This window comes from Cotesia glomerata, unplaced genomic scaffold (assembly GCF_020080835.1).
Source record: "Cotesia glomerata isolate CgM1 unplaced genomic scaffold, MPM_Cglom_v2.3 scaffold_22, whole genome shotgun sequence".
Lineage (NCBI taxonomy): Eukaryota > Metazoa > Arthropoda > Insecta > Hymenoptera > Braconidae > Cotesia > Cotesia glomerata.
The window spans coordinates 67,866-139,954 of NW_025402663.1; the positions used below are offsets into that span (position 1 = coordinate 67,866).

Below are 72,089 nucleotides of genomic sequence, written 5' to 3' on the forward strand. Positions count from 1 at the left end.
AGTATTATTTGTATCGTCCGTAAAAAGTTTTTTTGAACCTTGGTAATATAATTTAATTAAGCAAAAATGAATTAAAATAATCTTCCAAAAAATATGCAAATTGTCAATAAGTTATTTAAATTTGAAAATAGTAAATTTTGAGAAAAATAAATTTGCTGAATAAAACAGATTTCAAAATAAAAATAATTTATGAAAGAGGAAAAAAAAAAAATTTTTAATTTGAGTACCTGGTAATTAAATTTTCAAAATAATAATTCGGTAAAAGTTCCAAAATATAATCTAGACTATATTCCAAAAGAATTTCAAAATAATTTTCAAAATAAATCAATAAAAATAAATTTCACAAAAATAAATTTTCAAAAAAAATAAAATTTCTGAATAAATTTCAAATACAATTTTCTTAAAATAAATAAAATTTTCAAACAGAATTCAAAAATTAAATTTCTAAAATATATAAATTACAAAAAATTCTATTTCTTTAATATAATTTCAAAAAGTAAATATCCAAAATAAATTTCGAAACAATTTAAGTTACTAAATAAATTTCAAAAAATAAAATTCAAAAAAAAAAAAAAAATTAAATTTCGAAAATGAATTGCCCAAGAATAACTACATTAAGTAAAAAAAATTTGTAAATTATCGAATAAGATTTCTGTAAAATAGAATCTACAAAAAATTTTAATTTGAATCTACAAAAAAATAATAAATTACATAAATTAGATTTCTACATAATATTGAAAATAATTTATCAATTTAGTTTCGAACTTAAATTTCCAAAATAAGTTTCAGGGAAAAATTCAAATCTAAATAAATTTCCAAATGATTTTCAAAATAGAATTTGTAATTAAATTTCGAAAGCTAAATTTCTAAAAAAACTGAAATATTTTGGAATAATAATTATTAAAAAATATAAAAAATATAATCTACCAAAGAAAATTCAAAATGAAATCCTAACAGCATTTAAGTTCTTAATTTGTTAAAATAAAATTTTGAAAAATAAATTTCTTAAAAAAAAAATTTTCCGGAAAAAAATAATTCCAAAAAGAAAACTTCCAAATAATTTTCAAAAATTAATTTCTAATTAAATTTCGAACGATTTCGGAATTAAATTTCAAAATAAAATTTTCCAAAAATAAATCTCGAGAGAAAAAAAATTAGTGTTATCGAGGAGAAATTTAAGTTTATAAAAATTATAAATAATTATTTCAGTATTCAAATTAAACTATTGCAATTGTATTTAGATAATAACTAGAAAATTTAATTTTAATTTACCGAAATACTCAAAAGATTAAAATAAGGAAAATTATTAAATTATTTTATTTTAAAAGAAAGTAAAATTTTAGTAAGCGGATTAAATTTTATAATGAATGAAAGTTTCGATAACTACGTTGTTACCAAGTGCGCGAAGACAATGCCAAAAAAAAAAATTTCCGAACTAGACAAAGGCGCTGACGTCACTATCCTCGGTAGCGTCGTGTAAAATTTTAATCAAGTAACTTTTCGACTTTACTGCGTAGAAAAATTTCTATTGCAAGGTGTTAATTTTTACCGAGTTTTATTTGGTAATTATTATAATCGATAATCCCCTGAGTAGCTGTGACTCGTAGAAAAATCTACCACAAGCTACTGGGTATACTTTCTTTGTTGTAGATAATTTTAATCCCCTGAATAGCTGTGACTCATAGTTAATACTACCACAGCTATTGGGTATGTTGTCTTTGTTAATGTAAATTTTTAATCCCCTGAATAGCTGTGACACGTAGGCTATGCTACCACAAGCTATTGGGTATTGATGACACTTCCGGTTGTAACAGGGTAAATTACCCTTAATCGATAAGTCGCCAGAGATCGATAACTTTTCGACTAGCATTTGAGCGCATCGATCTTCGGGCCTAGAGAGAGAGCAGGAGGGAGTATTTTTGGGGTCGTTATATAGACGAGCCATGCGTGGTGTCCGGAGAAGTAGTAAAGTGTTGGAACGAGTAACATCAAGAAGTCCAAAGAAGGAAGCGAGTATCAACCATAGAGTTTCTTCAACCAAATTTACACCAGGTATTGGACTTTGGTAATGATGAGCCTTGGGGCCATATACCCGGCTCATCAAACACACTACTTCTCATTTTATTTATTCAAGTTTAGATAATTCAATTGTTTAATAATTTTGCTTAATAATAATTAATTATTTTAATCAATTTAATTTGTTAGCTTGTGAACAATTCCTCCTGGGGATTTTACACCCGAGGAATGTTCTAGACCTCCTGGGTTTAGGTCGTGAGTATCTAAATTGTTAATTCAGCTGGTTAATAATTATTAACATCTTAAGATTGGCTAAATTAAATTCATCTTTTGATTAATCAAATTTAATTAATTTCTGAACATCGAGAATTATTCCAATCAGCAACTCACGACTGGTCAAGCTTCGGTACCCGAGGTCGAGTTTAGTACGCTGTAACGAACAACGTCGTCCATTTTTTGAGCGCGCAAATTCCTTGAGAATTTGATGACGCAGTAAATTTATAAAATCAATACGTGGACTATTTTATAATTTATAGCAATTGAATTACCACGTAATTAATTATTTTTACATTAATCATTTTTTATTGATTTATATTTTTATCATTTATTGAAAATTACTTAATTATTTATTGGAAACAATTTTAATTACCGGAAATTGAATCATTGAGAAAACTGCGACGCACTTAGTAATTGAACGTCGTGGATAATTTTCTGTAATTATTTTACACCGAGGCGAATTATTAATTATCCAATCGTCATTCTCAAATTACTAGAAAATAATTATTCCACGTGTTATTAATTATTGAGAATTAATTTACTAAATTTCGGAGCAGATAAGACTGATGTACCCGTAGATAAACTTTCGGCAAATAATTTGTATATCGAGAAATTACTGATTAATTATCTAATTTTATTGCCAATTTCTACTTGGGTTGTCTTATATATTGAAGTCGTGTACTGGAAAATTGTCAATAGGTTAATATCATTGTTCCGGTAGAAATTGTTATAAAACTATTTATTGTGTGGATTACGTCCGAGTAAAAATTTAGTTAATTTTATAAAGAATGTTCTTCGAAAGAATTTAAGTTAATGCGCAGAGTTAAGCTCGTGTTAAATTTGGAATAAAAGAAGCGTCGGTTTTAAGCCGGAATTTTAAGAAGTAAATTTTGTTAATTCGTGATGAATAATTCATGGTTTTATTGTAAGCTAATGACTGAACAATTTTAGTGAAAATTAACGTTGTAAATTTTGGAGTTAATTTTGTAAAATTTTAATTAGTCAAAAGTAAAGTAGAGTCAGTGTGTGTGGAGAAGAGTGGGTTGTGAGTGGGTGAGTGCTACCAGCGTTCCTTCGCATACGATTAGTCTCTTTGCGAGGTGTTTCGCTGGCGTAGAAGCCGTTGTATAGACGCCAAGTGGGGTACAGCGGTAGTAAGGTAGAAACCACGGTATAGTCGCTCCATAAGAGGGTACTGTGGGATTAAGCAATTTTTTGTAAGCTCGCGGGAGGACATCGGTCTACGTTTAGTCACTGGGTCGACTACTTTCGTGAGCCGAATTAGAAGCCGTTGTATAGACGCCAAGTGGGGTACAGCGGTAGTAAGGTAGAAACCACAGTATAGTCGCTCCATAAGAGGGTACTGTGGGATTAAGTAAATTTTTTCGTAAGCTCGCGGGAGGACATCTGTCTACGTTTAGTCACTGGGTCGACTACTTTCGTGAGCCGAATTAGAAGCCGTTGTATAGACGCCAAGTGGGGTACAGCGGTAGTAAGGTAGCAACCACAGTATAGTCGCTCCATAAGAGGGTACTGTGGGATTAAGTAAATTTTTTGTAAGCTCGCGGGAGGACATCGGTCTACGTTTAGTCACTGGGTCGACTACTTTCGTGAGCCGAGTTAACGAGCCTTTGCATACGATTAGTCTCTTTGCGGGGTGACAAAGCGGTAGCGTGGAGTTGAGGAGAGTAGTAATAAGTTGTAGCATTAAGTGAGTTAGTTGTAAGTGAGTGTGTGTACGTGCAAGCGCACGAGTTATTAAATTCTTTGTTAATAAATTTTGGTACCGTTGTTAAATAAAAATTTATTCATTTTCAGAACCACCTTCCCCAACTCTCTCTTCCCTGTAGATTAATAGAATCAGCTCTGGTATCCGGTTCCAGGAACCGAGAAAATAATCCTGGTGGCGCCCTGGTAAATCTTAGAGTCAATTGTTGAATATATTGTTGTTGTTAAATTTTACTAAGGGCCAAATGAGCGGGAATTAAACCACCCGTTACACGGTTTAATTATAAATTTCAATAGAATTAAGAAGAAGATAAATACTTAAAAAATATTTTTTGATAAAATTCAATAAACTTAAGCTTCACTATACTCTAAACTCAAGTAACTTTTTCCCCAAACTAAAAATAGCTAATGACTGATATTATTTATTTAATTTTTAAATTTTAATTATTAAATAAAAATTTATTTATTTCCGGCCTTCCCTCTCTCTCTTTGGGTTTTTCAATGTTAGGGCGCCAGTGTAACGGGTGGTTTAATTCCCGGTCATTTGGACCTTAGTAAAATTTAACAACAACAATATATTCAACAATTGACTCTAAGATTTACCAGGGCGCTACCAGGATTATTTTCTCGGTTCCTGGAACCGGATACCAGAGCTGATTCTATCAATCTACAGGGAAGAGAGAGTTGGGGAAGGTGGTTCTGAAAATGAATAAATTTTTATTTAACAACGGTACCAAAATTTATTAACAAAGAATTTAACAACTCGTGCGCTTGCACGTACACACACTCACTTACAACTAACTCACTTAATGCTACAACTTATTACTACTCTCCTCAACTCCATGCTACCGCTTTGTCACCCCGCAAAGAGACTGATCGTATGCAAAGGCTCGTTAACGCGGCTCACGAAAGTAGTCGACCCAGTGACTAAACGTAGACCGATGTCCTCCCGCGAGCTTACAAAAAATTTACTTAATCCCACAGTACCCCCTTATGGAGCGACTATACTGTGGTTGCTACCTTACTACCGCTGTACCCCACTTGGCGTCTATACAACGGCTTTTAATTCGGCTCACGAAAGTAGTCGACCCAGTGACTAAACGCAGACCGATGTCCTCCCGCGAGCTTACAAAAAAATTTACTTAATCCCACAGTACCCTCTTATGGAGCGACTATGCTGTGGTTTCTACCTTACTACCGCTGTACCCCACTTGGCGTCTATACAACGGCTTCTACGCCAGCGAAACACCTCGCAAAGAGACTAATCGTATGCGAAGGAACGCTGGTAGCACTCACCCACTCACAACCCACTCTTCTCCACACACACCAACTCTACTTTACTTTTGACTAATTAAAATTTTACAAAATTAACTCCAAAAATTTACAACGTTGATTTTATCACTAAAATTTCTTCAGTCATTAGCTCGAGATTAAAATCGTAAACAATTTTCACAATTAATAATTACTACTTAAAATTTCCGACTCAAAAATCGACGCCTAAACTTATTTCAAAATAACCACGAGTTTAATACTCAGTACATCGTATAATCCTCAGAATATTCTCTATAAAATTAACTAAACTTCTCGGACGTAATCCACACAATAAATAGTTTTATAACAATTTCTACCGGAATAATGGTATTAAATTTTACTTATTATAATTTTCACAGGCTTCAATTTCAATATAAGATTCAACCGCGTGAAATTTCCGACTAGACAATTATTATTATTGTTATTGTCGACTGGATAATAAATTAACAACAATTTTATATCGATGTAAAAATAAATTCCGAAAATCATCCGCGGTTATTTCAATTTCTAATTTCGTCGCAATTTTCTCAATACTTAATTTTCCAATAATAATTTTAGTCTTCCATAGTTTAATATATAAATAACCACGTGGAATTTTTCGATTTATAAATAATTAATAAAACAATTTGTCTCAATATAAAATAAATTCACGAAAAATTATCCACGGTTAATTCGATCTCAATTGCGTCGAAACTCAGTAGCCGATTCTCAATAAATTATATTAAATAAATAATATTTTTTTTTGTAACAAATAATATTAATAAATGATAATTCAATTGTTATAATTTATAATAATAGTCCAGTTGTTAATATTGTAAATTCACTGCGTCACAAAATTCTCAAGGAATTTGCGCGCTCAAAATAGACTCCGTTGTTCGTTACAGCGTACTAAGCTTGACCTCGGGTACCGAAGCTTGACCAGTCGTGAATTGCTGATTGGAATAATTCTCGATGTTCAGAAATTAATTAAATTTGATTAATCAAAAGATAAATTTAATTTAGCCAATCTTAAGATGTTAATAATCATTAACCAGCTGAATTAACAATTTAGATACTCACGGCCTAAACCCAGGAGGTCTAGAACATTCCTCGGGTGTAAAATCCCCAGGAGGAATTGGTCACAAGCTAACAAATTAAATTGATTAAAATAATTAATTATTATTAAGCAAAATTATTAAACAATTGAATTATCCAAACTTGAATAAATAAAATGAGAAGTAGTGTGTTTGATGAGCCGGGTATATGGCCCCAAGGCTCATCATTACCAAAGTCCAATACCTGGTGTAAATTTGATTGAAGAAACTCTATGGTTGATACTTGCTTCTTTCTTTGGACTTCTTGATGTTACTCGTTCCAACACTTTACTACTTCTCCCTTACACCACGCATGGCTCGTCTATATAACGACCCCAAAATACCCCCTCCTGCTCTCTCTCTAGGCCCGAAGATCGATGCGCTCAAATGCTAGTCGAAAAGTTATCGATCTCTGGCGACTGATCGATTAAGGGTAATTTACCCTGTTACACCCTTTTGTAGAGAATTTGATTTCCTATAAGCATATTTTCATGATTTTTTATCAAAATTTAAATAATGTAACAAATATTCCAAAAAACTATAATTTTATTGAAAAATGAACTTAAATTGGCCGCCGGCACGTGTTATTTTTGTTAAAAATCAAAAAGCAAAATTTTTACAGATAAATACCAAAGTCAAGTTCGAAGATGAGCTTAATCGGTCAAGTAATTTAGAAATACCAGGATTTCAAAATTTTGAAAATCATAAAAATTCATATTTCTTCACTCTCTTACTTGAATAACTTTTGAATGAGATAACCTATTGAAATTCTGTAAAATCTATTTGAAAGCTCCTTAAATAAGCTTTAATTTGAGTACCATATCATATGTGTAGTCTTAAAATTATGTCCTATTCCGCTATGCCAATCATGAAATCTGCTATTGCACTGGTTTTAAAATTTTTTCGTCGATATATATTTTTGTCGATTGCAGAGAAGCTAGAAACCCTAGTTTTGTATACAATTCACGTTATATTTTTTTTCTATTCATAATGAAATCTACTTCCATTTCGGCGGCCGAATGGTCTTTTTTTACTGGGTAAGACTTCTGACGGATCCAATAGTTAACCGGTCTTAAAATAATATTAAAACTGATAATTTTACTGTATTTTTCTATAAAATTTGGAACCTGATCTTTAATTCACATAATAAAACTAAAACTTTTTATGTTATACCGATAAATATCACTAAACTAATGATGAAATGCACTCACCTCCCAATTGTGTGCTAGTTATTTTTGACCGCTTTATGGCTGATCGTGTTGTAAACAAACTCGGAATATTCTTTTAAAGCTATAATCACTGCGCAATGAATTGCGTAATTTTTTATTATAATGATTGAATGCGGTATTTTTTTATTTTAATACTTAAGAAAAAAAAAGCCCTTGTAAAATATTGATTAATTAACTTTTTTATACATCGGTCAACTAATTGGTGACATCTGAAAATTTTTCCTCAAAAGTAAATTTAAAATCAAAAATTTCAAAAAAGTTGCATTTAATCAATTTTTGAAAAAATAATAAATCGTATTAGACTGATAAAATAACCCTCATACAAAATTTTTTTGATCTGCTTAGATCTACTGAGATATAAGGGGATCAAAAACTTCATGTGCGTACATAGATTTACACGGTGATCCATATTTCTCACGCTCACTAAGACCTATAAATTTTGGTTAATCTACTTTCATCGATCTACATATGTGCAAGAGAATTTCAATCTTTTTTATCTCCGTATATGTAAAAAGTGACGCAGAACATCGTATAGATCTATAAAATGTTTTTTTCTATATTTGTGGTAAATATTTATATTTTTTAAGGATGCTATAATAATTATGTAACGTTAGTAATTCTGTCATTTAATTACGAGACCTTACTTATTATTGCCGCTAGCTCGTTGGATTAATTACTGAGGGCGAGGGGGGGGGAGGGAATTTACATCAGAACTACTTGTATATTATTAAATAAAATTAGATCCAATACATATTTCATTGAGCTCACAACTGTGATCTCCGGTTTTCAATGTTTTAGTTAAAAAATCTTCGCTTTTACAGGAATGGAGATTCGCTTAACTTTGCTGCGATTGCGTTGAGCTCGACTCGCCATTTGGGCTGAAATGAAGTTAAATTATTATTTAAATAACTATAGCACTTTTTAAATACTTTAAAGCAGATGATTTAAAATAAATTTTTAATTTATTTAAATCATTAAAAGCGTATAGTAATTCGTCTGATAGTAGGTCTAAGTTTGCGAGATCGATTTTAGTAATTTTTTTAACTTCCCGCGAAGAAAATCGAAGATTTTCAAAAATCGGGAAGTTATTTTCATCCCGTTCTGCAAAAAGTTTTCATCAGATCTCGACGTTTGAAGGTGACAGGAAGCTTCCCTGACTATCCCCGCGAGGTTGTCACTATATCTGTATGGGTGTGTGTGTGTGTGTGTGTTTTTTTTTCTTTTTTTTGTTTTTCCCCTTAGGGGGGGGGGGAATCCTTTTTACGGATTCTAGGCATAGTTGTTTGGCCTGGATATGTGGCGATTCGACGCAGTGTCATACTAAAACTCGACACTAACGCCCCTACCCACCAAACCCTAAACCCCTTTTCCTTCTTTCCTCTAATCCCTCATGGAAACCGCCGTCAGGCATTACTTCGTGAAGGGAGGATCTAGCTACTGCTCTTCCTTCTGGTGGCTAAGGTGTTAACTACCTTCCTTCTATCTTCTGCTATTTGCTCTTCTTCTTTCGGTGGAATGCAAGTCTGTGAGGACTTCTGTTGCAAACGTGTTGGTAGCGTTCCAGGCAGCTTCTGATGACAACATTGCTTCCACTAGTGGATCGAAACGAGGACATACAAAGAAGACGTGCTCCGCATCTTCAGAAACTCCTAGGCAGGACGGGCACTCCGAAGAGTCATCGTGCTTAAAACGGTGTAGATATTCTCGAAAACACCCATGTCCCGTCAACATCTGCGTAAGATAGTAATTGACCTCACCGTGATTCCGGTTAAGCCAAATGTCGATCCGAGGTATGAGACGGTGCGTCCACCTACCCTTCTCTGCAGCATCCCATTGTAGTTGCCATCGGCCTATGCTCTTTGCCGTTCTTCAATTCTAAGTTCTTCAGGGCTCAGTGCAGTTGACCTTTTTCGTTGGTGAAGGGCCCGTCTTTCCTCTGCTAGTACTCTAAGAGGTAGGGTTCCAGCAATGACGCACACTGCTTCTTCTGATATAGTGCGGAAGGCACTAGCTACTCGTAGGGCACTCAGTCGGTATATTGGTCCAGCTTTTCTCCATGATTCTTGAGTTTCCAGTGCATCAGCCCGAATGGATGTGTGTGTGTGTGTGTGTGTGTGGGGGGGGGGTGTGACTATGTGATTCGCTTATAACTTTTGAACGACTAAACCGATCGGAACCAGCCAAACGGCGTTCTAAAGAGTTCCCTTAAACTTAGATTTCCTGAGAATTTGAACCGATCTGGACCGATAGATTTTGAGAAATTTTGGACAATCTCAAAAAAAATAAGAAAACAATCATTTTTGAAAGTGGTTTTTTTGGAATAACTTTGAAACGGCTCAATCGATTAACTCCAAAAACTAATCCGCCCTTAACCTTGAAAAACCACGTTGATCACCGCTAATCCGATCAAAATCGGTTGATTCGTTCGAGAGATATCGTGAACGAAAAAAAAACCGAAAAAAAGTGTTTTTTTCACATAACCGACTTTCTTATCGAATCGTTTTCGATAAAATAGAATAATTTTCAGAGCTTAAAAACTGCGTCGATCGCCGCCTAGAACGTAAAAATCGGTTGATTGGTTCGAGAGATCCTCAACGAAATATTGGGGAACAAATGTTTTTTCAACATAACTCCGACATTTTAGACATTTTTTGGAATAACTTTTTAACGGCTCTACCGATCAATTCCAAAAACTAATCAGCTCTTAACATAAAAAAACCACGTCGATCGCCGCCAACCGCGTGCAAATCGGTTCATTTATTCAAAAGTTATTGCGGTTTAAAAATTTGGAAAATTGTGTTTTATCAAACGTTTATCAGACTTTTGAGCTCAAAGAGCTCAAAAGCATAAAAAAGTTATCTCTTTAAGCTCAGAGAGCTCTAAGTAACACATAAATGATATATATATATATATATTTATATATATGTATTTTATCCTGGATTGAAAAACTGGTCCTCAGCCTCGGTGGGCACGTTCTTTGAATTTATTGAAAATATTTTATTTCTTTATCTACATTTGACTAGTTGTTTTATTGATTGTATTAAGACATATCAAATTAGGCTTCCCCAGCAAGTGTTTAATCACCCCATTTAATTTTAAGTACTAATGACTGCAGTTATGTTTATTTTATATAGAATCTTTTTTACCAACTTGATAATTTTAAAATTACCTTAAAAAAAGAAATAAATGATCAATAGATATCAAAAAATATAATTAAACTAAAATTTTTGACAATCTAATTCTTTCCCATGCCTTGCAACGCTGATCAATCGTCGTTAATGTTTATAGTGAATTTTTTCATAAAAATTCTACAGGGATATTAGGTATTATAAATTATAACTTTGTAGATGTTTGTTATAAAATTATCCGTGACTACAACATTAACGCGCGAACATATGGTTAGAGGCACGGAAAGTCGACTGAGGTAATGCGGTGCTGCTATTGACACCAGTCACGGATAATATCCGTGCCTGTAAATTGAGAAAAATGGACGATTTGGAGCGATTTTTTTATCCGTGCCTCTAATTGCAGACACGGATATATTTTCTCCCCAGTGTGAAAATTTCCGTGACTGCAATGATATCCCTAGAAATATCCGTGGCTGCAATTGCATAAAAAAGACATTCAAAGGAATTTTATCCGTGACTGTAATGGAGACACGGACAACACGTCATTGCCTCAGCAGATTTTCCGTGCCTCTAACCATATGCTCGTGCGTTAAAGTTACAGTCACGGATAATTTTATAATGAACACCTACAAAGTTAAAATTTATAATAATTTACCAGTAAAGTTATGGAAAAGAATTAGATTGTCATAAATTTTAGTTTAATTATATTTTTTGATATCTATTGATCATTTATTTTCTTTTTTAAAGTAATTTAAAATTATCAAGTTGGTAAAAACGATTCTATGTAAATAAACATAACTGCAATCATTAGTACTTAAAATTAAATGTGATGATTAACACTTGCTGGGAAATAGAAAAATCAAATGCTTCTTGGATTTTTTTAAATTAATAATGAATACTAATGTTAAGTAAGTAGATAACCTAATTTGATATGTCTAAATATAATCAATAAAACAATTAGTCAAATGTAAATAAAGAAATGAAATAATATTTTCAATAAATTCGAAGAACGTGCACACCGAGACTGAGGACTAGTTTTTCAATCCAGGATAAAAATATAATTATTTTGCCAGTATAAAATTGATCTCGCAAACTTAGACCTAGTATCAGATGCATTACCATACGCTTTTAATGATTTAATTGAATTAGAAATTTATTTCAAATAATCTGCTTTAAAGTATTTAAAAAGTGCCATAGTTAGTTATTTAAATAATAATTTAACTTTATTTCAGTCCAAATAGCGAGCCGAGTTCCACGCGATCGCGGCGAATCTCCAGCGAATCTCCATTCCTGTAAAAGTGGAGATCTTTTAACAAAAACATTGAAAACCAGAGATCACAGTCGTCAGCTCAATGAAATAAGTATTGAATCTGACGATGGTATCAATGAGATAGACAAATTAAGAAAACGGTTTCAAGAATCAGTAGAGATACTGGAAGTACGGGAGTCCAAGTTAATTGACGTGAGTCGAATGAATATGGATTTACTCATCAGAATCAGGATGTTAATTTAATAGCCGACGATTACACGCAACGCATGTCAGTGGTGGAGAAAAAATTCCAGCAGACAATCAGAGAGTGCGATTTGCTCAAAGACGAGGTCGAGAGTCTGAAGAAGGAATTATCAGACTTGTCTTCATCATTCAACGCGGAAAAAGGTGAGATAATCAAACAGTTGAGAGAAGAGGGCGAAAAGTTGAGCAAACAGCAGCTACATCACTCCAATATTATTACAAAATTGCTAGCCAAAGACAAGGAAATAGAAGCGAGTTTGAAGAGCAGAGTTCGGAATTAGATCGGTTAAAAAGGTTGCTTAATGCCAAGGAGGAGGTGGAAAGAAATCAAATAGAGGCAGTTCACACCCTCATTGCTAAAGTTAAGAAACAGGAGAAAGAAGTTTTGTGGTTGCAAGAGAAGTTGGATAACACGACGCATAAAATGAATGCCTACAAAACGAGTCTCGACGTGGCTAAAGTTGAATTGGCGGAAACTAAATTGAATTTCAGTGCTGCTGAAGAACTGAAGCAAGTATTCGATAGCGCTGGAGAGTCGTGTCGGTTGTCGGCTTAGGTTCAAGATTTGAAAGTCAAATTGCGTCAAGAGGAAGAAAGCCACGTTGAGAAAGTAGAAGGATTGAAACAGGAGAACAACAACCTGTTAAAACCTCCGGAGACTGCAGAGGCCAGAAGCGAAGAGCTTTCAGACTCGGTGTCGCTTGTCAAAAAAATCTCTGCTTCAACAGCTTGAACAGCTCCATGCGTATCTGACGTATAAAATAAACAGCTTTATGAAACAAGAGAAAATTCTGTCAGACACCATTGATGAATTGCAAACAAAGTTGGACAATATGGTCTAGAATAGCCGTGTTGGAGTCTCAGATTAAGCGATCCGAGTCGGAGAGGTTGAAAATGGAGGAGCTGCGCGAGCAATCAAAATTAGAAAATACAAAACTTGTTGGGAAAATTGGTAAATTGATCCTGAAAATAAAACATCTTGAGAAATCTCACAGTGAAGAGGTAAAAGAGCTTAAAAGAGAGATTGAATCGTTGAAAGATAAATTTTTGATGGAGAAAGCAGCAAGTGATTCTGAGAAAAGAAAAATTATAAATGTCTTGGAGCACCAGCAGAGCATGAAGGAGGAATCCCGCGTCAGTCCGACTTCTAGTATCAGAAGAGACTCTATTAGCAACACAATTAGCGTCTGGTTGGCGGTGAGTTTCATGTTACTCCCATTTTTTATTTAAATGACTGGACATGTAATTAAGCGACGATTATCAATGTTAATTGAGTTTATTTATCTGTTTTAGTTTAATGATTCGATATTCGATACCAGCTCTGAACGGTTTCCATTACAGAACGGATCGTGGATTTGTAGGTCGCTTCTAGATTCCATCAAAGAAGACGTAAAATGTTGCATCATGCGTGATTTTTGCTGGTATTAGTTCCATGACCAGTGCCCAAAAATGTGGCGCAAGCCATCGAATACAGTAATATCGCTGTGTACTCTGCAGATGCACTTAATGTGTAAGAGTTGAGTACGTAAATATTATTTATACGTTACATGTTAATATAAAGAAGTTGGTAAATATAATATACCATTTAAAACTATTTAATTTATTAATTTGTTATACCGTCCTTCATTAACGTCATACACTCCCTCGACATTCGTTATTATAAGCCTTGATCATGTATACGTCCGGTACTGTAAGGTTTGGTCACGGATATCCGTTGCCTTAAGTATCGGACACAGATATCTGTTCCTGCAAGCATCAAATCACGAATATATCGACTTTATTGACTACTTTATATCTGTGCTTGAAAATAATAATCATAAAGAATTGTTCTTCTTTTGTCTGTTCTCCGAGAGTCGTTCGATGCTCTTGTTGTCTAGAGGCTCGTTACTCACGTTAACATCTTATAAACTATAATCTGTTTGTAAATTTATTCTTTACACGTTTTATAGTTAATTTTTTTTTTATTATTGTTATGGAAACCGCAAAGTGTTGTGAATTTGAAGTTGGTAAATTATATGATTCATGGAATGAATTTCATGAAAGATTGAAGTTATTCGGAGATGAAAATGGATTAGTTTTTACCACTTTAAGATCCGACCCATTACACCTCAAACACTTAAAAAACTCGAATAAAAATAACTATGAAAAGAAAGAACTTATTAATAAATTAAGGTATAATTCTGTTACTCAAAAATGTAAACTTGGTCCACCAGCTAAAACTCCAGTACCGAGAAAGGTGATAAAACGTGTCACTAGGTAAGATAATTCTAAATGAAACATTTAATTTCTAAAATGCTTTAATGCTATTTTTTATATTCGTTAGCTCTTTCAATGTTTACTGTCCGGCTTATATTAGGTTAAAACTAATTGCCATTGTACCAGGAAATTACAAATTAAAGATTGTCGAATTGAATTTAAACCATGAAAATCATCCATCAGACTCTCCGGTAAGTTTTTTATTTTTTAAATTATCAAATATAATTCGATACATACATATATTGCAACATCTATGTCAGCGCATATATACCGCGTAGCTATTTGTAGAAAGAAGTTATTATTAATTAATTTATAATTTAGCTATTAAAATCACAACCCGAAAATAATGCATAGATCTAAACCCCCCAAAAAAAACTTGATATTTTTTCCATATAAATTTCGAGACCGAAACTTTTTGTTTATTTACTTAATTAGCGTGGTTTTTTTTAAACATTAATTTAATTTTTTTTTTATGGAAATTTTCCACATCCATACAGTGGCCACAAAATTTCGCTTATTCTCTTAATAATATAGATGAATAATTTTTAATAAAAATCTTTTAAGATTAATATTTTTTTTAGGACCTAGCTTGTGCGTTTCCAGAAAATCGAAGGTTACCTCCTGAGCTTCGTGAAAAGGTTGAAGACTATTTAAAGATGGGATGTAGCAACAAAGCTTTACGATGTGAATTATCGACTAAGTATAACATCCTTGTTACATCCAAAGATATTTCTAATATTAAACAATCTTTACGACCTACTAACAGCAACGATATTCATACATTTGTAAAGCTTTTGAATGTAGAGTATGGTAAGTATTTTTATTATGAAAAGCTAAAATGTTTGATTATTAATTCGAGTATATATAATTCTTCGTTCAAAGAAAATATTATGATTTTTATATACAACTGATCTACTCTCAATAGCCAATCAATTACTGGTGCATTCATTTTTAATTTTTAAAATAGACTTTTTTAGATTAAAAAAATTTTTAATATCTCTGTTTACTTCAGGATCATAACAATTAGCGTCTAGTTATAATTATTGACATGAATTCTTTAAACTTCGAAGATTAACTTTTAAGGATTATCTACATTTACTTTGGCTATCAAACGGTTTTTTTTGTTGGGAATAATTTAGAATTTAAATTCTAAGTCTAATTCTTATTATCTATCAATATCGGAAATTAAAACTTTAGCGTTTAAAAGCGAATATTGGTTGATTTTTTGATAACAATTCGTTCAAAAATTTATAGTAGTCTAATATAGCTGAAAGTTTTGTTAAATGTTAACTTAAGTTTTTTAGCCACACATTATTGTGCTTCATCATTATAAAATTGTACTTCTGGTACAGTTTTACAAATGGACAATAGTCCATTTCAGCATAATTATTTATTTTTTAACGTAAAAATATCTTTTTCTTTCTGAAATAAATTTTTTGTTTTAGGTTGTACTACCAAAATAAAAACAACAAACGATAATCACTTTCAAGCCTTATTTTTTACCAACGCATCAATGCAAAATTCCATGAAGAATTGGCCTGATATGTTATTCATCGATGGTACTTACAAACTCTTCAACTTGGGATTTACCTTATACCTAATAATGGTCCAGAATGGAAGTGGCAGAGGAGAAATTGTTGGCGTATCATTATTAGCTACAGAAACATCCGATGTTATGAAATGGGTTGCCAAAACATTTAGAGAATTTAATGAAGAAGCTTGCACTAATACCAGATCTATAATGACAGACAAAGATTTAACCGAAAGATCCGCTTTTGCGGAAAGTTTTCCAAAAGCTCGATTTCTTCTATGTTTATTTCATACTCTGAAGACATTTGACCGGCAGCTGAAAAGTTTAAAATTAACTAAAGAAGAACGATCGATAAGTTTTAGGCTTCTCCGTGATTCAGCCTATGCTAAATCACAAGATATTTATGATAGTATTTATGAAAAATTGATTCGTAGCGTGCCCGAACGTGTTAGCAATTACTTTAATCGTAACTGGCATCCTAATCGAGATGAATGGGTCAACTTTGCTACGGCTGGCTATAATTATGGAAATCAAACAAATAATATTGTTGAAAGCACAAATAAACAGATGAAAACTGTCTGCGAATATCACAGCACATTGTGTGAATTTGCGAAAAATTTTTTTCAGTTATTGAGTTCATCCAAACAGGAAACTCACTTATTAATGGCCATGGATGCGCTGAAAAAATTAAATATACAACACGAACTAGGTATATGTGTAAATGATTATGCTAACTTTTTAACTTAAGTAGCTTTTAATAAATTAAACGAAGAATTAAATAAATATTCCAGTATAATTATTACAAGGTACTGTCAAGAGACTAACGTTTGTTGCATGGATGTAAATGGGTACCAGTTAATGTCTTCAACAACTGATTGTAAATGCAACTTTCGTACAAGTCTGAAGCTACCATGTATACACATTTTAGCTGCAAGAAAACATTTTAATCTCAATCTTTTCTGTCCTGAATTGTGCGATTCAAAATGGTCGAAAGCTGCAAACATAAAAAAATTAGATGCTAAGTTTCACGAGGTTTTTTTAGCTGATTCAATTTTTAGCGATCAGTTTAAAACTTCTGAAATTGAATTGCCTAAACCACACGAGACGTTAGTTATTAATGACATCACTACTGTTGGTGGTATTACTGAAGAACAAAATATCAAAATCACATCTGAAAATGAACGACGACAAATTTTACAACAACACTTAACTTCAATTTTAAAAAATACTTTGCAAGCAACCGAGATAGAATTCAACAAGGTTGATGATGAATTAAAAAAAATAGTGTTAAGTTGTCAGCAAGCTCGTGAAGTAAGTCACTGCACAAATAATTTAAATTCCAACTTACAGACCGTAATTTTACCTGAACCAAAAATATTAAGAGGGCGACCTAAATCGGCACGAAAAACTACCACTGGATTTTTTCCTCGCAACAAAAACTAAAATACTGTCATTTGATTTATAAATTGATTTATTATAACTATTTTACTTTCATTACATTACTTTTTTTATTTTTATTTTTATTGATTGTCAGACATTTACTCCAAATCAACTACGCATATGTTATACATAGTACTTGGCATGAACATAGCCTTGGATTGGACAAGTTAGTAAAATATATACCAGCCTGTAACACAGAACAATACGCCTGATTCTCGACGCCATGATTATTCTACATTACTTACCCAGCAGACAAGTATTTCACAATGATTTATCGCTATGACTCTTGATATGAGATCCTGATTTAATACTAGAAACAGTTTTTTATAGCTTGAAATATTCTTTACAGTATTGTTCTTGGGAGCACTAGCTTATGGTATTACCTACCACTATTAAATCTCGCTGAACAAAAGTCAAGTCTTTATTTACAACTCGGTGCTTTGCCTGCGAGAATTGGAATTAAACTCAAAATACTTAGACTATTAACTATTTCGACCAAAGATCATCGCGATTCATTCGTAGATATTAGCATTAGCCCAATAGAAGAGTCGATATCGGTGTAATTAACGATTCCAGGTTTCTAGAAGCTGTTAAACTGATTAAAAAAGCAACTACTGTTGTCGATGGCATTATTTTTGATGAGTGACCAGCATTCTATCGTTAATGAATTTAATTGAAGTGGAGTAAAAGCCAATATCATGGTGCGTTACATTATGGAGCAAACGAAAGCACACAAAGAAACTTCCGAGATAGCAATGCGACAAAATTTTTCAGAATCATTGTAATCATCCATATTAAAAATAATCACGGCTATCCGTTACTGCAAGCTCTAAACACGTATATCTGGGATTTAAAAAAATTTACGATTTCCATCTTCTTGGAGAACATCGTAGTTCATAAATATGTATGAGTTTGTCGAGGTCATAACAAGACTGGCAGTATAATGTTCATTGTCTGTTTCATAAGATAAAATTCTCATATATTCACTTTAAATACCTTTACAATTATTGAAAAGTGCTCTTTTTCAGCTATTTCTTCTATTATTGATTCTTATTCGCCCATCAAAGGGATTTTATGATTTAGAGCTTTAAATAGTTTTTGAAAATGGATAGTTAAGTGCAGAAATATTCAATTCAATTGCCTTTAAAAAATTATAAGCTCATTCTATTGTTATAATAATCTCTGTTTTTTAAGTCAGCTTTGATACCTTCACTGACTTCGCATCAGTCGACGAATTAATATCTTTATCACTACTTTTTAATCTTCTTTGATTCTGAAATATTTTAATATTATGTGTGAGTAAGAAAAAACAGTACATATTTACTGAAAAATCATTTATACTTGTAATGTAGATGCATCTGTTGCATGCAACAGAGTTTCTATTGCCATTGTTGGAGGTGACATTTTCGAGGAACTATTGTTGATCAATGTTGAGATTAAAATTTTCCACTTCTTGGTGATTTCTTTTTTGGACAGATACACAAGAATTCATATTTTAATGAATGTTATAAAGGCATACAGTTATATTTTTAAAAAATTGAAATGCAAGAAGAAAAAATTTGACAATATTGAAATAAACAGGCATTTGACAACTTTTAAAAGTTTTTTTATTAAACAAATAATTATAAAGAAAATTGAAAAAGAAAAAACCATATGTAGAAATTTTAGAAGACCATCAATGCAATTTTTTTTAATTTTATTTTTATATAAACTATTATTAGTTCATTTGTTAATTAAAAACATTCTAACGAAATTTTTGCATATCTGCTAATTTCAGTGTCATAAAATGTAAACAAGTTACTTGTCTACGGGTTGTTACAGCAATTTTATCTTTCTTTTTTTTTTCATTAATTTTCAGCAACTTTTATATCTTGCAGCAATTATCATTTTTTCTGATTCGCGTCTCGTACTCGCATAAAACCATCCAACGATTCTAAAATATGCGTATATCATTCTTATATTAATATGTATAATATACATATGCAAGGTGCGATTACATCCGTGAGCTGAATTCTATTGATTCAAGGATCTCTTTATTTTTTTTTTTTCAAACTAGTGATAATGAGAAAGGACAAGGCAACGATAATTGTTAGTTATAAACACTTATGATATTATTCATAAGTTAAAGTTAACGATGATTATTTAGTTCGATTGTTTGTTTCTTAAGTAATCTCGCTTGTTTTATTTTTTTTTAATTCGAAAACGAGAATGCTTATTTACCCTGTAAAGAACGGACGGACAAGCTTGCAATAGACACATGTACTTCTCGTTAACCATTCATTGTAATAATATTAATAGCGATATTAGTACTGTAGAAATAAATAATAAATAAATAAATCTTTAATCTGAAGGGTCGCGAGTAGCAGATGATAAGCGAAGATTTATGTGAAAGATGACCGTGCTGCTCCAAGATGTGGAGTTAATTTTTTATCTGACGCTCCATCACGTCAAAACTACTCAATCTATCGGGATGGGACTGCGACCATTCGACGCAGAATTTTCCATGGATGGTTATAGACTTCTTATTTTTTGTATTTTATCAACCCTTTTTCATTTTTTTATGATTTAATTTTATAAACATTTTTCCAGTTAATTAAAACAAAAGACAGGCATTTTCTTTCAATTCCTTTGTTTTTAACTTCCCGCTAAGAAAATTTAAAATTTATTTCTCAGACGCCGTTCACACTTTTACGTATGCAATAATGCTGTTCAATACACATTTACATGATCAAAACTTGGGTAGAAAAATGTCATGCTCTCAGTTTATGGAGAATCTCTCAGAGCACAGTGATGGCGATAACTTTCCACGAGAGGTGCTTAAACAGCTTTACACTGCGATTAAATCGTATCCACTTGAATGGACTTTGTAAGTACTCTTTATTACACAATATTTAATTTATAAATAATCATTCATTACTTTATTATTTTCATAATTAAAAAATCCACTGTTTTTCAATAATTTTTTTTTTATTAATTAGGGATGATGATGATGATGAATTAGCATCTTAAGTCGTTCAATCAGGCAATGGACCTGCGACATCAGCATCTGGAAATCCATTCCTAAATGTGCCAAATGTTTCTGGTGCCACGGAATTTAAAAAAGGATATGTTATGCTTATATGTTACTACGACACTAATGGAAAGAAAAGTAATTATTTATTATTTTAAATTATTTATAGAAAGCTATTTTTATTCAGAAAGCTATTAACGTTTTACTTGAAACAGACTTTGAAATTATTCATTTCTCTAGCAATAAAAAATAGGAAGTATCTATACACCTGATAAATTTACGCCGCGTGAATGTAAGGGCCTTAAATCCACACTGCGTGAATGTAAAGGCCCTTACATTCACGCGGTGTGGATTTATCAGGACTTTTTTACGTGTGAATAGACACGTCCTAAAAAATAATAGCCCCTGAAAAAAATTGCGTTCGATCCAAATTACGTATTTATTTAATATATTTTTTTACTATTCCTGGAAATCGTTTATTAACAATGTTGAAATGCTTGAAACGTATAAATTAAAGATAAAGTAATGATTTATATATTACTTTTATTGCAGCCCCATTTGGTAAGCGAGGATGGAAAATGTAATACGACTGTACCTTACGAGAACTAGTACTTTATTTACACAAAGACACGAGCACGGCCTCCGTAACGACAGCTTGCATAACGCGATTCAAATTCATTATACACTGGCAACTAAAGCGTCGGATTATACGAAGAAGCAACATGTTTTCAGGCTCCAGACTGCTGACTAGGCAGAATATCTCTTTCAAACTAGGTAAATTTTATTTCTTCTCCTACGCTATCTAATTTTGAATTAGTTAAGACATTGAAGAAAATTTAGTTCATATATAAGAATTTCATTAAAGTAATAGTCGTTTTATTACTGTTTTCAATATTTATTAGACTTTGACCTACTTTTTATTTTCATTTTTTTTTAAATTTCAATGTTTTTAAAATACTATTATTTATTTTTTTTCAGTGATTCAAAGGAACTACAATCGTGGATAGACACAATAAATTTTGTTTGTGCAAATTTTTCATGTCAACCTCTTACTAGAGCGGTAGGTTCTCAACGAAAGTTACAGCGGCCTTTGCTTCCCTACAGTCACACCAAATTGACGCCTGTAAGCATCGCCAACCAACCCACTACCGATTTATTAATATAATTTAATCATAATATATTCTAAAATATTTTTTAATTTAATTAGCTGCGCTAAATGAAAATGCCGCTTTCCAGCTACGTTGAGGAAAAAAATAGTATTCTCACCACGGGCAGGAAATAAGAAAGCCTCAGATCACGTGTTTGTCGACCTCGGCTTCGCCTCGGTGATCATTACATGTAATCTGAGACATTTCTTATTTTCCTGCCCTAGGTAAGAAGTATACTATTCGCCCTCCGGGCGGAAAGTGGCAACTTTCGTCCCCCTGCGCTAAACAAAGTTGCCGCTTTTTGCTTTCTTTAGACAAAAAAATAGTATACATTCCTTGGAAAGTAAAAAAGAAAACCTCAGATCACATTTTTGTCGACCTCGGCTTCGCCTCGACCAACAATTACATGTGAACTGAGCCTTTTCTTATTTTCTTTCCCAAGGGGTGTAATATACTATAAAAAATCAATATATATATATATAACTAATATATAAAATTCTCGTATATATATATACATATATATATATATATATATATATATATATATATATATATATATATATATATATATATATATCATATAAATTTATTTTTAATTAACGATGTCGTTAATAATCTATTTTGATTCTAACTTTTATTTTCAAGCATTCCTCCACACCTTGAGGCAAACTCTCGTATTAGTTCGTATCGGAGATGCATGACTCGTTCGACAAAGAGTGAAATATTAACATAAAAATAATAATAGATAAATTATGATTATTAATAACAAGCAAAACACTTAATAATATATTTCACACAGATATACGACACACTCAACACCGGTTTATTACCCTAATTGGAGTGCCTATGCTCATGATTATAATTAATTATGTTTTAGTGTGAAATAGTTTATCATTAAATAATGTCTGTATAAATGTTTTTATTCAATATTTATTTTTAGCGTGAACAATTAAGGGACTACGAAGAACGAGTTAGCAGACTGGAGGCTTAGCTCGAGAAACATCGAAAACATCCGCCGAAACGGGGAGCTAAAGCTCTCACTCTACAAAATTACAAAGAAAAAGACGCTTATCTTTATTATGAGGTTCAATATTTTTTTTTTTTCAATTTGATTATTTCAAAGTTTTATTAAATTAATTGACCTTTTCCGGAAAAAATTTAACTCATAAATTTTTAAATGAATTAAAAATTAATTAGATTAAAATTTTAAAATTTCAGATAATTAAAATTCTAGTATAATTAATTTTTTTAGAGTTAAAAAGATACAAGACGTATTCGTATTTCTTACGATCCCAACTGGTATTTACAGAAGTGGAGCCTTCATTAGTAGAAAGCAGCATCGGTGAAGTAGACGAAGGCGTAGGCAGTGGAATGTTAAACCCAGAAGCTGGTATGATACCGCCACCGATGCCGGATCGTCCAGCAATAAAAGGTATAGTTACAGAGCTGCCATTTACAATCATAATCTGCTGAATGGTCAGGACTACGGCGGTGATATTGGTTGACGCGTCATGGGTGTCTTCTCAGCGTGTGTAATTTAATTAAATACTTTATTTATTTCATCAAATCGCACATATTTTCAATGAAAGTACGTTTGACTTAACTAAACTCAACAATACTATGACGACAATGATGATGAACAAGCTAGTGTACTCGGTTTACTGTAAATTAATCCAAGTCTTTTAGATTCAATTAAATTACGACTGCTCTTGGAATCCAACACAAATAAATCTAGTGAATGCTGAGCTATTTCGCTTTTGGCTCGGCTGATTGGGGCTGGCTTACTGAATGTTTCTTAATTCATCAAAAATTGTATTTCAACTGAAGAAGGCTCCCTATCCCGCAAATAATTATTCAACGAAGGTTTAAACGGTGAGAAACACAAATATATGTAGGTGATACGAAGTTCGCCAGGTCGTCTTACCTCTAAATAAAGATACATGAAAGTCAAAACTCGCAAAAAATAGGCCACGATTCGTAATTAAAATAAAAGTGCATGTGGGGCAGTATTCGAATTTTCAGTTCAAGTTAAATTTTTAATCATCATAATCACAGATATCCGTTACTGTAAGTCTTGGTCACGGATATCCGTTACTGTAAGCTTCAAATCACGCATACATATAGCTTAAAGCAGCATTAATCCGGTGAAGACTCAATTCTATCATGATTACTTTTTAAAAGATAACGCGAATCACGATATGATTTTTCTACTAACTAAATGTTTTTAAATTTTATCGATTTATAATTTTGATTCATCGAAGCTCCAGTAATGTGAACAAGTACTACGAACAGATGGAAAACGCAGTGCTAAGTCAAACTGTATTGAGACCGCAGTTCTTCTTGTATCGATTAAAATAATTTCTTTTTGCTCTTGCCTATTCAATAAATTCTAATAACTAAATTTCTGTCATTTTTGCGATAATACAACAAAGACTTGCTAGAGATTGATAAAATTTACTGAAAGATTCACACGAACTTCATGCTAAACTGCGAGCCTTACTAGAAAGCTAGAATCAGCTGAGTACTTCCAGAGTTGGTTTCCATATAAAACATTGATGATTCGTGCATTCAATTATGATATTAAGAATAGTCTCAAGTAGGTTTCTAGATGACAAGACTGTAGAATGTCTAAAAACTGGAAGAGGTAATGAAGATATTTTAAATATATTATACTAAAAATATATATGTTACTTAAATAAATATATTTATTGAACTAAAATTATTATTGCTTCGAACAATCACAATAATATATTATTGATACAATATACCATTGATATATGGTGCACCGAATCGTTTAATATACTCATTAATTTCATTCGTAACTCTTTGACCTTCGTCGACAAAAATAGCCGGATGTTAACTTCATTGCATCTTTCGGACGACCTTTCAATTTAATAGGTGACGATAAAATTGAATTTCCGTAATCTAGATTATTTTTATCAACAATACGAGAATGGTTTTTTAAGTCTCCTGATAAGCAATCATTGTTTTTATTTTTTTCTAAAACTGATTGTACTAGACATTTCTGACTCCAATTTGCCTTTAAAGATTTAAAAAATTTTTTAATAAAATTTCCGGCCAATTGGTAATTAATAATAATAATAATCCCGGGTAAAAAAGATTATATATAATTATATATGATTGTATATAATTGCATATGATTATATATAATTAAAAGCTAAAATTTTGATGGAATTATTTGTTTATTATATGGAACTATATAATGCTAGAGGGCCTGGGTAACAATTTTTAAACTAGACAAAACTATTAATTTTTGTGAAATTTAATTTTTTTATAAGTTAACACAGTTTCTATTATTTCATCCGCAAAATACTATAGATTGAAATATTATTAATCATTGGAGTAACAGACTCTTAGTTAAAAAAAGAGAATGTTCTATAAGTAATCACAAAATACTCACTGGAGCAAAAAAATTATACATAATTATATATGATTGTATGTAAAATATATGATCATATATAATAATATATAATTACATGCAGCATTCTTTAATAATTATATATAATCATATACAATTATATATAATTTGATATAATTGTATATATGATTGTATACAATTATTAAAAAAATGCTCCATCTAATTATATATATATATATATATATATATTTATATATATATATATATATATATATATATATATATATATATATATTTATATATATATATATATATAATGGGGTATTCCATGCCAAATCGACCACTTTTGACCCCGACCCTTTTCGATTTGGCCGAAAGTTTTCCATCCTTTTCTACCCTATAAAAAACGGTTCTCAGAATTTTTTTGAATTTTTTTACCTAACTCCAAAAAAGTTATGAATTTTTCAAAAAAATGGCTTTTTTATTTTCAAATAGCCATAACTTTTTCAAAACTAAACATTTAGGTACCTTTTTTTTTTTTTAATTTTTGTTTTTAGATGTACTTTCCGATAAAAAATATTAAAAAATTTTTGTAAGTCAATACATATGGAATTTTTCAGTTTTTTGACAAAAATCAATGATTTTTCGAAGTTCGACATTTTTTTTTTTTAATTTTTTTTTTCTAAAATAAACTTTAATCAATTCCACAGTTATCCCTGTAGAACCCAGATTGGGCCGATTTCTCTTTCTATTTTTTTTATTCAATTGAAAAAAAATTGTTAAATTTTCAAAAATGGAAAAAAAATTTTTTTTCATAAATTTTATTTATATAATGAGATAAATACAATTCAACGATTTTACGGCATTACATTCACAATTTAGAGGCTTCATCGATGACTGTAATTAGTAAGATCAATAATTGATGCAGCTAAAATTAATTACTTTTCTCTCTGTCGTTTAAATATTTTACAAATTCTGTGTTCATTCGAATTCGAAAAGTTTTTAACTAGTAAACAACCATTTTTGTCCGGAATTATACAATGTAGTTGTTGAGTTCCTGTAATCGGTTTCGTTTTCAAAAATCGATCATTTAAATCATTTACTGCTGTGTCATAATCTTCTTCTGGGGAAAACTTCACTATAATATTCGGCAAGTTATCCGGTGCAGAAGCCCATTCAAAAAGTTCTTCTGGTGTCGTTATTTGTTTGTCTACCGCGAGTTGGAGACTTGCTCTCGCTGCAAGTCGTTTGAGAATACCACCGATTCCATCACACGGACCTTTCCCATGGGCAGTCGCAAAAAAATGCCATTCAGCAGGAATATCAAAATCATCTTCGTGGTAATATAAATTTACAAAGTTTTTAAAGTTTTTGAATTGTTGAGGAGCTCCATCAGAAAAATAATAAATCTTGTTACAACGTTCAGGAAGACTTTTCACGTAATCAGTTATTATTTCGATGAAAACATGAACAGCAACGGCATCATGTTTGTTAGAATCTGAGATAATTACTAAACTTTTGTGTTCAAGTTTGTTATTTACTTTATAATAAATAACGACTGGAAAAACTGTTGCCTGATTATTATTCCAGTGAAAACCAGCTGCCGCATTTTGTACTACGAAGGCATAATTTTCTGCAAAATCACAAATAATAACGTATTCGTTTGGTTTCAATGTTTCTTTCAATGTCTTCAAGAATTGGGCTTGCTCCTTAGCAATGAACGAATGAGGTGGAAGAATTTCTAACTCACTACAAAATTTTTCCACAAATTCTTCTGTAAGCTTAATAATAGTTTCTAAACTACTTCTCGGTTTTGATATCCAATATTTATATGTAATATTCTCGATTTCCCGGTCCTCAAAACATTTTAGTAAAATTTTACTCAACTCATCGACCCCAGGACAGTTTTTACATCCACCTAAATAACACTGAAAAGATGGATTTTCACATATAATCATGCTCAAGTAATCGCTGTAGTGTTTAATGGGCTTTTCTGTGTTCCTTGTCAAAGAATAAATATTTGCACCTAAAATAACAGTAATTTAGTAAACTTAAAATTCACGCATTTATAATTATTAATTAATTTGATAATTACCAAGCATCATTAACTTCACGTTTTGATGAATCGTACACACGCAGATGGTGTGTGTTCCACTTGCCCCTGCTAACACACAATGTTTTGGTCGCAAAGAAGCGAATTTTGAAAATCCAATTCTCTCAGCAGGATTTATTTCACAGAAACATTGGTATAATTCTTTTAAGTTAGACAGGATAAGTCTTTTTGGACGTGTATCCGATTACCATCATCACTTCGAATTGATACAAAGTCTTTCATACCGGGCATTTGAGCACTATACTCATCATCGTTGTAAAAATTTTCAACTTTTAATTTTACCTGATCAGTAATTGTCCTCCCTATACAAAAATGTTGAGTAATTTAGTTTTCAAGTGTATTTAAAACATCGATTTTACGCTACCCATACCTAATTTCGATTCAGGTGTAGAAAGTAAACCCGTTTCTTCAACCAAATTTTTGCTACTCTTGACAAATGTCTTGATGTATTCATAGTTTCACAAATACGTCTCTCACTCCATTTTACAGGTAATAATGTTAAAATTTGTATTTTCAAAGACTTATCAGTTTCTTTATCGTTGAATTTATCATACAACATTTTAATTAGAGAGCGAAAATTTTCACCATCGTCATCAATCGATTCTTCATCTGAAGAAGAAAGCAAAACTTTTCAAGCTGTCGGATACCCGATTTATTTTATTGTTCAAAAATTGATTATCATTCAATTTCTTCGATGGAATCGGTGATTGAGTGAACAAGTCCAATGCGGGGTTTATTACGGGTAATTGAGTTGCAGCGCTAACTTGGGATCCTGAGCTTGATTGTGATGCTTTGGGTTCGCTATCAAATGACATGGAACCTTAAAAAATAATAGTGAAACATATAGCTACTAGAAATGTATTCAAGTAACGTATAAATAATTAAAAAAACTTACGGAATGATAAGGATAATGGGAGATCCGTGGCACTTGTATTACTATCATTATCAGCCTGATCATTGTTGTCATTATTGTCACTATAGTTGTCTTCACGGTCACTTACATCAGCACTAGGATCATTACGAGCATTTGTTTGTTGCTTCACTAACTCTGAAGCTTTTTTTCGACATGAACTGCATAATAAATAATTATCATCTAATCCTAACGTTACTTTCATAATATCAGTCGCCGGACGTAAACCAATTTTTTTAAAATGAGATTCCAACTCAAAAGGATTACAACACCGATCAAATACCTTTTTTGACGCCATAAAGACAAATTAAAAAAGCGCTTATAAACTAGAGAAATTATTTATTTATACAACAAATGTAATGACAATCTTTTATAAAACACTAGATTGCACAAAAGATTTATAGGTTATGTTTTAGATTTCAAAATGAAAAAGCCGCACTTTTAATCAAAACATACTAGCTTATAGCATCTAGTTTACTGGCTATAGGTAAGTCGATAATTGTTATCCCTAGTTTATCGATCTAATTGATATATTAAAATTTGAATCTTACTAATTACAGTCATCGATGAAGCCTCTAAATTGTGAATATAATGCCGTGAAATCGTTGAATTGTATTTATCTCATTATATAAATAAAATTTATGAAAAAAAATTTTTTTTCCATTTTTGAAAATTTAACAATTTTTTTTCAATTGAATAAAAAAAATAGAAAGAGAAATCGGCCCAATCTGGGTTCTACAGGGATAACTGTGGAATTGATTAAAGTTTATTTTAGAAAAAAAATTAAAAAAAATGTCGAACTTCAAAAATCATTGATTTTTGTCAAAAACTGAAAAATTCCATATGTATTGACTTACAAAAATTTTTTATCGGAAAGTACATCTGAAAACAAAAATTTTAAAAAAAAAGGTACCTAAATGTTTAGTTTTGAAAAAGTTATGGCTATTTGAAAATAAAAAGCCATTTTTGAAAAAATTCATAACTTTTGGAGTTAGGTAAAAAAATTCAAAAAAATTCTGAGAACCGTTTTTTATAGGGTAGAAAAGGATGGAAAACTTTCGGCCAAATCGAAAAGGGTCGGGGTCAAAAGTGGTCGATTTGGCATGGAATACCCCATTATATATATATATATATATATATATATATATATATAAGAGATTTCCACGTATATAGTCACTCATCACGATATCTCTAGAACCATAAGACCTAGAGACTTGAAATTTGGTAGGAATATTCTTTTTACCGAGTAGAGGTCAGCTAAGAACGGATTTAACGAAATTTCACCTACAAGGGGAGTTGCGGGGGCGTTAACAATGAAAAATTCCCATTTTTAAACTATAGCTCCTATCGACTCCAAATTTGGTAGGAATCTTTTGTGAGAGATGTAGAAATAATCTATGAACGAACTTTACGATATTTCACCCCACAGAGGGTTGCGGGGGTGGGTAATAACAATGAAAATTTTTAATTTTTAAACTATAGCTCCTACAGATTCCAAATTTTGTCGGAAGTTTCTGTGCGTGATGTAAAAATAATTTATGAACGAATTTTACGAATCTTACGCCAAAGAGGATTACGGGAGCGTTAACAATAAAAAATTCCCGTTTTCAAACTATAGCTCCAATAGACTCCAAATTGGGTAGAAATTTTCTGTAAGAGATGTAAAAATAATATAGGAACGAATTTTACGATAGCTTACTACACAGGGGTTTGCGGGGGTGGGTATTAACAATTATTTTTTTATTTATTTTTTTTTTTTATTTTAACCCCGCTTTTCAGACTTCTGTCTCAATGGGGGTCCGGCCGAGACCGGAAGGGGACTCCAGGCTGATCGGTACATTAAGTTTTGGCAGAATAAGTTTTGGCGGTATTACATACTTTTTCAGCCTGGAGAGTAATGCGGCGATGGGCCGACTTTGGGGAAACTGCACGCATTTGCCTGTGCCCCAACGGTAGCACAGGGCTTGGGGAAACCATCGAAAAACCCAAACCTGTACAGCCCGGCGTGAGTTACGAGCACCGATGTTCACTGAAAATTAAATTTCAGCTCACACCGGGATTCGAACCCACGCCTCACCAGTCCCAAGCAAGCATGACAAGCATTATACCGCTTAGCCATGGGACTGGCGGTATTAACAATTAAAATTTTTAATTTCCAAGCTATAGCTCCTATAGACTTCAAATTTAGTAGGAGTCTTCTATATGCGATATAGAAATGATCTAAGAACGGATTTTACAACGAATCACCTCCAATAAGGATCGCGGGAGTGGGTGTTGACAATAAAAAATGTTAATTTCCGAAATATAGCTTCTGAAAACTCTAAATTTAGTAGAAATATTTTATTTCTCCTGTAGAGATCATCTTAAAATGGATTTCAATAAAGTTTACTTCCGATAGGAATTGCGGGGGTGGGTGTTAAAATCTAAAATTTTAATTCCCAAACTGTAACTTCGACAAACTTCAAATTTGGTGGAAATCTTCGTGTATGATGTCAAGTTCAGCTAAGAATGAATTTTATCAAATTCAAACAAGAATAGGGACTGCGGGGGCGTTAACAATGAAAATCTCTTTTCTGCCCTCCAGGCGGAAAGTGGCAACTTTCGGCCCGCTGCGCTAAACGAAATTGCCGCTTTCCGCCTTTGTCGGACAGAAAAATAGTATACAAACCTATGGCAGGAAAATAATAAATATCTCAGATCACATATATGTCGACCTCGGCTTCGCCTCGGGCAACATATATGTGTTCTGAGACATTTCTCATTTTCTTGCCACAGGTGTGTAATATACTATTTTTAAAACAATAGTTTCTATGGACTCGAAGTTTTGTTGGAATATTTTATTTATAATGTAAGAATCATCTCGAATAGGATCTTACGAAATTCCTCCTCGACATAGGAGTGCGGGAGTGATGATTGTCAAAAAATTCATATTGTTCCTACAGATATAAAATTTGATAAAATCTGAAGAGAAACAGGAAATCACAGAGATGGCCTCCAAGGTCAACCGATTTGAATATTTTTCTTTCTTAATAATTATATTTTCTTACAACAATCGTCTCTTTGGCAGCGGCTAAAAATCCATTATAACGTTTGCAAAATTTTACTTTACATGTAGCTATTCAGTCAACGGACTAAAATATTAACATACATATTATTTTTGCTGATCACTAACCGATGAATTGTTCTTATTACGGAGGAAATTTTAATTAACAGCAAAATTCGCTTCACTTTAAGCTAGACAGATTTCAACTTCACTTATGAGACCTACAATAACTTGAACTGAAACTTTCAATGCTCATTTCAAATTTTTTTTTTTTGTGTCAATTATAATTCATTTTTTAAAGAAAGCCCCGGGAATGTTATATTAATTGCACATTGAAAGTTACAATAAATATTAGCTAGAATGATCACATGGATAAAAGGTAATTGCCAATTCGATGAAATTCGGAATCTCTGTAAGTCAATACAATATTTCAATTAAATTTCAAGTTTAAATCTACAAATACAATTCTATACAATTCTAACGCCCAGCGGAGCGGGCGGGTAACAGCTAGTTATTATATATAATTATATGTAAGTATATGCAATTATATATAAATTTTGTTAACCGGGATGATGATAATAATAATAATAATAATAATAATAATAATAATAATAATTATAATAATAATTATAATAATAATAATATATGATGATGACACTAGCGCTTTAAGGACTAACTTTAAGTGGACGGAGGAACTGCGAGTCGATCTCTTGGCGTGTTACCAGCGCAGCGAGCCGGGGATGATCGGTTACATAGCCCGGATACACACTCTTTGAAGTGACATGCATCCGGAGCTAGCACATTTTACGCCGAAACACCTGCGTAACTATGCCGCTCATCTCCGGCGTAACAGACGATCGCTCGTGCCGGATAGAAGGCAGTCTAATAGACTTTACTTTCCGGCGCAATTACACCAAGAGCGACGCCGTTCCTCCTTGGATGACATAAATCCCTTTATAGGACGGCAAGTAAGTATATCTAAAAAGATAACTTACTCCCAACAACAGCTAGAAGCGGTAAATGAAGATCTCCGTGCAAACATCCTGGAGGATTCCACCCTGCTCACTGTGAGCCAGGTTGTGTATGGTGCAGCAGTTTCGGCTTTTCCGAGAGAGAGACATTGTCTCTCGATCGAGGCAAGGTTGAGACAGCGCATCTCACAACTTGGACTCAAAATTGACAGATCCCGGAAACAGGTCTCCCGCATTCAGTGTGTGATTGAGTTTGAAACAACTCAACGAGCATACACGCCCCGAGTACGTCGCATTGCTGCTGAACTTCGGTGGCGTCATCACACATTGAATAAAAGTACTCTTCTTGTCATCAAGGAAGAGTCGCTTAATAAATTGCGAGCTCTAGTGACTGCCAAAAAGTCACTAGAGAAAAGGCTGAAACGGCTGGTCGACAATTCGTTGTTTCGATCTAGCCCTTCACGCTTTCTGACACCAAAGACTGTTGTTACCGGGAATTATCCAGCACCTGAGCGGGTGGAAGCCTTTTGGACTGAGTTGTATAGAGATCAACCAAACGTAAACGCCAACACTCCAGCTCTGCATGACTTCAAAGCATTTTGTCGGAAACACCGTCGACAGAATGCTGATGAAGAGAGCCCTGCAGTCAGTGTAAATGAAGTTCGTTTAGCTCTAGATGGCAGCAGAAATTGGGCTGCCCCGGGACCAGATGGCATTAATGTCTTCTGGTGGAAAAAGTTTACTTCTACCCACCTCCATTTGGCCCGTATATTTACATCTTACATTAGAGCTGACGAACCGATTCCAGACTGGCTCGTAGAAGGGCGAACCGTACTGATACCCAAAAAAGGTGACTTGTCTGACCCAAAGAATTACAGGCCAATCACCTGCCTGAATGCGGTTTATAAAATTTTTAAAAAAATTTTGAATAACCGTATCTTGCAGGAGATAGGACCTATATGGCAACAGATATATGAACAGCGTGGCAACAAAAGAGGCCTGTCAGGCTGCAAAGAGAACCTGATAGTTGATCGATGTGTCATACAAGATGCGATCTATTATCAACGCAACCTGTCAATGGCCTGGATTGACTATCGCAAGGCATTTGACTCAACTCCTCATGAGTTGATTTTATACCTCCTCAAGTGCCTGGGGGTCAATCCCGAAACGGTGGAATGCATTCGGCGTACAATGCAGCTCTGGCGAACGCGTTTCCATATAGGAAATGGAAACGCATTGCACGTAACCGGAGTTGTAGAGTACAAACGAGGGGTCTTCCAAGGCGATTCCTTGAGCCCTCTGCTGTTTTGCATCTCACTGCTGCCTATATCTGTTGCTCTCCGTAAAACCCATGGGTACTCTGTGGGGCCTCCGGGTGATCGAAAATACTCGATCACCCATCTGCTTTACATGGATGATCTGAAGCTATATAGTGCTAATGAAGATCATCTACAGGCAGCCCTGAACATCGTAGCAGAGTACACACGAGATGTCGGAATGTCTTTTAGGTTGGACAAGTGTGCGGTCATACATCTGGCGAGGGGTAAGTGCTCTGATACGGGTGATGATGTCGAGTTAGTAGATGGGAGCATCTTAAGACAATTAGGCGCCGGAGAGTTGTTTAGATACCTAGGAATGGAAGAGCACCGCATGCATGCGGTCTCTGAAGTCCGAGCAACTCTCCGTAGTGAGTATGTTAGGAGACTCCGGAATATTTGTTCCTCCGAACTTTCCGGCAAAAATAAAGTCTCCGCCACTAACATGCTCGCTGTCCCAGTCTTACTATACTCTTTCGGTGTCCTGAAATGGGCCCGAAAGGATTTACGAGATCTCGACATCAAAACCCGTAAGGTTATCAATATGGATCGGAGCATGCACCCCAATTCATCAGTCGCCAGATTATACCTCTCCCGGTCCATCAGTGGGAGAGGTCTGCAGAGTTTGGAGCGGCTGCATGATCGTTTGGTCCTGGGCTTAACATTCGAGGTTGTCAATTTCATTGCAGACGAGGATGACTTTCTTATGCAAATCGTACATAAACATGAAAATGCGCATAAGGGGTCGTTCTTGTATAAGGCAGCTATATATGCAGCAAGAACCCTTGGTCTTGGAGAGATAAACGCTCTTATGGAACTCCGAAAGGAAGAATTTAAGAGCGTCATCAGGAACGCCGAGGAAAAACAACTCCTAGGCGAACTGATGGACAAGTCCATGCACAGCGTGTACTTCAAACACGTGCGTGATCATGGCTTGTCCACCCAGCTGACCTTTTCCTTCTTAAAGTCAGCTGGCCTGATGTCCGAGACTGAAGGGTTCATATTTGCCTGCCAAGATGGTGTCATTAACACTCTAGAATACCGTAGCAAGGTGCTCCAGGTGCAGCTTCTGGACACGTCATGTAGGATGTGTAAACAACACCCGGAGACGCTCATACACCTTTTGTCGGCATGTCCTGTGCTGGCGAGAGGTGCATATATCCAGCGTCACAACGCTGCTCTGAGAGTACTGTACTACTATCTTCGTCATTACTACGGTATTGATATGACACCAGTGCTGCCTTATCTACCAGGAGATATTCCCCAGGTTGTTGAGAATGACAGTTGCAAAATTTACTGGAACATGCCATTTGCAACAACCCGGCGGATCGATCACAACAAACCCGATATTGTGCTCTTCGACAAGGCCACTCGTGACATTTATGTCATTGAGTTCTCGGCCCCGGCTGAACACAACATCTCAGCCAAAGAAGAGCACAAAAGAAAAATATATCAGGATCTCCTATTTGAAATTGGCAAACTTTACCCAGGTTACCGTGTCAAACTAGTCGTCCTAATCGTTGGCGTCCTTGGAGGGATGAAACAGTCTTTTGTATCCTCACTTGCCAAAGTTCCAGCTTGCACGTCAAAATCTGAGTTCTTGGCTGTCAGGATGCAGAAGGCTGTAATATTAGGTTCCCTCCGTCTACTTAGGGAAATGACTTTGGCCTGCTGTGGCCGCTAACCGCCTTGTTGTGCGGAGTGGTCCAGCAGTAATGGATGGAGCTCAGGCTGGGCCCTCGGAGAGTCGGACTTCGGGGACAACCCCCCTGAGCATTTAATAACATAATAATAATAATAATGTCTCTCTTTGGAAATAAATGCCGATTTATTAAATCTGACATATTTAAAAAAATTGAGCCGGTATGATAATATTGCTTAAGAAATTATTTTATGTTATTTTAAATTTCTTTTTTTCAATTAACACGTAATATCTATTTCTCAAATCTATAGCATTTCTAGAGGTAATCATATTCTTCATGTTACTAATAAAAGCTGAATTTAAAGAATTTAAGTTTTAGGCAATAATACTTTATCGGCTGGAACAATACACTTAAAGTTAAAAAATGAATAAAGAGTAGCATAAAAAATGTAATTGAATACATTAAATTAAAAAGTAAACACAAGATGATAAGAAATAAAATAAGGGAAGAAAATGGTATTCTTCTCATGCAAAGATATTTCAATTATTTCTCAGTCTGAAAGAAATCGTGGTGGTGACAATTTAAGAGCGTTTCAACAACTTTTACATAAATATGGTAAATATCTCATTATTTTCATAAAACTATTTTTAATACTTATTATATTTTACTCATTTCCGTTACACTGAAAATTCATTCGAATATAACAACAATATTTGAGGAGTTAAGTTTCAAAAGGGTATCTTTTCATTTTTGATTAATCGAAACAAAAAACTAATTATCTTCAATTATCAATGTTTGCATTGAGCTTTTTTCTCCGTAATATAATCATCAACCCCGTCATTATAACTCTCAACCACTTTTTCGTCCCCACCCCCCTGCATGTCGGGATTTTTTTCTTTCATGCCAGACACACATGTGCTGTGACTGTGGCCGACGGATTATAATCAGTACCTGCATTTGCATTACGGTTGTAAATAGTCTTAAATAGTATGGAGGTACTTCTATGACATTTTACCTCCATAACTATATGGGAAAACCACAGAAAAAGCGACCGGTACAGAGAGTGGCAATGAAATGCACATATTCTTAGTTTATAATCATTGAAAAATATTGGTGCGCGCTAAAATCGAACCCTGGTCCCACTCGTTCGAAATTCATGTACCGAGCCGATTAGGCTATTGTCAACCTGAAGTAATTAATATTTAAAAGTTCAGAAAACTGGTTTTTTAAAATATGAAAAGATACCCTTTTGAAAATCAGCTCCTCATTTAATAACATATTACTAAAAAAATTTATGTATATTTTACTTAAATCATATCTAGTTCATTGTATTTTAAAAGACATAAATTATAATTGAAAAGAGATTACTATAAATTATTTTTTTCAGCTCAGGTGGTAATCAATGTCGCTCTGGTAAGGCGTTTACTAATTGCTGAAACAAAGTTTTTTTTTTTAACTTTAAAAAATCAAAAATTGTATTATAATAAGAAATAATAAGAATGTTTTCTAATATCCTCAATTTCTTTACAGTAAAATCTCACTGAAATAACTGTACCGAACATAAAATTTTTCAAAACTGAGACTATAAAGTGACAATGCCATATATACATTCTTATAAGAACGACAGAAAAATCAGCATAAAAGAGTTATCAGAAAAACAATTTTGAAATAAAAAATCGATGTTGATATTAGAAGCGATAATGAGTATTGTGTGTAAATTAATGACTGTTGAATTTAGCAAGATTTTGTACTGAGTGTCTTCATCTACCATGAGCCTTAAAAAAACTTACCTTACTATTTACCGGGTGATTGAGGTGGTTGAAATTTGTTTCAAACACTTCTAAAACGTATTCACCATCTTTCTGAACTCTATGAAGTTTTATATAAGATGGACACTTACGTTTAAAGGTGCTATCAAACAAATAAAAAAGATAAAATTTTTAGGTGAAAATAAAGTCGTTTATATCGCTATAGAAAATCTTATTCGAGTCAAAGAAGTTTGCAATACGTAAGAAATTATTGCATCTACACCCACATAGCAATTTTTTTTTAATGCTGAGTAAGTCTGACCGTATCTTTATATGCTTATATGTCTTGCTGTTGATATTTGAGAGCTGCTTTTAATTGCAAGTTTAGTGTTATAAGCTTTACGTAAAAATTTATGAGTGTAAGATTACAGCTCTAGACTTATGCACAAAAATGAAAGTTTATCTATCGTCGTTAAAATTATTAACTTATTTCGTGAGAGACTTGAAAGACACATTAATATTTTTGTTGCTCTATAAAAGAGACTAAGATAGATAAATCGCAGATCATGTCACGGAGAGAATTTGTGGTAGTGTAATCGATCTTTGAATTGTAGTTTTTACAATTTATAAGATGGAAATTCTCATCATAATACAATCGTAAGAACTGTCATCTTGATGGTTACATTTACCATCGAATGTTGATAAATCTTGCATTAACATATTAAGAAAAACTATTATGCAATAATTACAAATGTCAAGTTCTCTCAATTGAGCGCTGAAAATAAGATTATAGAATACATTAAAATAATTCACTTTTTAAAAATCTCATGTATTGTGGTCAGGAAATGAATACTTACATTTAAAAAAAAATTACAAATAAATAAATTATTTTTTGAATTATCACGTGATTAGATTTTATAAATCCTTTTTTTTGAAGTGTTTTGATATTTTTTTTCTGTTTCTAATTTATTTACTGGCTCGTGTACGTCTGATTTCTAATAAGTAAATTATTTCAAGTGAAAATGTATCCTGTAATTTAATTTTCAATGCTCAATTGAAAGAGTATAATATTTGGAATTATTATTTAATAGTCAATTTAACCATCAAGATGGTTATTTTTACGATCGTATTATACTAAAAATAACCATCATATAAATTGTAAAACCTACAATACAAAGATCTTTGACACTACTACAAAATTCTTTCCGTGTAGCAGATCTCGAGCAAGTCATGCAAAAATATTTGCTGGAAAATTTGTAGTGCATTTCTCACAAGATATGTTTCAATACATATTTCATCATGTTGTTACGTCCCCACCTGCATTCGCAGATGTCTCTATAGCAAATACGCGCGCTAATTCAAAACTCTAATAATTTCATAAATATTCTTATTTTATAAATAATATTGTAAAATGATAAGTAAAGAATTCCAAATGTTAAATATTAAACATAAAATATTAGAAATAGAAAATGATAAGAAAAAGGAAACTCAGCCAACACCTGAGTAAACAGAATATTTTTAAGTTTACATTAACATTTTCTCTCGAAGAATGTTAATGGAAAATCTAGATAGACAAATATGACTCATTGTAAGACAACTAGCGTTGAGTACAAAGGTATATTCGAGAATATTCGAGGAATGTTCTAAATAAACAAACGATAACGAACGCTTGCGTGTCCTGGACTTTGGAGTTGAGTCAGCGCGGGTCACCCGAGTGGGCCTTGGAAATGCCACGCGCATCAACTCAAGAGAACAGGACATTCGGGGCCCGATACGCAACCCTACTCCTCCTAGGGCGCGGCCCTTGGACGAGGACATATAAGCAGGGTGCACGGGTAGTTCGAGGCTCTTCTTAATCTTAAAGTTACGAACTTAAGACTCTTCATAGTTAACACTCGTCGTGAGACTATTAATTCCAATTAAGAAATACCATTACGTACTTTACGGCAGTTGTCAAATCATATAAATTCAAAGTGTATTTTAAATAGTTAAATAAAGTTATTTGTTAATTAAATTCACCGAAGTTAGTTATTTCGGAGTTAATTCGAGAACCTCTACTTACGACTCTGGAGGTCGTAACATCTTTATCTCCAGCTCTAGTTGTTCTACTGGTTACTTACAAACCTGTAAGGTAACCGGGACGTAACAATGTTAAGCATAAAAAAATTTTAAATATCTTGTGTACAAGATTATAAGTATAAATTTTTTTTTTGTATAATGCAGCAATATTACTATTATTAATTCCTGTTACAATATCTCACCAAAGATTCACACGTATAAAACAAAAAGACACTGGTAAATTGACTAGTATGCACGGAAAACAAATGAAGCTGCTACAGGCGTTAATCCTATGAATGATGCATCTCAATTTTCTGTAGCTGCAACAATTTCACAAGCTTGGCCCTGTGACAGCTACAGTTTTTTTTCGTGTAAATAATATTGTATACGTTTATAAATATATTATTTACATCGTAATAATCGTAATGAATATCATGCTGCAGCACTAGAAACTTGCTTAGGAGATTATTATTTAGGTATAGTCTACCGAATATAAGATAATATTGAAAAATATTTCCTTCAGTTGTACTGCATAATTGTGCAAACAAAAGAAATTACAGAAATGCCTAAATGGCAAACAGCACACACATCTATAGATTATTTAAATAATCTAATAATTAATTAAAAAATAATTGAAATTTATTATCTATAGAATTATAATTTTAATGGATAAGTTAATAAATTTTTTTTAAGGCATTATTGAATAATTGTAATTTTAATATTAACTGTAAGTGTGTTGGTCGTTTGATGTACTACAACATTGCAATATCTTGTTCTTATTCTTCACTAAGATTGTCAATGAAATATCGCGTTGCATAAATAAACGTATTGTTGTAGCATGATTAAAAAAATATCAATATTTAACACAAAAAAAGTTTTAAAAAAATTGTATTTATTTATACGATCATCTTAATAATTATGCTTAATACACATCTGTATAAGGAAATGCAGCAATTAAAACCCTTTAAAAATATTAGTTGCTATGTCTACTCTAAATTTACCTATTATAAGCCACTTCATCATACTCAAAAACGATCAAGAAAAACACTCTGTTATTTACTCGCAACTTTAACAAGAAAGCAAAAAATATATGTCAAATCCTCTTCCAGCGTGAGTAATATAATACATCAAAGCTAAAAAAAAAAATTCCCTGTTCCCGATAGAAGTCAAAACCCTGATATCCCTCTGCATTTTGGACAATTTCTAGTCCAACGCAAGGAGGCATCCAGCCAAAAAGCTTGATAAATTTCTACGTACTTAGGCGTAGATATTAAACACTTGACTACCCCTAGGACATGAGAGCCAAGGATACACCTTATCATTGTCAAACAGCTTCTTCACATGCCTCTGGAAAATTTTTAGCTGCTCAAACTGAATGTAGGGACCAGTCGGTCCACCTCTCACCGGGTCTTCATCGATGATTATTCTCGCCTAAATTAAGTTGTTCATTAACCTCTTCATGGCTCTAGGTTGCAGCATGATGTAAATCGTGTCCTCGATTCATAGCAGAAAATTTTCATTGTGCTTGCGAGAGAACAAGGAAATAAATAAATTAACTGTAGGATTAGGAGCAAACCTGATACGCACCAGTGGTTAATTTTAATTATTATCAATTATTACGGACACATATTTGCTGTCAAAGGATTAAATAATTTGAATCGTTATGATGAAGACTTATATTTGGAGCGTTAGAGAAGAGAATATTATTTCAAGACGCAACGGATTTTTCAAACGGTAGATATTGATACCACAGCACCTGGATACCCTGTTTAAATTTTCCAATAGGATCCCATCAAAAGCGACAAAAGCCACTTAGAAACCCATAAATTTTATTGGTTTCTAAGTGGCTTTTGTCACTTTTGATGGGGTCTTATTGGAGTTTTTTAACAGGGTACATCATTTCATCAAGTGAATATAAAAAATTAACCGAAACGTCACCAGCCAAAGGCTTCATAGTCGTAGAAGTAGTAGCAGCAACAGCAGTATGAAAGACAAAAAAACTGCAAAAGAAATAAAACTAGAACAAATAACAGAAAAAGGCGTAAATTATTATCATCATCTTTCTCTTCTTCTTCTTCTTTTTCATCCTTATCTGCTTCACGATCGTCTTTCACAAAAATTGATTAAGAAAATTTGAATTCACTTTCGAACATAAGTAATATATAAATAAAATACTGATGTAGAAGATATTAAGAGATTACCTTCTCCAGGACCCTCCACATGATTTACTAACCCGTTGCACTCACTGCATTAATGTTAACAAAAAATTTAAAAATTTGTAAAAAATTACAATTTAGCCTGCTATGAAAGAACGAGGGTGACCAAGAGGCACAAAAAAACTGATATTGGTCTACCAAGGTAAAAAAAAAAAATTGTGTGTGTCAGCTCCGACGCACGACTGGAGTTTACTCCTTACGAACGATTGTATCATTTATATAGATTAGTAAATAATGTTAAATGAAATTAACCATTATATTACTCGAAGCATACATGATACATTTATTTACATTAATTATACAATTAATTTGTCAAAATAGCTAACTCTATTAATATTTTGTTAATATTTTTGAATTGCAAATTAATATCGACAGATATAAATAAAAATTGTGTGTAAACTCCAATAAACTCCAAAAATTTGTTTAAGTAACAATTTTTCTTTTAAAAATCATTATTTGTATCAAAGATTGAAATTCCGTAAAAAAAATTTCCAATTATCTTATAAACAACGCATTTTTTTATAGCAATTTTTTAAACAATAGGAGATACAAATTTTACAAAATTATTTTTATGCAGCTTTTGACAACATAAAAACGGATCATTAATAATATTTTGAAAAAATAAATTTTTTCGATGATTAATTTGAGTTTTTAATTTTGCAACAACGAAAATTATTAATAAAAAACTAAAAAATAAAAATTTTTTGATTTTTTCAACGGGGATCTATTCTGGCCTTTCAAGAATTGCTCCAAGAAAGAAAAAAAACCTCAAATTTATAGATTAAAAATTATCACACTTACAATGTACATGTTCAAGCAGATAAAAATGATTAATTAACTATTGCATAACTAATTGAAAAACTATGATGAAAATTTTTTTTAGACGGATTATTGTTCATTTATCTATCCAGTAAGCCCCTGATTTTTTTCATTTCTTAAATTTTATATGTAATTTTCGTGTTACACTTGATTTTACTCCTCATAAAATTTCCGTACCGGGCCTTATAACTTAAATCATTTCTTAAGGAGTAAACTCCAAAAATTAATCAAACCATTCATGAAGAAATCATTGCATGATAAGTTGCTGATAATGTGATAAAACGATAAATTGGTTTGTGAATAATGAAACGGTTTTTAAAGCATTAAACTAAAGTTATTAGATTAGAGAATTTGAAATAAAAACATTTCCAGACAACTTTACTTCTACAGTTATAGATAAGAATTATAAATATAATTTAGCAATGAAAAAATTTTTACTGTCGACGCTTGGAGACTTGTAGAAGTTTACTCGACAAAAAAAATAAATGATTGTAAATGCCCTTCATGTAAAAAAAATTCGGACACAAAAGTAGACGAGCAATTAAAATTACAAAGGTTACAAACAATGTCCTGATAAAACTTACTGGATGTGCAAAAATGTGTAAAACCTGTAACAAAAATTTTTATTCAAATAATTATATATTTTTTAATATTGATGAGATAATTAAAATAATTTACCTTTTTTTTATACATAATAATAATTGACTCAGAAATGATAAAAATGATATATTTTTGTTACCATTGAACAAATCTATATCTACAGACTTACTGAAATGAATAACCTAAAAAAATATTTACAATTGAGAAAACATAAATAGTTGAATTACATAATAAAAAATAATTATATAAATTAATAAATCAATGATACAAGTAATTACCAGCTATCTAATTTCATTATGAGCGTAAAAACTTTGAAGTTACAAAAATTTTTGAATAAATGAATAACTTTCTAGTCAAGTTGTTAATAAAAATATTAAACACTCATATTATAGTTGTATTATTGAGCGTTCATATTTTATTAGCCGTCATTTACTAATTAATTATAATAAACGCAGGATCAACATATTTATTTTGAACGCTACATAAATATTTAAATTCCTTGTGTGTTATCTTATTCGTCATTTAGTCAACAAACACTATTCACTATATACACTTTTGGTATTGTGTGTAAATGCATTATTTTTTTGTGGGTTGCCAGTACTCAGGCAGTACTGGCAACCCATAAGATTACCGGATTAATACAATAAAAACATTTGCCCGGGTACCGTACAAATAATTATAACTTTCATTTTATTAATTTATTTTAGCTTGGACAGCTCCGTAAAAGCAGTAATTGATATTTTGGACATCTATGTAGTTAAATTAAATACTAGATTTACATTCACGGTTATATTTAGGGAATTTTTTTAAATCACGGAGATTTTCCAACAAGCGTAAACATATTTCCGTGACTGTAGTTACATCCACGGGTGCAAATAATTTTCCTTCCGTGTTTAATATATGTTCCGTGGCCCTTATTTCATCCACGGATTTCATCCGTGGACGGTGTCAATAGACACTCCGATAAATTAATAACGTGGACGTCCGGATGTCACCCCATTTTGGATGTACCAACGATTACTCCCGAACAAATTGATAGTTCAAGACCGGACCTTTTTTATTAGTTTAAGAATTCGATTAACTGGGTCCGTATTTCATATCAGTGGCCTAGTTTACGTATTTTTTTTTTTTAATTGAATTTTTATTAAAATTCACTACGATACAACCGTACAAAGCCAAACGAACTTTTCTCATTTGTCACATGAAAACTATGGCGTCACTTAATCAAGCTAGATTTTTTTAGACTGCTTGCGCATGTGACAAGAAAAAAGAGCGCCGATATTTAAAAAAAAAATAAAAAATACTCTGTAAGAAGTTACTTAATTATAATTTATTTTTTAATCAATTACACAATTAATTTTTTTCTTAAAAAATGAATGAGCGTTATGAGGCGTGCACTTTTGGATTTTCCAAATTTTTTTTTTTCTATTGTGCTCCTTAGTTAGAAAAAAAGATTTGAAACCATTCGGAACGGCTGAAAGTGATTAAAAACGATTCAACTTGACAAATATATAGTATATAGATATACATTTTGGATGAGTTGAATCATTTTAAATTTTTTTTTTAATAAGGGCTTGTTTTAACGGCGCAGTTATAATGAAAAATGTCTTGAAAGGAAAAAATAAAGATTTTGATAGCTTTTTTGCCTTTAAAAGTTGGAAAAAATTTTGGCTCTCATGTTTTTTTGGATGAAATTTCGACTTCGCTTTTTTTTTTAATGTTAATTTTTTTATGTATTTAAAATAAAAAATATATCAATAAAATCAAATAGAAATATCGTTTGAAAAAATGAAAATTATTATGGTTGACCCAACTTGTAAATATTTATAGAATACAAAATTGTTAGCTACTTACATCGCGTTAAATCATTCGCCCAGGAAGCCTCGAAATCGTAATACATCTTTAATTTGTTGTTTTTCGGTTTAGGACTAAAGTTGTACTGATCTGAGACGCTTAAAAAAAAAAAAAAATGAACAGCTAATAAGAAAAAAAAATTATTTAAACAAATGACATTTCAAATATATTGTTGCGTAGCGATACACCATCAGACATGCGCACAATCATAAGCCGACACTAATGACGCGCGCAAATTTAAAATTAATTTCAGTAATAACGTTATACGCACTTACTACGCACACGAATAAAAACTTCTAATTTTAATGCTCAAAATTAAATTAAGAACTATAGTGAAATATTTAAGATTTTAGCTAATGTATGTCATCATGTGACAATGAAGATTAAAAATTTTTATCAAAATTATAGCTATAAACAAATTTTAAAAAATAAATTTAGTAATTGTACCTGCTGTACTCATCGTTAGTCGCGTGGATCTATCTTAGAGATAATAAATTGCATTGGTGTGATGCATCCATTGCATTAAATAGTTTTTCTGCCATGATCAGGAACATGATTTCCAAAGGCTCAGAATGCTCGGAGAAAATTAAGAAATAAAATCCTTTTTAAATTAATTTTAAGTATACAATAAATTTAAAAGTGAAGGTAAATTCCAATTTATAATGATAAGTATATAAAAACAGTGAAACACACCTGATCAAAAGTACGAGTGAAAGATTAGATGTTGCAAAGGCTGATACAAAAGCTACAGTACGATCTCTCAATGCAGCTCCAATAGTAACACTAACAGCATTCTGTTCAGCAATGAAACACTTAACAGAACGTTTTGGGTCAACAGTTTTTATCTTCTCAGCGAAGGTAAAATTTTTAGTGTCACCATCCAATGCAATAACACGTGCGTTATTCTTGGCTATTGTAGAGAAAACAGTTTCATAATCCAAATAGGTGGCTACTTTATCAGTTTTTTTGTAATTGGGTAGGCTGTCAAGTTTAATGTTGGTAATATCTACCACAGGAACATTATCAACCAAAGGTTTTAGCGAATGTAATGCCAAAGGACCGGCATTTTTTATTAATGATTTCAAATGCGCGATGACTTCTTCAGCTTTATTACCAAGAGCTTTACCATACCAGTTATCGAAATCTTCAATATTTTGGAAATTCTTGCCTTTGAATGTTTTTACGAGAATAGCTGTAGGACAGTCCTTAGTAATTTGTGCTTCGTGAAATGCCTGATGAATGAATATTTAATATTAATTTTTGAAATTTAACGTAAATTAAATTTTTATTAACTAATGAATGCAACTAAAAAAATTTATGCATACCTTGAACAATTCTTCAACATCATGACCATCGACAACTAAAGCATTAAATCCAAATGCCTGCAAGCACTTTCGGTATACTTCCATGTTATGTTGTAAAGAAGTTGATTTACTTTGACCGAGACGATTGATGTCAAAAGTGGCACAAAGTTTATCAAGTTTGTAGTAAGAGGCAAAGTGTGGCGCTTCCGAAATTGAGTCTTCTGCTGATTCTTCATCACCAATTAAACAGTATACACTGAAATGAATTATTTACTGATTTATTAGTATGATATTATAAAAAATAAATTTATTTAATAGTGCAAGCAATAAAAATGCTTACCGATAATTGGCCTTTTCATAATTTTTCCGACATAAGCCATATCAGCATCCACTAAAAGACCTTGACCTAGGGATCGAGTACCCACATCAACGAAATTCAATCTTGGAGTTGTATGTCCCTCTAAAGTCGCTGTCGATTTTACTTGAATTGAGTAAATCTTCAACAGGGAATAATCCAGCTTCTGCCCATACTGTAAATTAATAATTAATTTTTTACGTATTTAAAATTAGCTCTCACCTGTTAATTATTCATCAATTTACAACTATCAAATTATCAGAGTATCATTGGCAAGCTGTTGCTTATAATTATTCATTTAAACAACTTTGATAGATATAACAAACTAACATTAAGAACATCAATATGTATAAGTGTGAAGAAATAAGATATTAAAGAAAAAAAAAAAATTATTAACAATAACTAATCAATAAAATTAAAAATTACACTACAAAAAAATGAGTGAAGTTGCTATTAAATAAATTAGTAGCTCAAATGATCTTAAATTCATCCTGAGGCACGAGTTTTAAAAAATAATTTTGTGCCTTAAGATTCTAATAAACTGCCAGCAGTGTTGCATTCTTCAGCCCGCATGGCAAATTTAAAGTGTTTGAGCATGGTTATGTCTATAGAAGAGACATTATCTCCTTCATCGATTTTATTCAGGGAATTGGAGGCTTCCTCCTCCTTTTCTTCATCAGCTAACTCCATCTCCAGCCTGCCGGACTCTGGATCATTGTATTTGTCCGTAGTCAGACTGTTTTCAGCGGAGGGCAGCACGAAGTTCTTGTCAGCCTTTTCGTTAAAACTATCTTCATTGCGAACGGGAGTTGAGAGCCGACAGATGTTCGTAAAATCAGCCTGCAGGGAGTCGAGACTCCTACGACCGAGTCTGGAGACTATCTTGTACCCTTGTTCGTTCTCGAGATTGTTGTCGTTTTCTTTGTTATTCAAGTCGACTTCGCTGTAGAGACTCCCTTTGTTTTCAATTTTTAAAACAATAATTAATCAATAAAAGCAAAAATTCCACGAAAAAATATTGTACTATACTTACCATTGACTTAATACCGTCATAGACAGCGACAGGATAATAGGTATGGACGCAGAATCAGCGGTGGTAATTATGATTTTTTAATTTAATTATTCTAAGCCTTAACGTCAGTATTTTAGTGATGAAAATAAGGTAACGAAATCGGCTTAAATAAATTAATAAATATAATTTTTGAATTATAAATTTTCAGATACTTAGTTTTTTAAGAACAGATTATTTTTTTAATTTGAATAAATTTGCAAGTGTCTAAATAAAATAAATGAGTGCAATATCGGGGTGAGCTTTTATTTGAAAAAATGTCAATAGTTCACAAGATACAAGGTAATTTCTTCATTATGTACCTAAAGATAGAGTATTTTTAAATGCAGCTCACTTAATGTTTACAAGCTGTCATAACACGCTGTCACTACTAACCATCATAAATATATTTACCTTCACTATAACTAAGTTCACGCTCTACTACGATCTAAGTTTTGCCAATACAACATATTGCCATAAACTCGATAATTTTATAGAGTGGATGAGAATAAAAAATTTTTAACCCTGGGTAATGTTCACATCTGTATCATCGGGATTTTAAGTAATCGAGATTCTTGCCGACAAAAATTCAGGGTAATCGGGATCAATAATATCAGGATTCTGGGAATTCGGGATTGGTATCATCGAAATTTGAGGCAATTCTTAAATCAACACTTAAATAATTTCAAACTCTGGGACTTTGAAATTTTTTGACGGTGTAAACTCGGCATACGCCATACACTAGAAAATGGTGCCTTAATTTCAATAAGTTTATCAGTTTCTGGCAGTTTGTAACCAATTGTTATTGATAAATTAAAAAAAAAATTTTAAATCAACACTTGAAAAAATTTCAAACTCTGGGACTTTGAAATTTTTTGACGGTGTAAACTCGGCATACGTCATACACTAGAACATGTTGCCTTAATTTCAATAAGTTTATCAGTTTCTGGCAGTTTGTAGCCAATTGTTATTGATAAATTGAAAAAAAATTTTAAATCAACACTTAGATAAATTTCAAACTCTGGGACTTTGAAATTTTTTGACGGTGTAAACTCGGCATACGTCATACACTAGAACATTGTGCCCTAATTTTACTGAATTTATTAGTTTCTGGCAGTTTGTAGCCAATTGTTAATGATAAAAAAAAAAAAAAATTTTAAATCAACACTTAAATAATTTCAAACTCTGGGACTTTGAAATTTTTTGACGGTGTAAACTCGGCATACGCCATATACTAGAACATGGTTCCTTAATTTCAATAAATTAATCAGTTTTTGGCAGTTTGTAGCCAATTGTTAATGATAAATTAAAAAAAATTTTTAAATTAACACTTAAATAATTTCAAACTCTGGGACTTTGAAATTTTTCGACGGTGTAAACTCGACATACGCCATACACTAGAACGTGGTGTCTTAATTTCAATAAATTTATCAGTTTCTGGCAGTTCGTAGCCGATTGTTATTGATAAATTAGAAAAAAAAATTTAAATCAATACTTGCAAAAATTTCAAACTCTGAGACTTTGAATTTTTTTGACGGTGTAAACTCGGCATACGTCATACACTAGAACATTGTGCCCTAATTTCAATAAATTCATCAGTTTCTGGCAGTTTGTAGCTAATTGTTATTGATAAATTAAGAAAAAAATTTTAAATCTACACTTAAATAATTTCAAACTCTGGGACTTTGAAATTTTTTGACGGTGTAAACTCGGCATACGTCATACACTAGAACATGGTGCCTTAATTTCAATAAATTCATCAGTTTTTGGCAGTTTGTAGCCAATTGTTAATGATAAATTAAAAAAAATTCTTAAATCAACACTTAAATAATTTCAAACTCTGGGACTTTGAAATTTATTGACGGTGTAAACTCGACATACGCCATACACTAGAACATGGTCCCTTAATTTCAATAAATTTATCAGTTTCTGGCAGTTTGTAGCCAATTGTTATTGATAAATAAAAAAAAATTTTTAAATCAACACTTAGATAAATTTCAAACTCTGGGACTTTGAAATTTTTTGACGGTGTAAACTAGGCATACGTCATACACTAGAACGTGCTGCCTTAATTTCAATAAATTTATCAGTTTTTGGCAGTTTGTAGCCAATTGTTAATGATAAATTAAAAAAAATTTTCAAATCAACAATTAAATAATTTCAAACTCTGGGACTTTGAAATTTTTTGACGGTGTAAACTCGACATACGCCATACACTAGAACATGCTGTCTGAATTTCAATAAATTTATCAGTTTCTGGCAGTTTGTAGCCAATTTTTAATGATAAAAAAAAAAAAAATTTTAAATCAACACTTAAATAATTTCAAACTCTGGGACTTTGAAATTTTTTGACGGTGTAAACTCGGCATACGCCATATACTAGAACATGGTGCCTTAATTTCAATAAATTAATCAGTTTTTGGCAGTTTGTAGCCAATTGTTAATGATAAATTAAAAAAAATTTTTAAATTAACACTTAAATAATTTCAAACTCTGGGACTTTGAAATTTTTTGACGGTGCGAACTCGACATACGCCATACACTAGAACATTGTGTCTTAATTTCAATAAATTTATCAGTTTCTGGCAGTTTGTAGCCAATTGTTATTGATAAATTAAGAAAAATTTTCAAATCAACACTTAGATAAATTTCAAACTCTGGGACTTTGAAATTTTTTGTCGGTGTAAACTCGGCATACGTCATACACTAGAACATGCTGCCTTAATTTCAATAAATTTATCAGTTTTTGGCAGTTTGTAGCCAATTGTTAATGATAAATTAAAAAAAATTTTCAAATCAACAATTAAATAATTTCAAACTCTGGGACTTTGAAATTTTTTGACGGTGTAAACTCGACATACGCCATACACTAGAACATGCTGTCTTAATTTCAATAAATTTATCAGTTTCTGGCAGTTTGTAGCCAATTTTTAATGATAAAAAAAAAAAAAATTTTAAATCAACACTTAAATAATTTCAAACTCTGGGACTTTGAAATTTTTTGACGGTGTAAACTCGGCATACGCCATATACTAGAACATGGTGCCTTAATTTTAATAAATTAATCAGTTTTTGGCAGTTTGTAGCCAATTGTTAATGATAAATTAAAAAAAATTTTTAAATTAACACTTAAATAATTTCAAACTCTGGGACTTTGAAATTTTTTGACGGTGTGAACTCGACATACGCCATACACTAGAACATTGTGTCTTAATTTCAATAAATTTATCAGTTTCTGGCAGTTTGTAGCCAATTGTTATTGATAAATTAAGAAAAATTTTTAAATCAACACTTGCAAAAATTTCAAACTCTGAGACTTTGAAATTTTTTGACGGTGAAAACTCGGCATACGTCATACACTAGAACATTGTGCCCTAATTTTAATGAATTTATCAGTTTCTGGCAGTTTGTAGCCAATTGTTATTGATAAATTAAGAAAAAAATTTTTAAATTAACACGTAGAAAAATTTCAAACTCGGGGACTTTAAGAAAATTTTCGGTGTTCACGCGGCGTATACTTTGGATGAATTCGTTACGTATACACTATGTATACTTGGTGTATACTGAGCATAAATCGATCCGCTAGGGCCTTGTTTTTCCAAAATCTAGTTTTCATCAGATCTCGACGTTTTATTTTTAAGGTTCTAGGAAGCTCCGCTGATTACTCCCGTGATGTTGTCACTATGTCTGTATGTGTGTGAGTAGATGAACAGGGGGACTTTACCCCCTCGGTAAAACAGATTGTGGGTTCTGATCCGAACTATTTACCGACAGGTGGTAAGTGATATTTGCGACTTTCGGTACGTATCTGCTTTACCAACGGTCGGTAATTTACCGTCGGTCGATGCGTTGCCGGTATTTTTTGTCGACTGTCGGTGTTGGGGGCGGGGGGGTAAGTCAGCTATTTCGGGCCGACGTAAGTCCGCCATTTCTGGCCGACTCCGCCTCAGCCCTTTATTGCTATTTTGCAGTCGCAATTACGCCTTAATTTTTTGGGTATAGTATGATTACTTACCCCTTCTTCATATTTTGATGGTTAAATTTTCTTGTTTTAAGTTATGTAAAGTGGGGATCATCAAATAATTAACTCATGATTTTACATCTTTCTGTTCAGTCTATTCTGATTGTTCTTGTGAGCTCTAAATACTAGCACAATGGAATACATAATCGATTTTAATGGTTTCATTTTACCAGATGGTGTGTTCGTTGTTAAAGAAATATGTGTAATACAAGTTCGTAATGAATCCTTGACTTACAACGTCTACGATTGCGAGCATTGTGTGTTTCGACCACCTGAAAAATACATCAATGCATTGATCATGCGTGAAAATCAAGATCAAGACGGAAATAAACATGGTATTTTGTGGGATTATGGTGCATCACCTTATGAATTTTTCGAACAAAAACTCAAGGTTTGGGTGCAAAATGCTCGCTATTTTTACGTTCTTGGATCTCAAAAATACAAGTGGCTGGAACATCTAATTGATAATGCTGTTCCAATCATTGATATTGAACACATGATATTTTATTCACCTGACAATGTGGAAGATTTCGCAAAAGTGAGGTGTCCGATTCGTGAGTTTCATTCTAAAAGAGGGAGGTTCACATGTGCATTTCAAAATGCACAACAACTCAAGCATTGGTTTATGGACTATTGGGGAGTTGAACCATCTTATGGAAAATCAGTGCAAATATTTTATCAACTGGCTGATCTCCGTAAAATGCATCCTGTTGACATTGCTTGCCTAGATGATCATTTTATATTGCGATTTGCCAAGAATCAAATTTGCCATGTTTGGCACAATTTATCAATCAATTTGCAAAATAATGAAAAAATTATGGATTATAAATTTTGTGTCAAACATCATAAAGGAGGATGCGTAGACTGTGACATATCAGGAATTTATATGTATCCATATTAAAAAGATTGTTATACTTGTAATTCTAATAAATAAATATCTCTGACTTAAAAAATTTGTTAACATGTCTTATTTTAGGTTATGTTTTTTCTTAATCTTATAATTATTTGATAATTTTTTATGGAATATCTTAAGAGTTATGAATAATTTAAACATTATTTTAAAAAAAATTATTTATTTTTTATTGAAAAATGTTTTTTAGTTAGTACAGGTTCTATAATTTTACTTAATTGTTCAATTTTCAGCTGAAATAATTTTTTTCTTAGTACAGGATCTATAACTTTACTTGTACGTTTAATTCTTTCTCTGAATCTCTCTCTATCTCTAGCTGCTCTTTCCCATTCTCCTTGTCTTGCAAGTTGATATGCTGAAGCCCAAACATGCATGTAATGCACAGTCGGTGTCAAATTAAATCTAACAGTCATTGTTTTGTTTTACATTAATTTTCGCACAGTGTTGCTTATAGGCTTATATTCAATAATACGATCGTGAATAATTAGACAATACGCAGTTGTATTGGCTGGAAATGGAGCTAATGATTCGAATTCCAATCTAATATCTACTGGTCCAGATTTTATAGCCTCGTTTTGTTTGGAGCAGTCGATGACACAAAGTGGTGCTTCTTGTAAGAATTTTTTCTTAGTCAATATCGGTTCTGCTTCTTTATTGTAGTATGACGTTTGGAAGTTCGAGTACATATCATATAATAAAGCATACTGGTTGTTATTTATATTTAGATTCAAGTCCCCATAAGGATAGCTTTGAGAATTCAAAAATAGCTTGATGTTTCGAATCTGGCAATGATCAAATTGACTGGAATTCTTTTTAGAATCATTCTTTCTTGCTGTTCGGAATCCAAGAATCACCCAACGCGGCTTCTCTAGCTGTATTGAGGTTTTGACAGCCCAAATTTGATTTGAAGTTGCGGGTAACAATGGATATTCATATAATTCCCAAGTTCTGAAACTTATTGGAATAGCTGGATCGCCAGTAATATAATTCAATGTTTGGATTTTTTCTTTGTCTGATGGTGTTATGTATGGCATAATCCATTCAATTTTTTGAAGAGTAACTTTTACATTTTCTGCTGCTGCGTTCGTTTATATAAAAGCATTTATATCAGTATTAGCTATTGTAAGAATGATTTCAAGCTGAACATTCATTAGAATTTTTAAATAATCTTCTGCGAAGCCACACAATATATTCAGTGGAATGGATAAATCAAAGTATCCTTCTTCATTGGTGACTTCAGTTCCATCATTTGTATACCAGCCGGCATTTTCTAAACTGCTTAATTGATTTGGGCTGAAAGACAAATATCCTTTCATCGTACTGGTGATACCAACATTGGTATTTCGATCAATTTCAACACCATTCATCAATAAACGGAATTCTTTAATCATGTGACCAATGCTCATGTTGACAAGCTTCGTAGTAGCAGCAACAGCGGTGTTGTCGTCTTTTGTAAATTTACCAAGAACATGTAGTGTACTTTTGCTCGGAAGTATGTACAAATTCTGATTTTGAATGGTAATACGAACTTCATCATTATTATTCAGTGTTGATGAAGCATACGGCTGATGGGTATGTGACTCATAATGCGCAATTGACTCATCAAAAATGATTGGTTGTTGAATATTTAAGATATCTGCCATTCTCGTCTCGAGCGCCTGTCTCCTATTGTACCGTATTTGTCACCTTTTTCTGGACCGTTGTATTTTGAAGATACCTTAATTTTTTCAGATTTTTCGTTGCAACTATCCTTACAAAAGTCTCTACTGTATTTACGTTGTTCACTTTCCAAATATTTTTTTAAACTGTCACAAACTGGATTTTTCGACATTACTCACGAATAATTTACTTTCGTCGAGGTATTATACACTCAAGACAACAAAAGTTTATTTTTATTTTACGAATTTTCCACGTAATTTTAATCCGAGATTCTTGAGGAATTCTGCGTTCTGACGTGTTAATACTCTGTGAGGTACTCGTCGACTGATATTTTTCACCCATGTTGGTTTGTTTTTATAACCAGAACCAATTTTTGTATCAAAAACTATACCCATTATTAAGTAGTTTTCACATGTAATCTGATAGTAATAATTTCACCTCTAAAGTTCACTAATTTTCCGTCCTGATCAACTATTCGAAGTCTCACATTGTGTATAGCGTTTGCGACGACTGGAAGGTAAATGACGTGTGTTGGTACTTCAACAATCTTAAATCCTGGTGGAACACCTGGAAAAAATTCATGAATTGTGTGAACTTTGTATTCATTTATATATGCACCTGACGTGATATTACATTCAATTCTTAGAGCGTTGAGTTTCAATATGGTTACAGGCAGATCTGATGAATGAGTTTTGTGAGGTTCAAGGAGACGGTTTGTGAAACCCAATAGTTGACCAATAGAATCTTGAGGTCTAAAGTCAATAAACTGATCACATTTAATCTCACTTTTCAATTCATTGTTATTGGCTTTAATATTGATACTGATTTTCGGTAATGATTTTCGTATGTAACTTTCAATATCTGTAATTTCATAACTACCTGTTGGTATAGTTAGAACTTTATTATTAACAGAGATTGTATTCTCATCACTCTTTGTGATTTCCATGAATTCCTCAGAACTATTTGTTGGAAATGTCACTTCATTATTTAGAACAGCATTTATACTATCATCATTTTTTGTAATTATTGCAACATTTCTTTTCGACTTTTTTGTTTTTTTACTATTTACTTTTTCACTAGTAATATTATTTTTATTATTGACAACGTTGTCCTCTGAATAAGACACATAAAATTTATTAGCACCAACATCTATATTAGGTATCGAATTAAATGTCAGTAACTCTACAAACCCCAACACATAATTTTTAGCTGGTGATAATTCAATCGGTGGGAAATAGTTAGCTTCCAGTACTGAGGATGATCCAGTCAGTGTTAACCTAAATGACTCAGCCATGTCTGATGAGTTGAACAGTGAGTCACTTTAATTTATATTGTCCAGCTAAAAATTTAAGACATAAATGTCCACATATAATTGAGTCAAAATTTTGATATCTTTCATGATTATATTTTACGCTACCAACATCGAGATAATCCATAAGGTCTTGGGGTGGCTGTAAATTACCAAAACTGTCAAAATAAATTACATTATTACCAATTTTTTTGTATGCCACCCAATGAGTACCTGGTCCATCTTTATCATCTAGATTGATAATTGCTGATTCATTGCTTCTAGGTCCAGATTTTGGTAAGTCATTTCTCATAAAAACTCCACGGAAATTTGGAATTTTCAAAACCTTAGCATACTTCAGTATATCGACATTTGTTAATGCTCGATGTGGTAGCTCTACTTGTTTTTTGTCATCTTCTTGCATCCTTTGCCTGCAGGATACGGTCTTAAATATAATCCCATACCACGTCTGTATGGTCTTAAATATAAACCTTTACCCATGACTATCTCTTCTATCTTCATGTTATGACGTGTGGCTTCTTCCAATTGTTTTTTAGCAGCATTTGCATCATTTACACTTTTTGCAATTCCTGCTGCCCCACCGGCGAGAGACCCAATAGCAGAGAGCCCCGCAAAAATTGGAATCAAAAATGGAAGTACTCCTCCTATTTTTGATGGGATTGGTAAAATACGAGGCACTTTGACATTTTTCTTACCGCCAGATTTTTTCACCGCTTCACGAGCTCCCTTGAGCGCTGATTTTATAGGATCTCCACCTGCTTTCATAGACTTTTTAGCCGTTGTTATAACTTTTGTTAGCGCTACTTGAGGTTTCTTGCTCATTTTTCTTTTTTTGCTACTTTTTTTACCAACTTTTGTTCTTTTATTGGATTTTTTCAGCCCCATTCCAAATCGTCTCTTGACATTAATTATTTTATTAACAGTCCATGCAGCAGCTTTTTCTCCAATACCAGAGTCTGCTGCTTTAAATCTTTGTCAGGCTTTTTCGGCTAATACTTTATCAGCCTCGTGGCGAACTTCCAAATTATCTCGATTGGTAGAGTAGGCAATATCGTGCTCTTTACACGCAGCGTCTAAAGGATTAATTCCAGGATCTCCACGAACTAATCGTTTCGCTAGCTTTGTACCAGGTCCACAATACTGATAACCTGGGATATGAAGTTCAACTGGTAACTTGTTGATAAGATTATTTATGAAGCCCTTACCACATTTACTCTTCATAACGATACCATCACAACTGGTCCAACAATTTTATAAAAGCTGGTATTTATACCTGATTAGTGAAGTCGATGCTGCAGCTTTGAGACATGAACTTCAAAAAACAGAAAAATAAGTTGCCTGTGATCAATTTTGATCAAATTGTTCTTGGTACAGGAACAAAAAAAATTAAAAGACACGGTTCTTAATTACCAAATAGTGTACGCGCAGTGTTTTGTGGACCATCAAATTGTGGAAAAACAAACGCTCTGTTGTCTCTCATTATACATCCAAACGGTTTGAGATTTGACAATATCTATCTTTATTCAAAGTCTCTGAACCAACCGAAATACAAATTTCTGGCATCTTTGTTAAAACCTATTAAAGATATTGGATTTTATACATTCGATGAACATAAAGCGGTAGTGACACCTGATGATGTAAAGCCTAACTCATTGATGATATTTGATGATGTTGCATGTGAAAAACAAAATCACATCAAAGATTACTTCTGCATGGGTCGACACAAAGGTGTAGACAGTTTTTATCTTTGCCAAACTTATACACGTATACCAAAACATTTAATTCGAGACAATGTTAATTTTCTAGCATTATTTCGTCAAGATGAAATGAATTTAAAGCATGTATACGATGATCATGTAAATACAGATATGTCATACAATTTATTTAAAGATTTGTGTTCAGTTTGCTGGAATGATGGGAAGTATGGCTTTGTAGTCATTGATAAAGACAGTGAGTTGAATAGTAGAAGATATAGAAAAGGTTTTGACTGTTTTATCAGTATGAAGTGACCAACATCCAATTAATTGTAGTCATAAATGCTGTAAGTATCACTGCACCAACATGAAACCTGAAGAAATTACAGAGCGAAAAGATATTTTACGTCAAATATCTCAGGTTAGTGATGCTATTAGACAAAAGCATAAATTGTTGAAAATGGGAAAAGATACCGCCGAAAAAAATCTGGATGAACTATTTAAGCCCGTAGTAACACCACTGCAAAGCCTAATTGAATCATCAAAGAAAAAATTTAAGCAAGAAGAAACTGAAAATAAAATCAAAGAAGAAAATAAACTTGCATTGGTTGAAAAAACACAAAATGATGAAATAACTAAGTATGATAGTTTAATAACAGATGTTGACACAGCTAACAGTAAAATTGATGAAATGCAAATATCTCCTGTAAATACAAGTACTCCAACTAAACCGAATTTATTGACCAAATACTTGAATAACTTAAATAAAAAGCATCGTACAATTGATTTAAGATATGGTGTGCGTAAAAAAAACCATGAATTATATATAGGTGATTCAGCTGTAAAATTTATTGGTAATACTATTCATATAAAGGATAAAACTTATCCAACAACTGAAGGTTTATTGGAGTTAGTATTCCAAAAATCACCACAAGATTCACTGATCACTCAAGATGATTTAAAAAAATATTTTGAAATTATGGAGTTTACAAATATGCACAAAAAAATTATAAACCAGATAATGGTATTTATCGAGATTATTCTCAAAAGTATGAGAAATATATTGCTGATTATCTTGCTAAATATACTGGTGAAGGATTACCAAAATTTATGATAGCAAAAAAACGAAAGGCACACATGGATTATGTTTACTGGGGTGATCCAAATGAATTGGTTGACAGATTACATTTGCTTATGGCATCTCAAGCTGCTGGTAATTCAAGCCACACCAATGAAATTATTTCAATTATTGAAGAGTTGAGGGAGGCTGGAGTTATACATTAGCAACAGTTTATAAAATATTTTTTCATTCACTGGTTAACATTCAAAGTAAACAGAACAATGAGCATTGATATATTTGGACGATCGTTGAAAAATGGTGATGGAGTCAGCGGACCACCAGGACCACGTGGACAAGGTTTCAAAATAACTACTGATGGACAATATGATATAGAGAGTAGGAGACTGTGTAATGTTGATAATCCTATAAGTGTTAATGATGCAGCAACTGTACAATTTGTAAAAAAAGAACTGTCTGTAATGTATAACAGTTTCATGACAGAACAATCAGAAGTCATTTCACATTTGCACTCCCAAGTGGTAATGTTAGAGACTTCATTTAATTTATTAAAAAAAGAAAATGAAGAATTAAAAGTGATAATAAAACGACAGAAACATAAAAAAGAATTAATTACTGAGAATACTCAACGAATAAAGAAACTGGAAGCTATAATCAATGGAGGAGAAAAAATCAGTAATAGCACATGAATTTCATATGCCAACTCGAAGAAATTAACCACATCGTCATTTTGATATTCGTGGAATTGATGAAACTTGGCAAGCTGACTTAGTGGAGATGATCCCATATGCGAGTGTGAATAAAGGATATAAGTATTTACTAACAATTATAGATACATTTTCAAAGTTTGCGTGGACAGTTCCAATCAAAAGGAAGACAGGTGTTGAAGTCACCAGTGCTATGAAGTCTGTGCTTGAGCAGGGAAGAGTTCCCAAAAATTTACATGTTGATCAGGGTAAAGAGTTTTACAATACAGAATTTAAAAAGCTCATGAAACGTCACGACATCAATTTATATTCAACATATTCAAACATGAAAGCGAGTATAGTTGAGAGATTCAATCGAACCTTAAAAACTAAAATGTGGCGAGAATTCTCAGCTCGTGGAAGTTACAAATGGATTGATATGCTTGCTGAGTTGGTAAATATTTACTATAATACTAAACATCGCACAATAAAAATGAAACCTATTGATGTAACTAAGACTCAGGAATGGTCATTGCTGGAAAATATTTATATACCAATGAAATCTCAATCATCAAAGAGGAAAAAAAATAGATTTAAAGTTGGAGATGTAGTCCGCATAAGCAAGTACAAGCATGTATTTGAGAAAGGTTATACACCAAACTGGACAACTGAACTATTCACAGTTACAAAAGTGCGAAACACAGATCCGGTTACGTATGAGCTGGAAGACTGGATTGGTATACCAATTAAAGGTGGATTTTACAACGAAGAACTCAGCAAAGCCAAGTACTCAGATATTTTCCTCGTTGAGAAAGTTTTAAAAAAACGTGGAAATAAATTGTATCTGAAATGGTTGGGCTTTGATAGTAAACACAATAGCTGGATTGATGAAACTGATATGTAAATAAATTATAGATGGAAGGTCTAATACATTGAATTAAAATAAAAAAATTTTAAAACATCAATTTTTATACTTTATTAATAAACCTTGAATTAGATTTACAATTATTTACATTAATTTTCTTTTTTTAAATTTTATTATCTTAATTTTATCTTGAGGATTTTCTATCTTTATTAATTCATTAACAGATACATTAAATCCCCATGGTAAAGTGTCAGTACTATTTTTTAATAACTGACGTTTATCGTCTGCCCAGCTTAAAGTTAATTTTTTCTGAATTGCAGTACATACTTCATGATTTTTATTTTTAATTAAATATTGCTCATGTAATAAATTAACGTGGTTATTCAGACATTCTTTGAAATCATTGAATGTAATGGTTTTCAAAGTTGAACCTTTGACGCCTTTTGCTGCTTTTTTAATTTTATCTTTTTCTTCAGCAGGATTAAATATTTCGAAAGCATACAGTTTAGCTCTGAGACCCACAAATTCGGACATAATTTTTCCATTATTTTCATCCTTCATAAGCCCCAGAACTTTTTTATTAACCAACGGCATTTGATAAATATTATCAACAGGGTAGTCAGAGGTATCGAACTTTGATAGATCACGCTTAATGTCTTCATAAATGTCTGGTACAGTAAAATGGTAGATTAAGCTATCAGTGTCTGTATACATTAATTTGGAGGTATATCGATAATTGTTTTTAACATAATTATAGTGAAAGTCATAAATAAATATTTTCGATAAATCTAATATAGAAAATCCAACATGGATTGGCTTATTAAAATAGACTTTAGCTTTTGTTAGTTCAATTATAACTATGTCTTCACCAAAAATAGTAAGACTATGAAAATTAGGTTTAGAAATTAAAGCTTTAGCACCATACCTTCCCTCCCATTTAGTAATTAAATGCACGTCTTAATGTTTTCTTACATTTTCCATAGTCTTACCAAATACACTGTTATTCATGAGTTTAAATAAATTTTTTTCGAAATCATTCTTGGCATTTTGTCTACACTGTGTGTTTTTATCAATATATGGCTTTAGCCATGGAGATTGTTTGAATTTCAATATTCTATGAATTTTAGTTAACTTTAGACCTAAACTTAAACATTGTTTTAAATTCTTATAATGAATTACATAATTTTTTTTTGAATAAAGAGTTGTAGTTAATTTGCTTAGTTTACTTCCTGGTGGTACAAAGTGTTCAGGACATAGAGGCAAATCTTTGTGTAAATTATGTAACTCTTCTGGGTAATCTAGATCTACTTCTAGTATGTAACCAATACTTTCATCAACATCATTCAAGTACTGATCTACACACCGATTTACCTCTACCCATTCGAATGAACTTTTTGGTAATGACATACTCATGGCTGCACCATACAAATTGTTTACGTCATAGTACATGAGATAGGATTCATCTTTGCTCTGATCAAATTTTTCTCTCATATAACGATTATTTGCCACAGCATACCGATTAACACACATTGAAACCCCACCACGAATGCCCTTTTCAATAAAAAGTAACATTTCGGGATCAGTCAACAGCTCAAGTTCTACACCAGTATAATGAAGCATAGCTTCAAGTGCAAGACCGGGAAGGGTGTAAAAGTGGCATGGATCTAAACTATACGTTTTCAAACAACTTGATCTGAAATTTTCAAAAATATCAGCTAGAAGAAGTACATCAGTCTTAAGATATAGGTCTGAGTACTCTCCTAGGGTACCGATATTAAATTTATTCCAAACTAATTTTGCAAAATCATAATCTTCATCAGAAATGTAGTCATTAGATAACCTTGAATAAAATGAGTCTCTATCAGGCAGCTGTTTATCATCAAGTTTATCGATGCAATCAATATATTCATATGGGAATACACCTTTACGAGTGACTAATTTGAATTGTTCTGTATCGGGATAATGCGATTTTGTTATTTTTTTATTATCATCTTCAAGATAAGATGATAATTTTTCTAGGCTAGATGCCATAAATTTGAATGAATCTATAAAGCGTAAAGTAACTAAAGTTCCTAAAACTAATTTAGTAAAAGATATATATTTTTCTTTATTAATTGTTAGTAAAGTCATTCTACCTTTGAAAACTGTAGCTAAATGTTTAATTAAAAAATGAGAGTCATAACCAGATAAATTGTGAAAAACAACTGGAATTATTTGAGGTTTCTGATAATTTAAATTACAGGCTGTATGAGCAGGGCCGCGATAATTGCCTGTAAAGTGATTATGATCATAACATTTATCTTGATCAGAAATGAAAAATTTTTCGCAAATATGACAAATAGTTGCCTGATCATGACTATTCTGTTCCTCTTTAGTTAGTTGTTTCATTGGTATTGGATTGCGTAAATAGTGATCAAATTCAGAAGCTAAAAACTGTAATTTTTTTACAAACCACTCAATGCAAGACGGTGAGCGATTAATTTCAAATTTGGAAAGTTTATCATTGTAAGTGCAATGGCAATAAAATGCTATACTGTGTGGTACATGTTTCTGAGTTTTGTCTTTATCATCTCCTTGGGGTTCAAGCATGCATTCTAAATCTGCATACACGACAAATGGTACAGTATCTTTGTAGTGAAACTTATTGAATTTTAAAATTTTATTATTTTCATTTGGAAGTTCCATACAAACCTTATTTATTTTAAAACAATCAAGTTTGTGTTGATTAAACGAATTTTTTTTTTTATAATGATTAAGACATCGATCACAAAAAAATAACTTTGAATGACCTTTGGATAATTGACTTTTAACCAATCTTGATAAATTTTTTATCAGAGCAAAGTGAAATCTGGGTTTATAATTTTTCATATCATTATCGTAAGTATTCATATTTTTCTCTATTATCAGTAGATGAATAACTTTTTTAGAGTAAAAATGTTTACTTAAATATACAGGAATTATTTTACTTTTTTCTGAATTTTTTTGTGTAAATTCTGACTCTATGCCATAAACATTAATAGATAAATTATTTAATTTTTCAAATTTAGGGATATCTCTTAGAGTTACAGGAAATTTAATACATTCGTAATTGAGTAACGAACTAAAATGTGGATATGAAGTTGTCCTTTCAGGATGCCCAGTTTGAGGTTCGTATAATGCAGCCACAATACACCAGAGAAAGCAATAATCATCGAAGTTCTCAATGTTAAGGACCGCTCTTTTGTGTTGAATATCTTTAGGCAGTTGCACATACGTTGATTCACCAGCCTGTAGAGGTAAAAATGTTGACATAGTTACAACCAAGTTGTTAATTTCCACCAAACTCCATCCTGACTCTTTTTGATTGAATTCTTCAACTTTCTTCAATAATTTATGGTACACATTGTCCATGTACCATTCATCTAATCGTGTAGCTTGTATTATCTCACGGCTTTTCGTGTTAAAAGACTTTTTTTCTTCGACTGTATCACCATTTTTTGAATTTCTGAATATACAGAACAATTCTACATTAACTTTGAGGTTTCCAGCATTTCTCATCATACTTCCAATTTTTTCAATAACTAAATCTTTTGAGTCATTTAAAAATTCTCTTAAATCAGTATGGGCACGATTTACAACACAACCAGTTTTAATATTATTTGAAAAAGCATTCTCGAGGTCTTGCCACTTGATCAGGTTATTTCTTGCACTTAGATCACCACCAACAACTTGACCACTTAACCTGGTAAATTGATGAGCATACCAACACAAAAGTACAATGTTTGCTTGAATACTTCTTTTGACTTGAACACTTGTTTGCTGATCCATTCAAAATAGTATTAAAATATTCAATTGTTTCAGAGCAAACATTGTAACATCTTTGACAATACTCTTCACTCATTGTCTTTTCTCTCAAATCATTAAATGATTGAGCTATTGACTTGACTAAGTTTTGGAGAGATTTGATGAGATCACAAGACTGATTCATTTTATTGAACTATTTGACACTTTAAAATTTATAAGTAGCTATAAATTGTTTTGCAATAACAATCTTTATAGTTAAAATAAAATATTTTTATTAATGTAATGCACTTTTCCACCTTGGCAGAAAAACAATGATTTTTTTTCACTGAAGTGATTGTAGGACACGAGTCAAGTCAATGATTGAACAAACCTTCACAGTCCGGCTTTATTATATAGTGGTTAAAATGACTCATGAAAAGCTTATAATCAAAAAAAAATTTATAACCATAATTTCAATTGTATAAATATTTATAGAAACCTAAAACCAGTGCGTAGTTATTAAAATTTTTTTAAGCTGACGTACTATTTAAGGAATAATTAGGGGTAGTATTTCAACGATTTATATATCATGTATCTGAAAATGTGCAATAACACAAAAGATATTAATTTAGTATAGCTCATAAACAACAGGAAGTCATGAAATTGAATCCTTTAAAATTAATAAATATTACTAATTTATTATAATAAATTTAGTATGTTCCATAAATAACAGGGAGTTATGAAATTGAATCCTTCAAAATTAATAAATATTACTAATTTATTATTTTTTCTTTGAAATCTTGAATTTTATACTGCGTAAAATAATAAATTAGACTGTTGATGAATTCTTCCTTGTTGATCTCAAACTCCTTATTGCTTAAAATGATACTGAAATTCTTTTGAATTTTATACTACGCAAAATAATAATTGCAAAGATTATTAATAAACTTTTTCTCCCAGCAATCTCAAATTTCTTACTGCGTATAGAAATAATTCTGAGAAATGTTGATGAATTTTTTCATTTATTGAGAGGGGATCATCCTATAAAGACAGACGATTTGAGCAGAACTGTATAAGTTGAACATTCAGAGTTGCATTGTGTGGTAGAAATAATTATATCAGTACGTATATTATTTAGTTGAACAAATTTCTCTAGTTGGAAAAAATATTGAAAATTTGTTGATTCTAGTACGCTATGGATTACTCATAAGTCAACGTTGTTGGTCGTTGTGAAGATTTTTTGCCATCCAAAAAATTGAGTGAGTTAGAAATTAATAATATTTACGCAATCAGTGATGTCAAGTCTGTTAAAGCAAAATATGGAAACACTATCATTGTATCAATTGACAATGAGTTCTCTGTATTTTTACCTAGCAGAGTTGCAAAAATTTTGCTTGATGATCCAAAACTCCTCGAAGACATGATCAAAAATGCAAAAGAAAATCACCTGGGACTGAATTATCTTGGTGGAAAATATAATCAATTTGAATTTGTGGGAATTTAAATAAAATTTTGATGTTCACTTTCATTGTTTCAAATTTTATTAATGTAAAACTTCCGTTTACTCATGAAAAAATATAAAAAACAAAACATTTGTATCTATATAATTATAACAATAATAAACTTTTTCTATATGAATAAATACCTTTTGTTCATTCTTTTATTTAATTAATTATTACTATTATTAGTATAATTTTTTTCGCATAAGTTATAATTAATTTACAATATAAATAAGTTTAGAATATGCTATTGATACTGATATATACTCTTACGCTATGTTAGAAGCTAGCATTATATTCAAAGGTTGAAATATATTGATAATCGAATGTTACACTTCCGTATATAAAGGTATACATTTTAACATGCATCAGAACGAAACTTAGATGACCGGAAATATAAGTCTAACTCCTTTTTTTTTTTTAAATAATAACATTACTCTTGTAAATATTTGACATCAACAATAATGTTTGCTCTTTTAATTGTATGAAATCATGCATTTTTTTTGCGTGACAAGTATGTATGATAAAATTATTCTCTAGAAACTGTATAAAAGAAAACAAACGGTTCGAGTTGTATTCAACTTTTTTTTATTCATAATCATAATACATCAATTTATTTAAAAACGCTAATAAACTGCTGTGACAAAAGTTAAATAAAATATAAATAATTCTCTATAAACCAAACTTTTAAACGCTGAACATTTTCCAATGCACAGTGACAATCATCGTATATGATATCACTATGTTCAAGTTCTGGATGTTGGATAAAATGAGTAATTTTCGGTAAGCTTCTGAGTGATGGACATCCTAATGATTCAAGATTAATGACTTGTTTAGTTGAACTACAAATACTCTGAATCCATTTTTGTTTTTCGTGGCCTTTGACGTAAATGTATTTGTAATCTCTCACAATGAAATTGAGAACTTCTTCAAGACAATTATAAGGTATGACTTCTTTATCCCATGGTATACCATGATGCTTGCGTATCAACCATAAGTTCATATGTTTATAGTTATTAGGTAGCCCGCTCCAATTACAAGGTGGCTTGAATATTTTAACAGACAGTACATTTGAATGATCTAATATTTTACTTACACTAATTGCTGCAAGCTCTTTCACCACAAAACAATTGTTAGGCCTTTTGAAGCCTTGAACATCAACAATAATTTCTCCAGCCATTTATCACAAAAATATAGATGGATTTTAGTCAGTCACAGAAACAATACTGAATATTTTTTTTTAAAAACCAGTCTTTTATATTATTCTTCTGCAAAGTGTTACGGAGGAAATTGCTTAAATAAATTACTTTGAGATTTTTTGTATGATTCAAAATTTTAATTAATGATTTCATGATTTTTCAGATGTTTACTTCATCTACTCTTCGAGTTTTTGAAACTTTTCAGTTAATTCTGATAGTTTTTTTATTAAATTTTGTTCATCAGCACAATTTGAATATAATATTCCCATGCGTACACTATTAATAACTTCGAAGTTTTTTTCTCATGCAAGGACATCATTTATATATTTTTCAATATACTCAGAAGATTTGTTGTAAAAAACACTATCAATTAAATCATCAAAATCTTCGCAAAACTTTTCAAGTTTTTCAGCATTTTCATTTATTTCCAAGAGTTTTTTTGCCAAATTCTGTTTATCAGCACAATTTATGTATGATGTATCGGCAAAAAGACTTTTGAAAATTTTAGAGTTTTTCTCCAATGTAATTATCCAGTTAACAAATTTACCAATATCTTCAGGAGGAACATCACCAAAAAATCTTTCAATTAGATCATCAAAATCCTTACAGAAAGGGTGATTATTCCGTAAAAATGCAATTTCTTGCTCACACAAATTATCTATCTCCATGGTTTGAAAGTTGTACTTGAAGCTCTCAAAATACACTAACCAAATAAAGATTTATAAATTGAATAGTTGTGGCAAAGTTAGTCAAAAAATGGTGGAATCCCCTCCTTTTTCCCAAAAAAGTAAGGCGTAATTGCGACTGCAAAATAGCAATAAAGGGCTGAGGCGGAGTCGGCCAGAAATGGCGGACTTACGTCGGCCCGAAATGGCTGACTTACCCCCCCCCCCAACACCGACAGTCGACAAAAAATACCGGCAACGCATCGACCGACGGTAAATTACCGACCGTTGGTAAAGCAGATACCTACCGAAAATCGCAAATATCACTTAACACCTGTCGGTAAATAGTTCGGATCAGAACCCACAATCTGTTTTACCGAGGGGGTAAAGTCCCCCTGTTCATCTACTTGTGTGTGTGTGTGTGTGTTTTTTTGTTTTTTTTTTGGGGGGGGGGAATCCTTTTTACGGATTCTAGGCATAGCTGTTGGCCTGGATATGTGGCGACTCGACGCAGCGTCATACTAAAACTCGACGCTGACGCCCCTACCCACTAAACCCTAAACCCCTTTCTCTTCTATCCTCTGATCCCCCATGGTACCGCCGTAAGGCATTTCTTCGCGGGGGGAGGAATAAGCTGCCGCTCTTCCTTCTGGTGGCTAAGATGTTATTTCTTCCTTCTAGATTCGGTCTTTCGCTCTTTTCCTCTCAATGGATCGCAACTCGGTAAGCACTTTTGTAGCAAAAATGCTTGTGGCGTTCCAGGCAGCTTCTGACGACAACATTGCCTCTACTATTGACTCTGGTTGGGTTCTCTTCTTCAGAATCTTCTCTAACTCATTGCGCTGTTGGTTGAAACGTGGACACACAAAGAAGACATGCTCCGCATCTTCATTGACCCCTGGACAGGACGGGCACTCTGGGGTATCATCGTGCTTAAAGCGGTGGAGATACTTCCGGTAACATCCGTGTCCTGATAACATCTGCGTTAAATAATAGTTGATCTCACCGTGACTCCGGTTGAACCACACATCAACCCGAGGTATGAGACGGTACGTCCACCGACCCTTATCTGAAGCATTCCACTCTTGTTGCCATCTTGCGATGCTGTGTTGCCGTTCTTCGCTTCTAAGTTCTTCAGGGCTCAGTGTGGTTGACCTTTTTCGTTGATATAGGTTCCGTCTTTCCTCAGCTAGGACTCTGAGAGGCAGAGTACCGGAAATAACACACACTGCTTCCTCTGATATTGTGCGAAAAGCGCTAGCTACTCGTAGGGCACTCAGTCGATATACTGGTCCAACCTTTCTCAATGATTCTTGCGTTTTTAATGCGTCGGCCCAAATGGATATTCCGTAAGTGAGCACCGATGTGACTACTGATGACAGTAATAGCCTCCTGCTCTGCTTTGGGCCTCCGACGTTCGGCATCAGTCGTGCGAGACTGGCCCGCACTACTGACGCTTTGGCACTGACATGCTCCACTTGCTGCTTGAAGTTGAGTCGGGCATCAAGCATCACTCCCAAATATCGGATATAAGGTTGTGATGTGATTTCTTGTTCGCCGATTTTTAGCTTAATGGTCTCTACCACTTTTCTGCTGGTAATAAGCACTGCCTCAGTCTTGTGTTGCGCCAGTTGCAGGTTCACTGCGTCCATCCACCGGTTAACGCGCTCAAAAGTGAGATCGAACATATGGTTTATCTCGTCAAGGTGTTTGGCAACAATCACTACGGCTACGTCATCTGCATATGCTACGAGTTTGACGTTTCTTGGCAGAGTTAGTCTTAATAGACCGTCATACATAATATTCCACAGGAGCGGGCCTAGGACTGAACCTTGTGGTACACCTCCAGTAATATCATACTCCCTCGGACCGTTCTTCGTGTCATACTTCAAGACCCTATTTTCAAAGTAGCTTGTTACGATCTTAAGAAGGTATTCTGGTACATTCTTCTCTTGGAGGGCCTGCATGATGCATTCCCAATTGGCGGAGTTGAATGCGTTTCTGATGTCTAGGGTCGCCACCAGGCAATACTCTTTCGTTCCACCCTTCCATCTGGTTCCTGCGATTGCTTCCTTGGCCGTATCAACAACCAGTTTGATTGCGTCCAGGGTTGATCGTCCTTTCCGGAATCCATACTGATTGTCTGCCAGGAGTGGGTCGACTACTGCTTCAATTCTCTGGTGAATTATGCGTTCAAATATCTTACCCGCTGTATCTAGCATGCAAAGTGGGCGGTAAGATGACGGTTCATCCGGTGGTTTCTTCCCTTTAGGTAACAGTACCAATCGTTGCTGTTTCCACTTATGCGGGAAAGTCCCCTCCTTAAGGCATGAATTATAAACGTCTAGGAATAATGTTGGAGCTGCCTTTATGATGGTTTTCAAGGCTATATTAGGGATTCCGTCCAATCCCGGCGCTTTATTATTCCCTACACGGTTACAGGCCTCCAGCAGTTCTTCTTCAGTGACAGGTGGAGTGTCATCCAGTTCGCCTGGCGCCAACTGGTAATCGAAGTTGCGTTGCTGTGGGAATAGTGCAGTGACGATTTTCTGGAGAAGTTGAGGACACGTAGGTGATGGCATTTGTTGTTTTTTTAGGTGGGTCATAACCACCTTATAAGGCCTACCCCACACGTCTTTATCCACCTCGTTGATGAGCTCTTTCCAGCATTGTCTCTTACTATCCTTGATGGCTTTGTTCAATGATCGACGGGCTTTTTTGTATTCTGCGACCAGCTCCGCAGAGTTAGGTCGTCGATAGCCACGCTGGGATATTCTTCTTTTCTTTAGACACTCTTTCCGAAGAACACTGATGTGGTCGTTCCACCAGTGCACTGCCGGGCGTTGGCTTATGCTGTGTTTCCGGACCATACTGGCGTCACAGGCCTGGACAACTCTTTTCATCAGGTCCTTGGTCATTTCTTCTGCGGATCCAGTAGTAATCGGTTCACTATTAAGGGCTATTACCAATGTGCTTGTGTCAAAAGGCTTCACTTTCCATCCAATGGTATTGAATGACTTGATTGGTCTTCTTGTATTCCGGTCATGTGATATTTCCCAGAGAATTGCCTTGTGGTCACTGGCTGTGTAGATATCCATCACCTTCCAGTCGTATTTCCCACTGATGAGGCTGCTGCTGACGAAAGTGAGATCTACGATAGAGCTTGCTTCTCCTTTAGTATAGGTTGGCGTATCACCACTGTTGAGCTGGACTACATCTAGTGTAGAGAAAGCTTCTAGGAGTGCTTTTCCTCGCGCATTTGTCTGCTTGCTGCCCCAGTCTACTGCCCAGGAGTTGAAGTCACCGGCAATCGCGACCGGATAATGCTGCTTGGCGTCCTCGGTCAGTTTGTCCAAGAATTCAGTGAATTCAACAATGGATAGGCTAGGTGGTGCATAACAGCTGTAGAAACGGATGCCGTTAACTGTTGCTGCTACAAAGCCGGCATTATCATTGTTAACTACACTCTGGAAGGGATGCTTACCACAAGACCAGATGACAGCCTTGGTGGTGCTGTCAGATTCCCAAGGCTGGGTATTCAGGTATCTGTATGGCTCTGCTATCATTACTAAGTCTAACTCTAGTTCTCTTGCTGTTTGCATAAGCAGATCATGTGCAGCTTCGCAATGGTTTAGGTTTAGCTGCAATATCTTCATGTCTGTTTGTTTGTTATCTTCTGGAGTGCCTCTTTAAATACTGGGCACCTGGATGCGCCGGCATGATGAGCCGAGTTCTCCGCACTTTGATCCGCGCATAATACACATTTCGCTGGGGTTTTGCATTCAGCAATCTTGTGTCCCTCTTGTCCGCACCTAATACATAGCTTAGACCGATCCACATTGCTCTTGCACTGGGATCCAAGATGTCCAAAGTGCCAGCACTTGAAACATTGGATTGGTCTCCTCGTAGCTCTGATTCGGCAGTTGGCCCAGCCGATCCGGACTTTACCGCTTCCTGTCAATATCTTCCGCGCTGCAGCTGCTGGTAGTGTCACAACAGCTGTCTGAGTACCTCTGTAGGCCTTATGAATCTTAATTGTCCCTAGTGGTATCTCGCAGGTTTCTCCGATTTCCGTTTGCAAGGCAGCCTGAATATCCTCCTTGGTTGTGGTACCGTCAAGATCTCGGATTTCGACGTCTTCCTGTGGCCCTTTGCAGATTACCTTCGCGTCTTCTTGGAGGATGTCCGCGATGGTCTTCTGTAAGGCTTGGCCTCGGTCAGCGCTCTTCCTCGAAAGCGTAATCAGCAAGCTCCCGGTCCTAGTTCTTTGGATCTTATCCACTGTAGTACGGACCTGTTCGTCAGGGACGTCCTGCTTTATTCGCTTCAGAATTTCAGCATACTTTGCCGTCTCTGCGGGGCGGATGATCAGTGCGTCCGGCCTGATCCGTTTGCGCGGTTCTTTCCGATTAGGCTCTGGCCTGGACTCCTTCGGCGGTTGCTTCTGGAGCTTTTCTACTGCTTGCTCTCTCTTGGACTTCCTTGACTGGACTTTTGCCACTCATTCACCTCTTTTTTTCGCCGTTCTGTGTTACCGCGTTTTTCGGGGGACTTGGTTTAAGGTCCTTCTTCTTCTTAGTACGGCTGGTCATTGAGTCTGGGGAATTTCGTTCTTTCCTTTTCCCGGGCCTGATATCAGTTCCAGTTTCCTCTCCGTCTTCGACAACTGACTCGACGTCACCCTCGCCACCTGTGTCCATCTCCTCGACAAACGTGTCGGCTTTTGCTGGTGAAACCGCTGTCACACTCGTCTTCATCACGATATTACCGTGTTGTTGTTGGATCTCCTGCCATTCTTGGTCCAGTTTTTTGAACCTTCTCAGGGCACTGCAGATGTTCGTCGACTTCGACTTGATCTCCTTGTGGACATTTTGCTTGGTTTGGAGAAAGTCCTGCAGTCCACTGACTAGCTTCTCCAGATGTGCCAGCGCATCTGTCCTCTTCATCTTTGCACTAAGTAGCAGTGCGTCTTGCTGGGCATGAGGCCCGTTTTCACTCTTGTTTGTTTCCTGTGCATTACTCATACTTTTTAATTTACCAGCGCATCGTACGGAGTGGAGCGGGTTGCCATAACTAGGAACGGGTGTACCCTCGGAGATAGTACTCCTACCCCAGTTCCCTGAGGCCTAGCCGACACTTAGCCAGTCCCGGAATACACGGACGGACTAGACTCGCTCGGAGCGGTGAAGATTCCGATCTCTAACACTCACTGCGTACTTCCTGATCAAGGCCCGAAGTGGCTGGCTCCTGATCCACTGCTGCAACTTACACCTCGGTAGAGCAAGCTCACATCAGCCGTGGCCTGCATCGTCGGAAACTACGATACAGGTTCCGGTCACTCCCAGTGGGTCACAGCAGAGAACGATCGTCTTGTTAGGTCAGTTAGTGCGACCAACTCATTAAAGTGGAGTTTTGTCCACGGGAGCGTATTTTGTTTGGTTATTTTGCTTGGCTCCTACCCGCTGTACCTCATAAACTAAGAGATTAAGTGTCATCCAAGGACAGCGAGCGTTCTCCCATCCGCTCGAGGAGACGCGCCCGGTAAGATGACGGTTCTTCTGGTGGTTTCTTCCCTTTAGGTAACAGTACCAATCGTTGCTGTTTCCACTTACGAGGAAAAGTCCCCTCCTTGAGGCATGCATTATAAGCGTCTAGGAATAATGTTGGAGCTGCCTTTATGATGGTTTTCAAGGCTAAATTAGGGAT

At 33.3% G+C, this 72,089-nt stretch overlaps 5 protein-coding genes, 1 long non-coding RNA gene and 3 pseudogenes across 6 annotated transcripts; 4 read left to right on the forward strand and 5 right to left on the reverse strand.

Moving 5' to 3' along the window:
• Nucleotides 1-1,943: 1,943 nt before the first annotated feature.
• Nucleotides 1,944-13,868, forward strand: LOC123274096 (annotated as a pseudogene).
• Nucleotides 13,869-14,141: 273 nt separating this feature from the next.
• On the forward strand, nt 14,142-17,539 carry LOC123274108 (annotated as a pseudogene).
• A 103-nt stretch (nt 17,540-17,642) lies between these two features.
• Nucleotides 17,643-23,331, forward strand: LOC123274097 (annotated as a pseudogene).
• Nucleotides 23,332-25,819: 2,488 nt separating this feature from the next.
• Nucleotides 25,820-27,777, reverse strand: LOC123274107. The gene is made up of 3 exons (XM_044741598.1): nt 27,522-27,777; nt 27,134-27,453; nt 25,820-27,064 (listed from the first exon to the last, which is right to left on the reverse strand). The coding sequence occupies exons 2-3, from the start codon at nt 27,141-27,143 to the stop codon at nt 25,977-25,979; spliced, it is 1,098 nt and encodes a 365-aa protein (XP_044597533.1). The 5' UTR covers nt 27,144-27,453; nt 27,522-27,777; the 3' UTR covers nt 25,820-25,976.
• LOC123274098 lies at nt 27,757-28,471 on the reverse strand. Its single transcript, XM_044741588.1, has 2 exons — nt 28,047-28,471; nt 27,757-27,971 (listed from the first exon to the last, which is right to left on the reverse strand). The coding sequence occupies exons 1-2, from the start codon at nt 28,357-28,359 to the stop codon at nt 27,757-27,759; spliced, it is 528 nt and encodes a 175-aa protein (XP_044597523.1). The 5' UTR covers nt 28,360-28,471.
• Nucleotides 28,472-39,719: 11,248 nt separating this feature from the next.
• Nucleotides 39,720-40,374, reverse strand: LOC123274109. The gene is made up of 2 exons (XR_006511448.1): nt 40,245-40,374; nt 39,720-40,187 (listed from the first exon to the last, which is right to left on the reverse strand). It is a non-coding gene; the product is annotated as an uncharacterized LOC123274109 (long non-coding RNA).
• Nucleotides 40,375-44,915: 4,541 nt separating this feature from the next.
• Nucleotides 44,916-50,965, reverse strand: LOC123274099 (transketolase-like protein 2). Its single transcript, XM_044741589.1, has 6 exons — nt 50,854-50,965; nt 46,607-46,944; nt 45,985-46,163; nt 45,655-45,889; nt 45,019-45,561; nt 44,916-44,930 (listed from the first exon to the last, which is right to left on the reverse strand). The coding sequence occupies exons 1-6, from the start codon at nt 50,963-50,965 to the stop codon at nt 44,916-44,918; spliced, it is 1,422 nt and encodes a 473-aa protein (XP_044597524.1).
• Nucleotides 50,966-52,389: 1,424 nt separating this feature from the next.
• On the reverse strand, nt 52,390-53,001 carry LOC123274101. Its single transcript, XM_044741590.1, has one exon. The coding sequence runs from the start codon at nt 52,999-53,001 to the stop codon at nt 52,390-52,392; it is 612 nt and encodes a 203-aa protein (XP_044597525.1).
• A 4,969-nt stretch (nt 53,002-57,970) lies between these two features.
• On the forward strand, nt 57,971-59,297 carry LOC123274102. Its single transcript, XM_044741591.1, has 2 exons — nt 57,971-58,228; nt 58,554-59,297. The coding sequence occupies exons 1-2, from the start codon at nt 57,971-57,973 to the stop codon at nt 59,295-59,297; spliced, it is 1,002 nt and encodes a 333-aa protein (XP_044597526.1).
• The last annotated feature ends 12,792 nt before the right edge of the window (nt 59,298-72,089 follow it).

What these genes read in the sequence shown, in the direction of transcription:
- LOC123274098 (XM_044741588.1), bottom strand. Translation starts at nt 28,359, where the DNA reads ATGGCGTCAAAAAAGGTATTTGATCGGTGTTGTAATCCTTTTGAGTTG. An exon ending in CCCATTATCCTTATCATTCC is followed by an intron (nt 27,972 to 28,046) that starts GTAAGTTTTTTT and finishes TTATTTTTTAAG; the next exon opens with GTTCCATGTCATTTGATAGC.
- LOC123274099 (XM_044741589.1), bottom strand. Translation starts at nt 50,965, where the DNA reads ATGGCGGACTTACGTCGGCCCGAAATAGCTGACTTACCCCCCCGCCCC. An exon ending in AAATCGATGAAGGAGATAAT is followed by an intron (nt 46,164 to 46,606) that starts GTCTCTTCTATA and finishes ATTAATTTACAG; the next exon opens with TATGGGCAGAAGCTGGATTA. An exon ending in GTCGGAAAAATTATGAAAAG is followed by an intron (nt 45,890 to 45,984) that starts GCCAATTATCGG and finishes AATTCATTTCAG; the next exon opens with TGTATACTGTTTAATTGGTG.
- LOC123274101 (XM_044741590.1), bottom strand. Translation starts at nt 53,001, where the DNA reads ATGCCATACATAACACCATCAGACAAAGAAAAAATCCAAACATTGAAT.
- LOC123274102 (XM_044741591.1), top strand. Translation starts at nt 57,971, where the DNA reads ATGAGCATTGATATATTTGGACGATCGTTGAAAAATGGTGATGGAGTC. An exon ending in CACATTTGCACTCCCAAGTG is followed by an intron (nt 58,229 to 58,553) that starts GTAATGTTAGAG and finishes ACATTTTCAAAG; the next exon opens with TTTGCGTGGACAGTTCCAAT.